The following is a 72089-nucleotide window of genomic DNA, read 5'->3' as shown; positions in this document are numbered from 1 at the left end:
CAATTCTGCCAGTCTGATGAGTGAGGGGGAAACCCCAGAGAACCTTCATTTTCGCCTTGTCTGAGTGTACTGATAGAACCATATTCATTTTATTATTCATGTTATTTATATAGTCTATTATGTCAATAGTTTTCTTAATTTTGAACCAAATATGAAGCCTAATATGAATCCAATCTCGTAATGCATGACCTTAATGAAATGGGGCTGTAATCTCTCCCTGCTTTAGGGAACAACATCATCTTTGCTTGTAGAAGTAATTTGGTAGAAGTCTTTCCTCTTACAGTTTACATAATATTAAAATGAACCACGAAAATTCCAAAGGATTAATTATAAAATATGATGACAGAACTGATGAACTTTGAGTGCAGACTGATGCATATTCCTTTTTCACTTTCATTTTTCTTACACTTTTTTTGGGAACAGGGCCAATATGGAAATATTTTGTATTACTTCACATGCAACATGGGTATCCTATTATTTGCCAATGGGTGGGGGAAAGACTGGGGGGAGGGAAAATATTTGGAATTCAAAATAAAAAAAACCACAAAGTAAATGTAAGGCCTTTTTTTCTGTGTGGAGAGGATACATTGGTGTCTATGGTATCATTTAGCTCTAAATACACAATTCCCCGATGCCCACAATTTCTAGGGTTATAGCATAGGGTCCTTGCCCTGAGACAGTATTTCAGGAAAGCAGCACGTGGCACTCACCTTTCTGGGCCTGGATCTCAGCACAGGAGCCACTCCTTCTTCCTCAAGGCTCCCACCTACTGGGGCAGGGCAGAGGCCACAGAAGACAGAGCTGGGGAGGAAAAGAGAAGCGTGAGAATGAGGGGCCATGCTAGGGGTCTGCCCTGCTCAGAGACTAGGAAGCCCCACTCCTCCACTGGGGTGGGGAGGTTAGGAAGGGGATGGGTTGCTGGGGGAAGGGGGAGAAGGAAACAGTCATTTCTGGGGTGGGGGGGAGGCGAACAAGAGGGGCAGAAGGAAAAACTCATTTCTCTCCAGGGAAAGGAAAAAGTCATTTCTCTCCTGGGGGGGCCCACTATCTCTTTAGAGACAAAATTAGAGAACAGACACATGACCTGGGGGCAGTGACACGGACCCCGACTGCATCAGGGAAGGCTTCCCGGAGGAAGGGGTGCCCCGGAGGATGTCGGGAAGAGGAGATAAGGCCACAGGGAAGACCGGACCAAGGAGCAGACAGACACACATGGGGCGCACCTGCCCTAGGACTCTGGGCACAAAGAAAGGACCGAGGCCTGGAGGGGCAGGACCTGATTGGGGTCACACAGCTAGCAAATACCTGAACTTGGATTTGAACTCGGATCTTCCTGATGCCACACCCAGAACTCTAGCCACTGCACATCCCCTGGACTGCCTGTTAGTTAAGACAGATTTCTGTATCCCACAGTTTGTGTATGTGTGTGTGTATATGTGTATATGTATGTGTGTGAGTATGTATATATAGGTATAGGCATATATATACATATACACATACATACACACATGTATACACACATACACACACATACATACACACATATTCTTTCCTCTTTGAACCTGTTCAATAAGAGTTTCAGGTGACGTCTGGTCACCCCCTCCCCATTTCCCCCTACATTTTAAAAACTCTTCCTTGGGAGCCTCTTTTATGAGATAAATTTCCCCATTTCTAGTTTTTATCCACAAGAACAAAAGTCAAGAACTTCAAGGGAAACAATGGGAAACCAATGTGAACGTGGCCCAGCAGCACTGGATTTCAAATTGTTTTAGAAAACAGTGATCATGATGGAGAATGCTATCTTCATCCAGAGAAAGAACTGTGAAGTTTGAATACAGATCGAGGTGCACTACATGCTCGCCTTTTTTGCTTCTCTTTTGTTTTTGTTTTTGGGGTTTTTTTTTGGTTCTGTTTCTTCTTTCTCATGATTCATTCCATTGGTCATAATTCTTCTCCACAACTTGACTAGTGTATAAATTAATTCAATGCGAAGTTATACATGATAGTTATATGAGATTCCATGCCATCTTGGGGAGGGAGGGGAGAAAATCTGGAACTCAAAATTATGTAGAACTGTGTGTGGTAAACTAAAAATAAATAAATTTAAAAAAAAAGAAAGAAAACAGTGATCATCAGAAGAATTAGGTACTGACCAAGAAACAGAGTGGCAGATCAGTGGAGTAGATTAGGTACATAAGACCGTAGTAAATGATCAGAGTAATCCAGTGTTAGGGAAATGCAAACACACAAGCTATTGGGACAAGAACTCACTATCTGACAAAACCTGCTGGGAGAACTGGAAAGCAGGTTGGCAGAAACTAGGTATAGACCAACAACTCACATATCAAATAGGAAAATAAAGTCAAAATGGGTACATGATTTGGACATAAAGGGTCCTGCCATGGGCAAATTAGGGGAATTTTACCTGTCAGATCTATGAATAAGGGAAGAAATTATGACCAAATAAAAAATAGAGAGCTTAATGGAATATAAAATGGATCCTTTTGATTACTTTTAAGTTTTTGCACAAACAAAACTAATGAAGCCAATATTAGAAGGAAAGCAGGAAACTCAGAAAAAAAAATTTTATAGCAAGTTTCTGTGATAAACGCCTCAGTTCTGAAATATATAGAGAATACAAATTTATAACAAGACATTCCCTAATTGACAAATGGTCAAAGGATATGAACAGGCAGTTTTCAAAAGAAAAAATCAAAGTGATCTTTGGTCATATGAAAACATGCTCTAAATTAGTAAGGATTAGAGAAATGCAAATTAAAACAATTCAGAGATACAGTAGAACCACAGTTTATGAATTTAATTTGTTCCAAGATTCTGTTTGTCATGTGATTTGTTTGTATTGCAAAGCGAACTTTCCCATAGGAAATGATGTAAAGTTGCATGATTGGTACCGCATCCCCAAAAATATTTATATAAAAATAATTATTTATAATTTTAAGTAAGTTTTTTGTCCCTAATGCATCTGAAATACAATAGCAATGATTAGTACATAATATAAACCAAAAAGTAAAACAAATTAACCTGCACTTTACCTTTGAGAAGAGTCATGGCTGGTATGAGGTAGACAAGGGGGAGGAGGAGGAGGAAGGGTTATTGCTTGGAAGGAGAATCTCATTCCATGAGAACACCAGGGATTTCAACATCAGGAGTGTTCTCTCTTATGCTACTTTCACTAACACACTAGCACTACTGCCTTCACTTATTTTTCGTTTTTTAGAATCACTTTCATGTTTTGACTCACTGATTTTTTTCCTCTATGTTTGCTTCTGACTAGGAATCTATCTAATAACACATGTTTTTGACATTTTTTCAGAATGTCAAGGAAATGTGACATTGCATTATTGTTAAAAATAATCATGGCTCTCATTGCTACAGCCTTATTTGGTTGATGTTTTTCAACAAAATTTTGCACTTTTTCACACATCTGATAAACCTCCCTAATCTCACTTGATGTGAGGGATTTCTCCGACCTCTTAACCTCCTCCTCAGACGAGACATCCCCTGCAACCTCTCGCTGTTGCTCCTCAGTCAGATCCATCAGTTCATCCATTGTCATCTTCCTGGCTATGTCCACCAGCTCTTGAATGTCTTCAGCATCCACCTCCAGTCCCTTCACGAAGGGCCAACGCCAAATGAGGCTGATTAGGCAATATACCGACCTGAGGTTCCTTTGTTTGACACATGAAAGCAAAAAATCCAAAACAAACATTGCCTTAGTTGAGCGTCATTCCTTCGCAAGCCGTTCAAGTCCAAACATGATGCTCACGCTGCGCATTTTTGGTCGTCCTGCAAGACAAATTTTGCAAAAAAGTTTTCCTCATCCAGCGAAGCATACATAAACCAGGTTACTCTAAACCAAAGTTCTCCTGTACTGCCTCATACCTATCAGTTTGGTTAATATGACAGAAAAGGAAAACAATGAAGGTTGTTAGGAGGGAAATGGGGGAAAACTGGGATACTAATCCATTGTTGGTGGAGTTACACACTGCTCCAATCATTCTAGAGAGTAACTGGGAAGTATTCCCAAGGGCTATCAAACTGTGCATACCTTTTGACCCAGCAATACTTTTAGTAGGTCTGTATTTCAAAGAGATCAAAGGAAAAAGAAAAGAACTTCTATGTACAAAAATATTTATAGCAGTTGTTTTTCTGGTGGCAAAGAATTTGAAATCAAGGGGATGCCCACCAATTGGGGAATGGCTGAGCAAGTTGTGGTATGTGATTATGATGCAGTACTATTGTGCTATAAGAAATGAGGAGCAGAATGGTTTCAGAAAAAGCTGGGAAGACTTCTATGAACTGATGCAAAGTAAAGTGAACAAGAATCAGGAGACCATTGTACACAGTAACAGCAATGTTGTACAATGATCTCCTGTGAATGACTTAGCTGTTCTCAGCAATACAATATTCTAAGCCAACTTTGAGGAATTTATAATGAAAAAATGCTATTCACATCCCAAGAACTGATTGATTCCGAGTGCATATTTAAGCATATTTATTTTATTTGGGTGGGGGGGAATGGGATGGGGTTTGGTCTGTTTTCTTCTGCACCATGGCTAATAGAGAAATGTGTTTGTTTTTTTTTTAAATTCCAGTACCTTTTCAATTGCATGCACAGAACTGAATTATTCAGACAGAAGTTCAGTAAACATTTATGTAGAAGGATTTTAACTCTATTCTCTATTCATATAAAGGGTACTTGGACAATCACCCAAATACTAGATTAAAAATTATAACAGGAATAAAATACAATGCTAGGTTCCTAAATCTGGCATCATTCTCATATCTGCATGGTTAGTGTCTTCAAAATAAATAATTGCAATTACTCCAAATAGATTTCCTAGGTAATTGTTATAAAATCGCAAAATCATATCCAATTTCATCATTTTACAGATAGAAGATACTGAACCCAGAGAAGGTAAATAATTTGCCCAGTCACGTGATGAATCAGTGTTGGAATGGCATTAGAACCTTGTTTTCTAGACTTCTAGTAGAGAGCTCTTTCCATTAAATAACATTCATGTGATACAATTAGTCATACCCCAGAAGCTGTGTTCAGTGGGAAAAGTGCTGATTCTGAAGCTAGATGGGTTTGATTCCCAGCTTTGCCATTAATTGTGTGATAGGGTAAATGACAACTTCTGAACTGTGACTTTCATCTATCAAATGTGTTTGGATAATATGACTTCTAAGGTCCCATCATGAACTCCAGTTATTTGTTCTTACTATGGTTTCCAGTATTTCTATTTGTTTTCTTATAGCCTCACTTAAATTCCCTTGATAACTTTGTTTCATAATTTTGGCCATTTTCACTATACACTGTCCTTTAATCTTGTGGTTTCTAAAGTGGGGGTGGGTGGATAGGTGGCCTAACAGATGGTGATCAGTTAATCAGAGTGGAAAGTGAGCTACATTCCACCCTTTTGCCCCAGGTAGCAAGTGGTTTATCTCCAACACAACCACACCTATCCTCATTCTGTCACACTCCCCTGTTCTGTACATTGTTGTTCAATAACATCTACTCCCAATTTCTAAGCCCACCAGAACAGTTATAACCTAATCACTGTGTAGGCATACAAAGCAGCACTAGTGCAGGTGCCATTGGCTAAATCCACCCTTCCCCAGAACTCTCACCCTACTTCAGGAATCAGCTCATAACTGTGGCAGAAGGGCAGCAAGTAAGAAACCTACCTCACTTTTTAAATTTTGTGTTGGACAGGATGAGCATGTATGACTTTTGATGTGCGTTATTTACACATCTAATTACATTTTTCATTCCAAACTCACACCTCTTTCAAATTTCCCAATGTAGAGAGCACCCATGAATGGTGAGACTCCAAGTGTTGTTAGGGCTTTCCCCTCACCTGTAGCATGAGTTGTTGCTGTGTGGTTTGAATGGAGGCAGAATAGACATCTCTAGCCCTTGCTTCCCCTTCCCTTCTCAGAAGGTGTTAAGGCTCATCTGGAGGGGAAGCAGGAGGCCAAGGAAACTCTCCTCTCCTCTCCTCAGAAAGGGATACTGGGCTAGAATCTTATTGTTTCCTTAGATATCGTTAGTCTAACAGATATGATCAGGTTCAATAATTCATGATCACTGTCATGGCAGTGAGGGAAGCCAGGATCCCAAGTTCTACATAAATGTGGATGAAAGTAAAAGTATCAAGATTGGACAGCTGATTCGTTACTTGTAATGAGTGTAGAAAGCAGGAAATGACAATGCGATTGTAAACTTAACACTTATTCCAAGGCAAATGGGGTTGATTCCACAGCCTTGAGGATACATGTGGCCTTTTAGGTTCTCAAATGCAGTCCTTGGACTGAATAAATCCCCTCAAGACTTGTTCATTAAAACTGAGTAGTCAAAAGGCTGCGCTGCAGTCAAGGACCTAGAAGGCCACACATGGACTGAGACTGGACCAAAGGCTACTAAAATTTGGAAGTAGGAAAAAAGGAAAGGACAGTTGAATTTTGTGTACTACTTGGGTGATAAAAATCAGTCCAATAAAAATGTCAAATACCTACTAGCTTGGGTGGGGCAGAGCCAAGACAGGGTTATGAAATGAGGGACTTGCTTGAGCGCTCCCCCAAATCCCTCCAAACACCTGTAAAAATTGCTTTAGGGTGCAGCTAGGTGGCTCAGTGAGTAGAGCACCAGCCCTGGAGTCAGGAGGACCTGAGCTCAAATCTGGCCTTAGACACCTGACACTCACTAGCTGTGTGACCTTGGCAAGTCACCCAATTGCCCTGTCTTCCCCCCTCAAAACTCCTCCCAACAAATTCTAGAGCTGCAGAACCCACAAAATGACAGAGTGAAACAAGTCTCCAGCCTAAGACTGGTCTGGATGGTTGCTACAGAGACCAGGCCTGGAAGGAGCAGGCCTCAGGGTACTGAATCGCTGGCAGCTGTGGCAGTTTCCAGACTTCTCAACCCACAAACTTAAGATAATTTAGCAGGTCAGTGGGAACTGTTAGACTGGGCTGATCAGAGCGGGCATGCAGAGATCTCTTTGCTGGTGCTGAGGCAAGTCTCCCTTGCCCTGCCCTGCCCGGATGTGGGTCATGGTCCTGGTTGGTGGAACTTGGGGGAGGAGAAGTGGCAGAGCTTTGTGGTGGCAGCGGAGAGGGAGTCCTCTTCGAGGATCAAGATTTTTCTTCCATGCACCATGACTGGTAGTATGCAATTATGCTGAGTAATTATTGCTCCTCAAGACATCAGTGCTTCATTGATAGCAAATGTAGATTCTCAAGCAATGGAATGCCAAGAAGCCCCCTGGATCTTTTGAACAAAGTCATAGGCTGCATTCTCTTTTCCCAGCAATTCTGAGCTCTTCCCAGAGTACATCACAATTCTTCCAGAGATGTGCTTCTGTTTTCATGTGAAATAATGGTCATCCTAGGATCTCTGTACATGTGTCAAGATATCTGCTCAGGGGGAAAAGCACTGAAGGCACCGTGGGGACCTGGACTTGGGGAGGGAGATAAAAGTCCCACTTCTTGTGAGGGAAGGGTTGGAGAGTGCAAGGCCAGGAGATCTGACCCCATTGCGTTTTACAATCCTTTCTGAGGATGGGGTTCCAAGAGAGCTTGACAAAAGCCATCATGTAGGGAACTTCTACCCATTTTCCTTCACAGTGACAGTATAATTGTAACTTAAGTTTTCCCAATTCCCCAGCACCGAGAATTGAAAGAATCAGGCATACACTTTCAGATGGGCCATCTGTCCTTGTCCTCCATGCTTTAGAAGCTGTGCCTAGGTGCATGGCCTCCAACATTACCACTTCCAGTCTTGGCTGGAGAAGAATTTGAAATCAGCAGTTTTTCCCGGTCAGGGAACCTGTAGTTTAGGGGACCCCAAAATACTGATGCGCTGGGATCTTGCTTGAATGAATTCGACTTAAGCCTTCTCAGCTAAAGAAAAACAAAGTTTGCTAAAGATTTGCCATATTGGGCAGACTAGTCTGAGAATTTGTGACGCTTGTAATACAAGCGGGCCAAATTGAATCTGAGCCTGGAAATGTTTCACATGACTACACACACACACACACACACACGCATTGTTCTAAAGCTATATTTTTATTTCTTTAATTACAAAGTCCTTTACTTCCTCCTACCTCCTCCACACACACTGTAAGAGATGATTAATTAGACTCCTATTTTTTATGATTCCATAAGGGTGGTGACTATAAGTTCTGATATTGGGCCTCAGAGGTATGAACTGCAGATCGTAAGTTCACTTGCTTAATCATAGGAAGCTAACTAGAGGACCTCCACCCTTGTTTTCCCTTGTTATGGTGAACAAGTTCAGCATGGTGGATGTAACTCAATTACATGGAAAGTTCCTCAGCTATTTTTGTTGCCTCTCAGGCCCTTGTCATCCCTGTATTGCCCAATACGGAGAGATGACAATGAGCACTGGACCAACAAGTAGCCCTGGTTGACAGCTCTGGCCTGCCTTTCTACCAGTTTATGAGTGTGCTCAGGACCTCCTGAAAGGTCAAGTTGGGTCTGTGAAGGTCCGCTCATTAGCCCATTTCTCAAACAATGGGATTCTGTATTTTGTGTAGACCCTCCGAGAGGGTCAAGGGCAAAGTTGATCAACCAGAGACATTGTTTTTTTAGTTTTGCCTCATCTGTATTGTCTGGGTATCAAGCACCATAAAACTCAGGGCTTGGAGGAAGGAGGCATCTCAGATTGTGAGGAAAAGCTGTGGTCCACTTCATTAGAGGGAAACAAAAACCCTTATAATAAAGTGCCACTGGCTCAGAGCTCTGCCTCAGTTTCTTTTATTGTAGGTTGGATGATTTTATGCTTCGTAACATACACTGGAAATAAAAAGCAAAGACACACAAACCCTTATAATAAGCAGAGCCAGTCAATACAGCTTCCCAAGCTGATCATACCCCAGAATGCAGGTCTCCTCCTTCTCACTGATCCACTACCTCTTGGGTGAGGTCAGCAGCATCCTTGCTTGTTGATATTCTAGAGTCATGGGTGATCACTGTGTTAAGTGAGATTAAGTTCTTTCAGGATGGCTCGTTGGTTACAACACTGATGTTACAGCATAAAGTCTCCTCGTTCCTCTCTGCATCACCCCCGTGTAAGCTCTCCCAGGATTTCTTTAGGACTGTCTCTTCATGTTTTGTTTGTTGTTGTTGTTTTCAAGGGGGGAAGGCAGGGCAGTTGGGTTAAGTGACTTGCCCAAGGTCACACAGCCAGTAATTGTGTCAAGTGTTTGAGGCCGGATTTGAACTCAGGTCCTCCTGACTCCAGGGCCGGTGCTCTACTCACTGCACCACCTACCTGCCCCCCCCCTCATGTTTTAAAGGGAAAAATAATATTCTATTACATTTATATTCCATAATTTTTCTGTCTTTTCCAAACTTAAGCACACCCTTTTTATTTTCCAGTTCTTTGCCACTACAAAAAGAGCTGACAGGATACACATATTGTGTATGTGTGTGGTCAAAGGTTATATACAGGTTAGCACTTTCTTGGGCATAGCTACAAATTATTTTCCATAGTAACTGGAGCAATTTAGAATTCTCCCAATATGATGGGTATGTCCTGTTTATCGGAGCATTTTACTTCTTACAGTTATTAATCCATTTAAGTTTTGGGGTTTTTGTCATAAAATTGAATAAAATACTCTAAAAATATTCTTTATTTCTTCATTGGTTCTCTTTTTTATACTTTGATACTAATAATTTGGTGTTCTATTTTCTTCTCATTCAAATTAGCTAATGATTTGTGTGTTGTTTTGTTCTGAAAAACCTATAACTCTGAGTTTTAACATCTCAGTATATTTTTTACTTTTAGTTTTGCTCATCTCTTATTTTATATTTCAATTTCCTATTTTTGTCATTTTATTTTAAAATAATTTCTTATTCCCCTGCCCCAAATACATGATAACAATTTTAACTTTTTTTTTGATTTGTAAGTTCCAAATTCTATCCTTCCCTCCCTTCCCTCCTCCCTGAAGTGGTCAGTAATCTGCTACAGGTTATATGTGTGCAATCACATAAAACATATTTCTATATTATTCATTTTATGGAAGAAAGCAGAAGGAAGGAAGGAAAGAGGAAGGAAGGAAGGAAGGAAGGAAGGAAGGAAGAAAGAAAGAAAGAAAGAAAGAAAGAAAGAAAGAAAGAAAGAAAGAAAGAAAGAAAGAAGAAAGGAGGGAGGGGGAAGGAAGGAAGGAAGGAGGGAAAGAAGGAAGGAAGGAAGGAAAGAAGGAAAGAAAGAAAAAGAAAGAAAGAAAGAAAGAAAGAAAGAAAGAAAGAAAGAAAGGAAGGAAGAAAGAAAGAAAAAGAAAAGGAAGGAAGAAAGGAAGGAAGGAAAAGAAAGAAAAAGAAAGAAAGAAGGAAAGAGAAAGAAAGAAAGGAAGGAAGAAAGGAAGAAAGAAAGAAGGAAAGAGAAAGAAGTTAGTACACTTCATCAATTCTTTCTCTGGTGGCAGATAGTACTCTTCATTATAAATCCTTTGAGATTATCTTGGATCTGTGTATTATGGACAAAAGCTAAGTCATTCACGGTTGTTAGACAACTTTCCACAGCCCTCCCTTACTCAAATCAAAGCCAATTGGAAGTCATGTCATCATTTTCTTGATGTCATGGACCTCTTCAAAAAAGGACAAACACAACTTGTGAGAATACCAAGCTGCCTCAATGAGGATTCAGCCAGTTGGGTAACTTAGCTCATCCTTTCCCTCTCCTCTCCAAAGGAAGGTAAATTTGGATGGCCAGAAGCTCCCCAGTTAACTTGGGGTTTATAGGCTAGATTCCTGCCTTCCTGTCTTTCTTTTCTCTCTTCCTTTCCTTCTTTCTTTCTTTCCACCATTTCACTCTGAAGCTCATAGATTGGACCACAACAGGTCCCTGCCCAAGCTCCACTTAATGACTATATTTTGGGCCCCCCTGGCTCAGAGTGAATGTCAATGTTTCTCTTTGGAACAGCAACCCTGAGAGTCTTCCCCTCCCAGTTTAATTTTTTTTATTTTTCTAATTAAAGAGGCCATCCTTTGACTCATTTCTTAAAAAGGCCTATTCACTGAATGGGCCTTACCTCACTGAAAGTGAGAACCTGAAAAGGCCTTAGCCTAAAAGGGCCATGGTCTCCCATTGCATCCTGGACCATCTCCAGTCATCCTGAAGAATATCAAGCCACTGGACCGAGATGGCCTTGGAGGAGAAAGTGAGGCTGGTGACCTTGCACAGCCCTTCCTCACTCAAATCAAAGTCAATGGCAAGTCATATCATCATTTTCCTGATGTCATGGTCCTCTTTGAGAACGAAGGACAAATACATAATATTTGCTCTTACTGTATACAATGTTCTCCTGGTTCTGCTCACTTCACTCTTCATGAGTTCATGTACATCTTTCCAGATTTTTCTCAAATCATCCTGCTTATTTCTTATAGCACAAAAATAATGCATTACAATCATACCAAAACTTCTTCAGCCATTCTCAAAGTGATATGCGTTCTCTCATTTTCCAATTATCTTCCATCACAAAAAGAGCTGCTATAAATATTTTTGCAAAGAGAGGTCTTCCCCCACCCCCTCCACCTGTTTCTTCTCTTTGGGCTACAGACCTAGTAGTGGTATTGCTGACGCAGAGTATGAACAGTTTTATAGCCCTTTAGGCATAGTTCCAAATTGCTCTTCAGAAATGTTGGATTGTATGATTTACACGAAATTGGTTTTCTGGAGGGCAAAGACGGGATTTGGAACTCAAGATTATTTAAAATGGAAGGATGGAGCTAAGATGACAGTCTAAAGGCAGGGACTTGCCTGGTCTCTTCCCCAAACACTCCCTACCAAATAACTTTAAATAGTGACTCTAACCAAATTCAAGAGCAGCAGAACCTATAAAAAGATGCAGTCAACAATTTTCCATCCAAGAAAAATTAGGTTTGCAGGAAAGGCCCATTGCAACAGGGTAACAGTGGAACAAAGTCAAGTGTAGGCCAATCAGTATTGGGTCTCAGTTCCAGGGTGAAGAGGAGCACTAGCACACTAGCTTGGGACCACAGGGGACATGGGATCTGGCCACAGTTCTAAGGCAGAAAAGAGTGCTTGTGGTTGCTCATAGGCCAGTGCATAGCCCAGGAGAATAGTAAACATACCTCTCCCTAGATCATACCAACTTGGAAGAACTGAAAATTGACAGGTCCCTAAAATTACCTCTAGAAACATCTGCACAAAAATCTTAAACTTTAAATATTCTCCATTCCCCAAAGTCTTGAAGTGGGTTCCAAATCAATTCACCTGGGAGTAAACAACCCAAATTGCTCCAAGTCTGCTCTGTAATACATCCTTTGCTCACAACAGCCTTTGTTGCTATTGTGGGAGGGGGAGAGTTTAACTCAACTCTCACGTCTCCACTAGTGTCCTTGCTTCCAATAAAAGATCTTTAGGGATCACTAAGAAAGGTCTGTTGTTTTACAGATGAAGAGCTCAGATAGGTAAAGTAACTTCTCCAAGGTTCCACGGAGCAGCGGGTTAGAATGCCATTCTCAATTAGCTCTTATCATTCAAGGTGATACAAAGCAGGCAGTCAAGCAGGCTCAAGAATCACTTACATCAGGGATCAGGGATTTCAGGTGTGGAAGTGGAAATCAAAAGGAGAAAGCTCTGGGCCAAAGGGCAATGTCCTCTGGATTTCTCAGGACAGAAATCTCTGCAAAGTTGAAGAACAGGAAGGTAGAATTCTCCAGATGCTACAACAGCCTTCCCCACCCCCTAATAGTATTTTATTTTTTCCAATTACATGTAAAGATATTTTTCAACATTAACTTTTTTTTAAGATTTTGAGTTCCATTTTTTTCTTCCCCCATCCATGAGTTGGTAAGCAATCTGTTATAGGCTATACATATCATATTAAGCATATTTCCACATTAGTTGTGTTGTGAAAGAAGAATCAGAACAGAAGGGGAGAACTACAAAAAAGAAAAGACAAAAAAAGGAAAATAGTTGACTTTGATCTGCATTCAGACTCCATAGTTCTTTCTCTGGATGTGGATAGCATTTTCAATCATGAGTCTTTTGGAATTTTCTTAGATCATTGTATTGCTGAGAAGAGCTAAATCTATCAAAATTGATCATCACACAATATTGCTGTTACTGTGTACAATGTTCTCCTGGTTCTACTCACTTCATTCAGCATCAGTTCATGTAAGTATTTCTAGATTTTTCTGAAATCCACCTGCTCAACATTTCTTATAGCACAATAGTATTCCATTACATGCATATACCACAGCTTATTCAGCCATTCCCCAGTGGATGGACAGCCCCAAATTTCCAATTCTCTGCCACCACAAAAAGAGCTGCTATAAATATTTTTGTACATATGGGTCCCTTTCTTTTTTCTTTGCTCTCTTTGGGATGCCGACCTACTAGTGGTGTTGCTGTATCAAAGGGTATGCACAGTTTTATAGCCCTTTGGGCACAGTTCCAAATTGTTCTCCAGGATGGTCAGACTAGTTCTAAATTGTGCATTAGAGTCCCTATTTTTCCACAACCCCTCCAGAATGACATTTTCTTTTTCTGTCATGTTGGGCCATCTGAGGTAGTGTGGCATGTTACTTCAAAGTTGTTTTCATTTGCATTTCTCTAATCAATAGTGATTTAGAGAACTTTATTATTGATTACTTTGATTTCTTCATTGAAAACTCTATTTATATTCCTTAATCATAATGAGAATCTTATTCATTTTTTCATCTGTGTCACTAATTGGATCACAAGGCATTTGGCTAACATAAAAAGGTCATAGTTAATCCTTCTGCACTTCAATGAATTTCTTCCCTTTGGCATTCAGAGCACTGGGCAGAAATCACATTGCATCAACATCTTCCAGAGGACCTTGTGATGTTTTGTTTTAATTAAGGTGATTCCAAATCTTTAAGGTCCACACTGGCTACCCAAATGAATAGGAGCAGAAGCAGCACCAGCAACATCAGGAACACAGCTCAGATTATGATATATTACTCCTCAAGCACCATCAACAATTATTCATCACACATAAGGCTCAGGCTCACATGCCATATGCCCAGGGATCAAAGTAAATACTAAGGCCTTCCCAATATCACCATCCACTCAGTAACCTCTGCCTCAGCCAGCATAACCTCTCCCTCCCTGAAACTCCATGGGAGGATAACACTAAATCTTTGCCTCTTTACAAGCTTCTACAGAGTGGAGGGATATCTCCTTCTCCCATGGTGTCTAAATGAGGAATCTATGAACTGCATCTAGGGATTCAGGATCACAGTTTAGTCAGGTGGGGGAATCTTCCCATACTCCTTACAATCATGAAGAATCACTCTAGTAGGAATTCTGTGATGGACATTAAAAGTAGTGTCCTTAGTCTAAAGGCCTTCCAAAATTCAAAAGTTTCTCTCCAGAATTAATTCTTTGATGTTGAGCAAGGTGGGTCTTCAGGCTGAAAGTTTTCCCACACTTGCTACATTCACAAGGTCTCTCTGCAATATGAATGCTCTGATGTTGAGTAAAAGATACATTTAGGTGGAAGGCCTTCCTGTGTATATTACATTCAGGAGCTACGAATTATCTGAAGTTGAGAAAGATCTGTCTTGCAAACATTCATACAGAACTTCTCCAGTATGGATCCTCTGATACAGTTAAGATGTGGCTTCTTCCTGAAGGCTTTCCAATCATTCACTACATACAAAATTTTTCTCCAACGTGAATATTTGATGTCTAATAAGATCTGAATTGCAATGGAAGGCCTTCCCACACTGCTTACACTCATGAGGAAACTTACCAGGATGAATTCTCTGATGGACATTAAGTAGTGTCCTACATCTAAAGGCCATCCTACATGCATTACACTCTTAAGGTTTCTTTCCTGAACGAATTCTTTGGTGTTGAGTAAGTTGTAACTTCACTCTGTAACTTCATAAGGTTTCTCTTTAGCATGATTTTTTTGATGTTGAATAAAATCTTAGTTGTAGGGGAAAGCCTTATGACACTCCTTAAATTTATTAAGGATGTCTCCAGTATGAATTCTCTGATGAATAGTAAGATGTGACTTCCTCCTGAAGGCCTTTCCACATTTACTACATTCATAAGGTTTCTCTCCAGTGTGAATTCTGTGATACAACATAAGTTCATTCTTATATCTGAAGGCCTTTTCACATTCACTACAGTCATAAGGTTTCTCTTGAGCATGAAAACTCTGGTGCACAATAAGATATTGCTTCCTCATGAAGGCCTTTCCACATTCATTATATTCATAAGGTTTCTCTCCAGTATGAATTCTCTGATGCATTGTAAGTTGTGTCTTATTACTGCAAGCCTTGCTACATCCACTACATTAATAAGGTTTCTCTCCAGTATGAATTTTTTGATATTGAGTAAGATCTGAGTTGTAGAAGAAACCCTTCCCACACTCTTTATATTCATAACACATAGCTTGAGTATGAATTCTCTGATGAACAGTAAGATGTGACTTCCTCCTGAAGGCCTTTCCATATTTACTACATTCATAAGGTTTCTCTCCAGTATGAATTCTATGATACATTGCAAGGTATATCTTACAACTGAAGGCATTTCCACATTCACTGCATTCGATGCTCCTTGCTCCGGAAGGCCTTCCCACATTCATTACATTCAGGAGGTTTATCTCCAGTAAATTCTCTGCTCTCTGAAAGGAAGAATAAGGAGCTGGTTAACCCTGCCTTTTTTACCCTTTCCTAAGGGTCTTAGTTGCTCAAAGGCTTTAGAGCTAGTCTCTTGCTTTCTCATTTATGAAGACTAGCCTCACTGTCTTTCACCAAGAATCAATTTATCTTATTTAAAATTATGATCACTCAAAAGTAACACATGTAAGTGATTTGGCTGAGGATGAATTTACCTGGAGGGATGAACGAACCCTTACTCTCCTTTAATTGGATAACGTTTGAATGGAATAAGACTATTCAGAAAAAAAACAGATAACTCTGAGACTTCTAAATGTACCCTTATCATCTGAGGTGAAAATAGGAAGGAAAAAGACGGAACAGGAAGAAAAGAGAGTCGAGTGTAGAGCGAGGAAGAGAACCGGACGCCTGCAGTAAACGGAATAAAGAGGAGATGTGAGGGGGAAATGGGACAACTGTTGCCGTGAATTTCCTGTTAAAATCTAGTACCTACTTTGTAAAGAAATTTTGATTGAAATCACTAAGAGTGAGACATGCAGGTGTTTTTGACAAGAGAAACACTGCTCAAACTCTGGTAATTAAAGAAGTAAGAAGGAAAACAATATGGAGGTAGCAATAAAGTCATCAGATTAGCAAAGTTACCTTAAAATGATAAATTTTGGCAGTTATGTTGAAATAGCTACTTCCTCAGCTGCTGCTGCCATTTCTCTGAAAAGGAGCAGCGATCTGAGCCGGAGCTACAAAACTGTCCATATACTTTGACCCAGCGGTCCCAGGACTAGGTTTGGTTCCTGAATGTTACTGAAAGCAAACAAAGCACTCTCCCTAAAATGTTTTACAACACCTTTTGGTGAAATAGGAAAATACTGAAAACCTATAGATCCCATGATGGGGTTATGGCTACGTAAATTATGTCATATGAACGTATTAATGTGCTTTTATAAACATAATTTCAAAGCATGAAGAAAAACCGGATGATACATAACATGACAAAATGAAGAAAGGGGAATGAGGATGGATCAGATACTTTTAAAAGTAATAGCAGCAAAGCAACATAATCATAAAAAGAAAACAAAGAAAAACATCAGAAGATAACTAAGAAGCAAAAAGAGTACATTACTTAATGTGTGTGTGTGTCTGTGTATGTGTATAAAATCTGTAGATATATATATATTATATATGTATATGTATGTATATAGTATATATGTAAGCTCAATTCCCTCTACTGGTAGAGAGTTTACATTTGAACTTCATTACAGTTAGAGCCATAGCTGGGTAAGCACAAATGTTTTTGGCATTTCAGGGATCGGTCACATTCAAGAATGTGCTGTGGAATTCACCCAAGAGGAGTGGGTACAATTGCACCCATCTCAGAAAAAGTTGTACAGGGATGTGATGCTGGAGAACTCTAGGAACTTGGTGTCTTTGGGTAAGAACAGCTACCCCTTTGGAGTTTTGACATATAATGTGACAACTTTCAAGATTTTAAAAGTTATTCTTTGGTATATAAGAGGAACATATTCTTGAGTTCAAATCTGGCCTCAGAGACTTATAAGCTGTGTGACCCTAGGCAAGTCATTTTATCCTGCTTGCCTCAGTTTCCTCATCTGTAAAATGAGCTGGAGAAGGAAATGGCAAACCACTCCAGCATCTTTGCCAAGAAAACCCCAAATGCAGTCAAGAAGAGTCACACATGACTGAAAACAACTGAACAATAAATGTGTACATATATATTCTTTCAAAAATGTATATACACATATATTCTATATAGGTATATATATTCTATATAGGTACATATACATAGATGTATATATAGGTATACACATACATACATACATAAATATGCCTAGGTATATATATTTCATGTTTGTTTCCAGGGCTTCTTCTAGCAATTGGAGAAACCTAACAATAGTTTGGAGTACAAGTTCATTTTCAAAACAAGAGAAGATTGTAACAAAATAGCAAAAAAAAAAAAATTACTGGGGTTGTGAGGTAGGAAAAAGCCGGTTACAGAACTTAGGATATGTCCTATGAAGCCAGCTGGAGAGGCACAAATACATACATGAAATGGATGAGATCTGATCCAAGATGATGATGACAGAATCCACGTTTAAACCCTATTATCATTATGTAAGGGCAGGGTGTGTTTAAGGAAGACTAGTACCTCTGGTGTGAGGGCTGATGAACCCTTTTTAGGGCTGCGTTCCACCTTTGGTGTCTACCTGATCCACTCACCTGTGGCTCCAAGAAGGTCTACCATGTGCAGTGACTACATCCCAGTAAAATGTGTAGGAAGACAGGGTAAACCAGGTTGTGAATAACCAAGGGGTCTCAAACCCATTGGTGATTTGGGGGGGTGCCTTCCCTCAGCATGTGTAGACTTCCACTGGTGGAATGGGTTAATGAGAAGAATTTGTTCCAAGGGCCATGAAGGCAGCTGAAGCAGGCTCTGTGGAGTGCTTAGACCTTGGTCAAACATCCAAGACATCAAGGTGATCCACTGCATCTTGAGCCATCATCCGTCATCTTGACTGTCCTGCCACTGGAGTATGATGACTCTAGAAGACAGAATGAGGCTGATGACTTTGCGCAACTCTGCCTCACTTAAATCCAATTTACACACAAATCTAAAAACATCACCCATGCTGTTTTACCATTTTTACCTATCTCAAATTCCTGTGATGAAATGCAAGTGATGAAGCGGCAGGTGGGGAGTAGGAGCTGTAGTCACAACCCTGCACGCAGGCAGCCCAGGCCATAAGGGCATCTTTTCACCAGAAGCAGCACTGGAATCCCACTAGAAGCAGTGAGATTCAGCAGCCCATTGGGTGTCCGAGTAGCCTTTTAAGGATCACACTGCTCCCCTCCTGGTGTGAGGAAGGGGCTAGAAAAGGTGCCCCCAAATTGTCTGCTTATCAACCCTGGCCTGATTAACGCAGCAAGTGGAGATCCTGCCCTGCGGTCAAAACACACACACAAAAAAAATACAAAAACTACTAGAAAGACGATTCCACTCACAATCAGTACATGGAATGTGTACACACTTATAGACAACACAAAATCCAGTAGACCTGAAAGATGAACAGCTCTTATTGCAAGACAACTCAGCAGGTATCACAAATGAAGACCAGTTTACTGAAGTCAGGGCAGGGTACCTGTTTTTCTGGAGTAGCCACAGTGAGAGAGAATGCCCTGAAGCTGGTGTAGTTTTGCAATCAAAACTAATCTACTCAGTAAGCTTGTATGCCTACCAAAAGGAGTGAATGACAGGCTCATGACAATGCAATTGCCATTTGCAGGACAATGCCACTCCACCATCATCACTGCCTGTGCTCTCACCATGAGGAACCCTGACAAGGTCCAAGAAAAATTTTATGAAGACCTGGAGACCCTTATCATCAATGTGCCAAAACAAGACAAGCTTCTAATTCTGGGTGATTTTAATGCTAGAATAGGCTCAGACTACCAGATATGGCAGGGAGTTCTTGGGAGGAACAGAGCAGTGCTCACTTACTACTGAAGATTCTTGCATCTCATGAAGCTCCCATCACCAACACTGTCTTCCCTTTACCTAAACCCAGTAAAACCTTGTGGATGCACCCTCACAGCAAAAATTGGCATTCAATAGACCATGTGATTGTAAGAAGAGACAGACAGATGTAATGGTAATTTAAATTTGAAGATCTTTCCCATCCATTAATAGGCCCATGTCACCCGCTTAAGTTTCAGAAAGCCTAAGTCACATGTGATGAAAGGAGCTTCCTGAAGAGTGGAACTGGAAGTGTGCCACAGGAAATGCTCAGAGGGAGTTAGACTGTGGGAGGAGCAGGAACACGGGCAAGCAGACAGCTAGGATTTATGACTGTGCATTTAATGGGAAGGCCCCAAAAGAAGGGAATGGTTATGGGATGGCTTGGCTCCCTGCTGTGATGATGTGTTTCAGATTCTTTGCTATATTATAAAGTGGACTTACTGGTTCTGGAAATTGCTGCTTGGATGGGTCGGACTTACTGGTTTTGAGATCTGGTCCTCTGGTGTCTGAATAAATGGTTTACTTCTTCTACCTCCTGTACAGAGTCTCTTGTTTTTTTGTGATACAGAACTACATAGGCATAATTACAATTATCATCTATATTGTGATTACTGCCTTGCTGATATATTTGGTGACTAGGAGGATGGGATCACAAGGTATAAAATCTCTATTGGGAAGTAGAAGGGCTTTAGAGAAAGATATGATTATCCCAGGATAGGGCAATGCACCTTATTCCTCCCTAGCAAGGGAATGGCCTATTGGAGCAGAGCTCTGTGAAAACTGGGAATGGAAGCTAAAGACGGGGAGAACCTAGAGATTTGGAAAGATGTTTGCAAGAGACTGAAGTTAAGTCAGGGAGAGAACTGCCAACAGCACTCTCTAAGTGAGGCTGGATATTGTTATCAACTTATCATCTGATACATGAAAAAGTGGACAGATTGTTACAAGAGAAATGGGAATTTTTCTATGCTACAGCAAAACGGGGAATCTCAGCTGACAGAACAGATTATTGTTCAGGAATCTATTGATATGAATGAGGATTTTGCTATTAATGTGGCTAGAAGAAGAAGCCAAGGAGGTCAAAAGTGTATTTGAGTTTAGCCCAGTTCAAGTCTAGTTGCCAGTCTGGTTGTCAGTGGTGACAAGGGAAGAGTAAGGAGAGAATGATACAATATTAGGAGCTGAAGCACAAAATGATACTTTGTGGCATGATTCTTCTGAGACACAGAATGATACAATATTAGACCAGGCTCCTCAGATAGAAGTGTGCCCCATACAGTGAAGGAGGCAAGAAACCCAAGGAAATAATACAGTATTTTGAGAAGTGTTGGAAGATTTTACATAGCAGGAAATCACAGACATCTTGAGTAGGTTTATCCTGGGAATGGGAGCATCATTAATATCTTGGATGGTGAGAATCAGTGATGAAGGAGCCATAGGAGAATCTGTTGATAATGTGGATTGCATGAAATTTATAAGCATTAGTCAGAATCCTTTTTACAGAAAATTTTTAGGGATTATCATCTGCAAGGAGGTGGTAACAATAGGACCAATTTCTTAGCTTTAGCATCAGGAAGATGTAATACTGATTCTATGTAGCCTACTGTGGATAGACCCTGGTATTCACTTAGAGACTATATGAGAATGTTAAAGGAGGAGATAATGAAGACTGCTATCATGATGGGGAACAACGAAGCTTATCATGATATTCCCTTGGGAGTCCCTCATAGAAATATCATAGTGAAGATGGCTCCTCCTGCTTATAAACACCTAATTCTGACTCTGCTAACTGGGTAGATAGGAACCCTCTTTCAGAGGTGCTGGATAAGATTTCAGGTAAGTGACTTAGGAGACTGGGGAAAATATAAATTTCCTCAAAAGAGATGAGTGAATAACCAGCAGATACGAAGTCAGAATACAGTGACAAGAAAAGAAATGTTTACCACTCTATCGAGAGCAGGGGTAGATTTTGGAAAAATAGATGGTTTTCCAATTAATGAACTATATAAAATGTACTGAGATAAGGGGCTTAATAGCAGATGGAACAGAGAAATAAGAACTGCCCCTACAAATGCTACAATTCTTGAACCCTTGTATCTAAGTGAGTCACACCTTCAAGGAGACTAGGGAATAGGCCAAGCCCTAGCTCAGATTAAAGAAACATACAGACGGGTTAACAGACCCCATATTAATCTAGCTATATGTTGGAAAAATGGATCAAATACTATAACTAGAGCATTAATAGACATTGGGGCAGAGCCCGCATTGATTTATGGAAATCCTGACAAGTTCTGGCATGGAACTCCTATTACCATTACGGCAGTAGGAGGGGCCGAAATATCAGCTAGACAAGTTAAACCCATGATGGAAACTGGACAATTGCCTAAGAAAGAATGCACCATGGTCACTGTACCCACTCCTGAATACATCATTGGAATAGATATATTAAGAGGTATAACTGAATTTACCTGAGGGGAGAAATCAATTTGTAGTAAGGAAGATAGGAATCAATACAGTTTTAGTGGGAAAAGTAAAAATGTACCCAATCACTTTACTTGAATCTTCTAAAGTAATTACTTTGAAGCTAGGTGGGCAACATGAAATTGCCAGCACTATAAAGGAATATGTTGAAGCAGGAATATGAGTCCCTACAACCATTTGATGGAATAACCTTGTTTGCCCAGTCCGAAAGGCTGGTGGAACATGGAGAATGATTATAGACAATTAAATAAGTTGACTCCTCCCTTGTATGCTGCTGTTCCAGATACTGTTACCTTAATAGAAAGGATCCAGAAATATGATGGGTCTTGGTACGCAGTTATTGATTTAGCCAATAGTTTCTTTACAATCCCAATAGATACTAAACAATGGGATTAATTTGCTTTCACTTGACAAGGCCGAAAGTATATATTTACACACTTGCCACAAGGATATCTGCATAGCCCAAGTATTTGTCATAGGATTGTGGCAGAACATTTGGGTGAATTAAAGTTACCTGGTGTACAGCTTACTCACTACACAGATGACACGATAATACATGGAGAAAATGTAAAATAAATGGAGAAGAATTTGACACTCTAAATTGAGCATATGAAAAGCAAAGGATGAGAAATTAACCCTGCAAAGATTCAAGGGTCAGCTCAAACTGTAAAATTTTAGGGGGTACAGTGGAATAAAGTACTGTGAGAAATTCTCCTACAAGCCTGACAGTAGATTTCCTATCCCTACCAATAAGAAAGATGCCCCAAAGTTTATAGGACTATTTGGATATTGGAGACATCACATTCCACATTTGGGACAGATTTTGAAACCTTTGCATAAAGTTACCAGGAAAAAAAATATGTGTTTGATTGGGGACTTGAACAGGGTAAAGCTTTTGAAGAAGGAAAGGCTGCTTTATAATTGGCTCTACATTTATGGCCTATGTGAAGTGGCCCAGTGGAATTACAAGTGACTGTACAAGATAACTATGCAAACTGGAGTTTATGGTAGAAACAACAAAGCTGAAATGTACCCTTAGGATTTTGGTCAAGGAAACTTCCTTCATCTGGAGTTCAATACAGTCCTTTTGAAAAGCAGCTATTAGCTGCATATTGCACTTTGGTAGAGACTGAAGAACTGACTCTGGGCCATGAAGTGATATTAAGGCCTGGAATCCCGATTATGACTTGGGTAATGAGTACCCCAGATTCCCACAGAATTGGACATGCATAAGAAGCCAGCCTAATCAATGAAGGTATATCAGAATAGATAAAAACAGGCAAAAGTAGTTTCTGCTCTGCATGAATCTACAGCAAAAATTGACTGAACCAAGGCAACAGTTGGTACAGTCCTTGGTAAAATGGAATGACTGATATGATGGACTGACTGAAGAACAGAAGAAACATGCATGGTTTACTGATAGGACAGCAAAATATTAGGGCCATAAAAGACATACTTTGGAAAGTATGGGGATAGGTGGAATAGTCAACATGCTGAACTTATGGCAGTACATCAAGCTATCAAAGCAGAACAAGGAGGACAGTGTCATATATTCTCGGACTTGTGGGCGGTGGCTAATGGGTTAGCTACATGGATGCCAATGCGGAAAAATCAAAATTGGGAAATTCATGGCAAACAAGTTTGGGGCAAAGGATTATGGGAAGATATATGGGATATGTCTTTGGTTACTAATTTGTCAGTTTTTTATGTAGATGCTCATGTGGTCCTCACTATGCCAGAACTTAAGTACAAAGCACATGCTGATTGATTAGCAAAGATTGCTATTGAACATTTTGTTCCTAATCTGACACCAACTGATGATCCAGTACTATCAAAATGGGCCCACCAAATGGCTGGCTATTTAGGGGTCCAAGCCACATACCAGTGGGCACAAGATCAAGGTACTAGTATCCCTCATTCATTGTTAAAGCAAGTAGCAGACCAGTGTTCATATATATATATATATATACATACATATATATATATATATATATATATATATATATATATATATATATATATATATATATATATATATATATATATATCAATTGGTAAAGGAACCAAATGTTCCTTGGGTAGCAATATGAAAAGTTCCAACACAGTATGCCAAGATAAAGGATGCAAATTTATATGTACTTGGATTGACACCCATTCAGATGTATTAGTGGCTTGTTGTTATAAGAATGCAACTCAGAAAAACACCTTTAAAACTCTAGATATCATACGTCTATATTGTGGAACCCCAATGCAGATTCAAAGTGACAATGAGTCACATTTCGAAGGTAATGAGATGAAAATCTATTGTGTATTGAACAATATAGAGTGAATATATTATATTCCATATTATCCAGAAGCATCTGGGTTAACTGAAAGAATGGATTATTGAAAGAATAGTTAAGAAAGTTCTAGTAATTCATATCAACATTGGAAGGATAATTTGTTCACTGCTTTATGTAATTTGAATAGACCATTAAGAGGAAGTACACCTCTAGCCAGAATGATGACCCCAAATCTGCAAATTAGAAAACAGCAAACACATAAGATCCCAAATGTTGAGAATTGGACTGTAAGGGAAGATGTCCCAGCTCCATATCCAGCAATACCTGGTTCGGCAGGATGATTTACATTGTTTAGAGGACTTTTGGTTGGATAGAAAAGAAGTAAAAAATATCTCTACTGGTATATGTGTGAGAATTGCTAAGAATCCTTTTGGAAGAATATTACCTAAATCAGGATTAGCAGCTTAGGGAATACATGTATTAGCTGGAGTGATAGGTTCTAACTATCAGGAAGATATTATTGTGACTCCCAAATTTTTGGTGAAGAACCTATACAGTTTTGTAAAAATGATTGTTCAAGTGATTATTATTCCCTGTGAAACAATACCCTTTGTGAAAACTGTAATTGCAATTTAGATTTGAAGATCCTTCTCACCATTAATAGGCCATGTAACCTATTCACGTCACAGGACACCTAAGTCGTATCTGGTGGGAAGAGCTTCTTAAGAGGCAAAGGAAGTTGTATCACAGGAAATGCTGAGAGAGGGCTGTTATGGCTGTTAATGGCCATCTTGGTAGTTAGAGTTGAGGTAAAGACAGTCAACCTGTGATAGCTAAGCAGACTCTGATAGCTGACTGTGAGTTTGGGAAGGCCCCAGCAGGGGGTCAGAGAGGTTTTGGGATAGTGAGGCTCCATGTTGTGATTATATATATCAAATGCTTTGCTGCTGTGATGGATTGGGCAGATGGCTTATGGGATACGGTTCTCTAGCATCTGAATAAATGGTTTACTTCTTCTGCCTTCTATGTGGAGTCTCATATTTTGTGATACAGAACCACATAGGCATTTTGACAATTATCATTCATAGTTATTATTGTCTTACTGATACAAAGACTAACCCTCCTGCCAAAATAACTAGTAGAGGAATGGAAGGGTTTAGTTCTACTGATAGAATAAAATTGGGAGCTAAAGTATGGGTGAAACGGAAGTCGGACAATGTTCCAAAGGCTGCAGAGATTATGGCACATGGAAAATACTGTAATTGTTGTTTGCCCAGGAGAAAAAGATTGTCAAAGTGCACCCTTGACTCATGTATTCTACTGTGAATGAGGCTATGATAGTCTCCTTGTTTCTTTTTGTCTATTAAATTTGTTTGCTAGATTTCATCCACCTGCAGATGCATGTTTGTGATGTCATCCCTGGACCTGGCATTGACCACACTCCAGATGCCAGCTAAAGAACTGACCTCTCAAATGGGACTCTTGACCTCTTGGGGCAGGAACAGCTCTTCAGCCAATTTCGGCAGGAAGAAGCTATGGAGGACGACACCTTTGCCCCTTACCCCTGAGATTTTGAGCCCCATTGATTCAAGGGGGGAATTGATACTGTTTTATATGCTTATTTTACGTTACCCCTGTTATATTGTTGTGAAGTTCTGTTGACACCAGTTATCCCAAAACTCCTACTGACCTATGTAATGGATAAGAAAGATCTTGGGGTCCACTGTAAAGGCAGTTTAAATTTGAAGATCTTTCCCACCCATTAATACATCCATGTGACCTGCTTACATCACAGGAAGCCTAAGTCATGTAGTGGGAGGAGCTTGCCGATGAGTGGAACTGGAAGTGTGCCACAGGAAATGCTCAGATCGAGTTAGACTTAGATTTCATGCTGGCATGTTTGCCCAAGTTCTGGATAATGGACAATACTCACTTTCCCAATCACCAACTGAAACCAGGCTGTGAGCTTGCTCCCATGCTTGTTAGCATGTTTTCAGCCATGTTGTCAAATGCCTACAATCAGGAAGAATATGGCATCAGGGTCAGCTATCAAAATAATGGTAAATTCTTCAACTTCAAAATGGTTACAAGCCAAGCCAAAGGGGAGGGAGTGCTGGTGTATGACTTTCTGTTTGTAGATGATTGTGCACTCAATGCAGCCTCTGAAGCCAAGATGCAATTAAGTACGGACCAATTCTCTGCTACTTGTACTAACTGGGGCCTAACAATTAACACCAAGTAAACACAGGTGTTCCATCAGCCACCACCACACCACCCATATGTGGAACCATCAGTTACAGCAAATGGAGAAGTTCTGAATGCTGTGGCTAAGTTCACTTACCTTGGCAGTATACTTTTTAGGGATGTACACACTGATAATGAGATTGATGCACATGCTGCCAGAACTGGCAATTTTATGGAAATTGACTATTAACTATTTTACAGAAAACTAACACAGGGCAAGCCCTAACATGGTGGTCAGAAGTGGTACAAGGACATTGTCAAGGTCTCTCTAAAGAACTTTGGAATTGTGTGTCATGGGAGACACTGGCACAGGATGTCAACATGGCGTGCTCTCATCAAGGACAGTGCTGTGCTCTATGAGCAAAGCAGAATGGAAGTAGCTCAAAAGGAATTGGAGATGTGCAAATTTAGAGACTCCACTCCAAATGGACTATTTGTACCAGACCCATGGTAGAGCATTCTCAGCTCATACTGGTTTGATCAGCCATAGCTGGACACACTGTAACTTGACACTAACACAGCTGTATCATTCTGGACCCCTTTGAGATGAAGGACAACCAACTACTACTACATTCTAAGAATGTGCCAGAATTCAAAGTCACTAGCTTACTAGTTTACAGAATCTACCCTTTTTCAAAACGTGGTAAATGTCCCCTTCCCCAGTCCTGAGGCACCTCACTCCATTCTCCAAGATTTTCAGGGACACATGATAGTGGCTAAGAAATGAAACACTTTATACATTCCTACCACAATAGCTGGATCCTGTCTGTCTCCTTTTACTTTTGGTATCTAGTTCCTTTTATTTTTTGGGCTCTCATTCCTAGGTCCAAGTTCATCATTCTTCAATGAGTAAATAAAACCCAAGACAGATTTAACTTGTATAGATTTCTCACAGGTATCCCTTGTTACCACCATCATCCAATCTATCCTGAAACATGGTCTTCCCTATTTTGATCTTGCCTCTAAGCTACATTTTAAAAATCTTTTTGTGATATTTATCACCAGAATAATTTCTTTCAGGCTTTGCTGTCTCTCCACTACTTTTTTTTTTTTAAATACTGTTGACATCAAAGGTGGAGGAGGCTCCTGGAAAGGAGGGAGAGGAAAGGTGGATCTGAATTAGAAGGTAAATGACATAAATAAACACTGGCTGTTTTACTGTTTAAAAAAAATCCTGTTCTATTTCTTTTTTTTTAATTCATCATCAATTAATGGTAATTAAAAACTTTTATTCTTATCATTAGTTATACTTCAAGTCAATTGGTATTAAAAATTACAGCTAAATCTCAAATGCAAGCTGATAGATAACCTAGTCTTCATTTCTTTGTATTTTGCAGCCTTTTAACTCTCTAGTTAACACGGCATTTATCCAAAAAGCAGATAGCAATCAAGAACTTAAGTCTTAAATCCTTATTATATGTTGTCAAAGATGTATGACATATAAGGGTACCAGGAGGGAGGAATGCCCATACCAATAGGGATTCTTCTCATTCTTCTTCCTCCAGTCAATGCAAGGAGGGCCACCCTTAACAAAAGTCTCCTTTCTAGCACTCCCACTTCCCCCTCCACATTGAGCAGGAAACAGATAGGCAAAATCCTTGTAATGACAATTTGTAGACAAGCAAAACAAATTCCTACATTAGCCACATCTAAAATATGAGGAAAGCTGAGTGATACAAGATAGATGTTTCTGAATTGTGGTGCTGGAGAATACTTTTGAGAGCACCTGTGAAAGCAAAGGAGAACAAATCTGTCAACACTTACACAAATTAATTCAAATTATTCACTGGAACATCAAGTATAAAAGTCAATCAAATAAATGTCAGAAGTTAGGTAGAGTATTTCATCATGAATCCTATTGAAAAAAATGGTTACTGTGCTGTTCAGAGTTTTTAAATCTTTCAAAGTTGATTGTCTTTACAATATTGTCATTGGATAAATTTTTCTCTTGCTCTATTTACTTCATTCTGCAGCGATTCATACAAGTCTCCCTCGGCTTATATGAAAAAGTTCCTTTTGTGATTCTTTATATTACAATATTTTTCTATCACCTTTGTATCCCATAACATGTTCAGCCATTCCACAAATGATGGGAATCTCCTCAGTTTCCAACTCTTTGCCACCACAAAAAGAGCTGCTAGCAATATTTTTATACATATGGGTTATTTCTCTTTCTTTGATCTCTTTGCACCTAGTAGTAATTTTCTCAGCATTATTTCAAATTGCTTTCAAGAAGGGCTGGTCCAAGTTGTAGCTCCATCAACAGCAGGGGCCATCTCCAGTCTTCCTGATCTCTATCTTGTCACTAGACTCAAATGGCTCCTGAGGAGAAAGTGGGGTTGGTGATCTTGTATAGCCCTCCCTCACTTAAATCACATTCAATTGCAAGTCATGGCATCATCTTCCTCATGACATGTTCCTCTTCCAGAATAAAGGATAAATAATGAACAATTTCCCTTTTCTGTCATGTTAGCCAATCTTAGGTAGTTCAACATGTTACTTCCAAGTTGTTTTCATTTCTCTAAACAATAGTGATTTAGTTTTTTCATTATTACTGATCACTTTGATTTCTTCATTGAAAACTCCTGTTTATATTCCATTAACAATAATGGGAATCTTATTCATCTTTTTATGTGTGTCACTAATTAGAAGACAAGGCATTTGGCTACCATGAGAATGCTACAGTTAATCCTGCTGTTTACCAGCACTTTAATTCAGAGTACTGGGCAGAAATCACATTGCATCAACATCTGCCACAGATACTTGTGATACTTTGTTTTAATTAAGGTGATTCCAAATCTTTACAATCCAAAGTGGCTCCCGAAATAAAAAGGAGCAGAAGCAGCACCAGCAACATCAGGAAGACAGCTCAGATTATGAAATATTCCTCAAGTACCTTCAACAATTGTTCATCACACATTAGGCTCAGGCTCATCTCATTGCCAAGTTTGCCACATGCCCAGGAATCAAAGTTAATACTAAGGCTCTCCCACTATTACTATCCACTCAGTAATGCCTGGCTCAGCCAGTATAACCTCTGCCTCCCTGAAGGTGCATGGGAGGGTAACAATAAATTTTTGCCCTTTTACAGGCCTTTACAGAGTGGAGGGATATCTCCTTTTCCCATAGTGCCTAAATAAGAAATCTCTGAACTGCATCTAGGGACTCAGAATCACAGTCTAGTCAGCTGGGTGAATCTTCCTACACTTCTTATAATCATCTGCCAGGAGCAAAATAAAGGTCTGTATACAACATCTGTAGATCTGACCAAGGCCTCTGATACTGTTAGTTGTGAGGGCTTATGGAAAATAATGTCAAATTTGCCTGGCTGGAGAAGTTTATCAGCAACGTACATCAATTTCATGATGGCATGCTTGCACAGGTTCTAGACAATGGACAATGTTCTCGTGCCTTCCCAGTCATCAATGGAGTAGAACAAGGCTGTGTACTTGCTCTCATGCTTTTTAGCAGGATGTTTTCAGCCATGTTGTCAAATGCCTACAATCAGGAAGAATACAGCATCAGGGTCAGCTTTCAAACTGATGGCAAATTCTACTTGAAAAGGCTACAAGCCAAAGGGGAGGGAGTGTTGGCATATGACTTTTTGTTTGTAGATGATTGTGCACTCAATGCAGCCTCTGAAGCTGAGATGCAACAAAGTATGGACCAATTCTCTGCTACTTGTACAAACTGGGGCCTAACAATTAACACCAAGAGAACACAGGTGCTCCATCAGCCACCACCACACCATCCATATGTGGAACCATCAGTTACAGCAAATGGAGAAGTTTTGAATGCTGTGGCTAAGTTCACTTACCTCAGCAGTATACTTTTCAGGGATGTACACATTGATAATGAGGTTGATGCATGCATTGCCAGAGTTAGCTCAGTGTTTGGGAGGCTCCAAAGGAAAGTATGAAAGAAAAGAAGTATTAGATTGATTACCAAACTGAAAGTCTACAGAGCCATTGTGCTGACTTCATTGTTGTATGCTTGTGAAACCTGGACAGTCTACCAGCACCATGCCAAGAAAGGATCACTTTCATCTGAATTGATTAGGAAGACTCTGAAGATCACCTGGCAGGATAAAGTACCAGACACTGAGGTCCTTTCTTGAACTAAACTGTCAAGCATTCAAACTTCAAAGAGCGCAACTCTGATGGGCCAGCCACATTATTTGAATGCAAAATGTACACTTGCCAAAAGGACTATTTTATGGAGAACTCACATAGGGCAAGTGTTCACATGGTGGTCAGAAGAAGTGATACAAGGACACTCTCAAGAACCTTGGAATTGATTGTGTGACATGGGAGACATTGGTACAGGACTCTCAGCGCAGCATGCCCACTTCAGAGAAGGTGCTGTGCTCTATGAACAAAGCAGAACTGAAACAGCTCAAAGGAAATGTGGATGCGCAAGTTTGGAGTATCCGCCCCAAATGCATTTCTGGCCAAACTGTGGTGGAGCATTTCAAGCTTGTAATGGCCTGATCAGCCACAGTTGGACACACTGAATCTTGACTCAAGCAGTGATGTCATTTTGGTCCTCTTCGAGAATGAAGGACAACAACCCATCTTATAAACATCAAGGTTTACTCTAGTACGAATTCTCTGATGGACAAAGTAGTGTCCTTAGTCTAAAGGCCTTCCCAAATTCAAAGGTTTCCCTCCAGAATTAATTCTTTGATGTTGAGCAAGTTGCATCTTCAGGCTGAAGGTCTTCCCACATTCATTGTTTCTCTCCATTATGAATGCTCTGTTGTTGAATAAGATACCTTTAGGTAGGAGGCCTTCCCTTGTACATTACATTTAGAAGCTATGAATTATTTGAAGTTGAGGAACATCTGACTTGGGATGAAAGGCCATCCAACACTATTCACATTCATAAAGAATTTCTCCAGTACGAATCCTCTGATACACAGTAAGATATGGTTGCTTCCTGAAGGCCTTCCCACATTCACTACATACATAAGGTTTTTCTCCAACATGAATTTTTGGTGTCTAATAAAGGATCTGAATTGCAATGGAAGGCATTCTCATACTTCTTACATTCATGAGGAATATCACCAGCTTGAATTCACTGATGAACATAAACCAGTATCCTCTATCTAAAGGCCTTCCTATATGCATTACACTCTTTTAAGGTTTCTTTCCTGAATGAATTCTTTCGTGTTGAGTAAGCTGTACTCTCACTCTGAAGGTCTTCCCACAATCATTACATTCATAAGGTTTCTCTTCAGTATGAACTCTCTGATGACTAGTAAGAAGGTCCTTCCTCCTGAAGGCCTTTCCACATTCACATTCATAAGGTTTCTCTCCAGTATGAATTCTCTGATGCTCTGTAAGTCGTGTTTTATCCCTACAGGCCTTTCCACATTGACTACATTCATAAGGTTGCTCTCCAGTATGAATTCTCTGGTGCAGAGTAAGGAGCTTCTTGCTCCTGAAGGCCTCCATACATTCACTACATTTGTAAGGTTTCTCCCCAGTATGAATTCTCTGATGATTTGTAAGTTGTGCCTTACTAGTGAAGGCCTTTCCACATTCATGACATTCATAAGGTTTCTCTCCAGTATGGACTCTGTGATGAACGACAAGTTGTTTTTTACTATTGAAGGCCTTCCCACACTCACTACATTTGTAAGGTTTCTCTCCAGTATGAATTCTATAATGCTCTGTAAGTTGTGTCTTATCCCTCCAGGCCTTCCCACATTCACTACATTCATAAGGTTTCTTTGGAATATGAATTCTCTGATGCAGAGCAAGGTGCTGCTTGCTCCTGAAGGCCTTCATACATTGACTACATTCATAAGGTTTCTCTCCAGTATGAATTCTGTGATGAACTGTAAGTTCTGTCTCATCCCTACAGGCCTTTCCACATTCACTACATTTATAAGGTTTCTCCTTAGTATGAATTCTGTGATGCACTCTAAGTTCTCTCTTACCCCTGAAGGCTTTCTGACATTCACTACATTCATAAGGTTTCTCTCCAATATGAATTTTCTGATGTACAGCAAGATGCTCCTTGCTCCACAGGGCCTTCCCACATTCACTAGGAGGTTTATCTCCAGTAAATTCTCTGCTCTCTGAAAGGAAGAATAAGGAAGGAGCTGGTTAACCCTGCCTTTTTCACCCTTTTCCAAGATTCTTAGTTGCTCAAAGGTTTTAGAGCTATTCTCTTGCTTTCTCACTTATAAAGGCTAGTCTTACTAGTCTTTCACCAAGAACCAATTTTATCTTATTTGAAAGTATGAGGACTCAAAGGTAACATATGCAAATGATTTGACTGAGGATGAATTTACCTAGAGGGATGAATGAACCCTTACTCTTCTTTAACTAGATGACATTTGAATGGAATAAGACTATTCAAAAAAACAACAGATGACTGAGACTTGCAAATGTATCCTTATCATCTGAGGTGAAAGTAAGAAGACAAAAGACTGAACAGGAAGAATATAGAGAATAGAGTTCAGAGTGAGAAATAGATAACATGAAGTAAACAGAATAAAGAAGAAATATGAGGGAAAAATTGTCATGAATTTGCTCTAAAAATCTTGCATATCTACTTTGTAAGGAAATTTTGATTGCAATCAGTAAGAGTAAGACATACAGGTGTTTTTGACAAGAGAAATGATTAATAATTACCTGAAACACTACTCAAACTCTAGTAATCAAAGAAGTAAAAAGGAAAACAATTTGGAGGTAGCAATAAATTGTCAGATTAGCAAAGTGACCTAAAAATGATAAATTTTGGCAATTATGTTGAAATAGCTACTTATTAAGCTGCTGCTGCCATTTTTCTGAAAAGGAATAGCAATTTCAGCTAGAGCTATAAACCTGTTCATATCCTTTGATCTAATGGTCCTAGTACCAGGTCTGCTTCCTCAATGTTACTGAAAGCAAACAAAGCACTCTTCCTAAAATTTTTGACAACACCTTTTTGTGAAATAGCAAAATACTGAAAACCTATAGGTCCAATAATAGGGTTATGAAGTCCTGTCATATGAACATATTAATGTGCCTTTGTAAACATAATTTCAAAACATAAAGAAAAACAGGATGACACATAGCATGATAAAGCATGAAGAAAGGGGATTGAGGTTAGGATCATATATTTTTAAAAGTAAGAGCAGCAAAACAACATAATCATAAAAACAAAACAAAGGAAAATATCAGAAAAGAACTAAGAAGCAAAAAGTGCACATTATTTAATATCTTAAGTAATGTACTTATTTCAAAAGGGAGAATGAACCCATGGAAGTGAGGCAGGAGAAGGCCTGCTTAAGAGAGGGTAATCTTAGGAAAAGAAAAGAAATAACTGCCCTGTAGTAACAACTTTCTCTGAGAGAAGAACTACATTTCAGTAAAGAGACACATTAAAAAAAAGGAATTTCTTGAGGTAAAAAAATGAAGTTTGAAAATCTCAGCTCCTCTCAACAGGCCTGAGAAGCTTTGATAGGCCATTTGGTTCAACATTTAACAAGGGCTCTGACCTAAAATGACCAACAGATCACTAGCTAGCAATGACCCCTCTGCTTGGTTTATATATAGTCACCTGGACAGTTGCTTCTGGGAACATCCGCCTCTGGCATCCAAGATGCTGCCTTTTTTTCCAACTGATAGATCACATCTGGTTTGGAATCTGCAAATCCTGTTCAATCAAAATGTGCTAGAGTGTCATCTCAGAGTTCCACCATAGAATAGATAATTTGATATTATAAAATTCTGTATTATACATAACAGAACTATTCCTTCTAACCCTTAGTAGAAAGATGGGGAAATAAGGGTGCTGAATGTATCTTATATGACCAAGGGCACTTGGTTAGCTGATTTTGTCTGAAATTTTTGTTTTTCAAATATGGCGCTCAATTGGCTGAGTGGAGGGAAACGTGTTTTTTTTTTTTTAAGGTGTCAGAGAGAGGAGAAATTACACTTTTTTAAAGAAAACATCTATAAAACTTAATTAGTTTACACACTCTTTCAGGAAAAAGTAGGCCTGCCAGGCAGACCATAAGTATAGTGCAAAAGACCACCTAAGGACATTCTATATTATATTAGAATGGATTACTAAGTAGGACTTTGGAAAAAATTGTTCAATTAACTCACTCCCTGCTTAGACAGTGGAAATATTGTGCATGATGAAACCTACATTGGGCTTAAAAAGAAAATCTTGTATTTGAAGCAACAGAGACGGGAAGGTATATTCTTAAGAATTACAACAAATCAAGAAATCAATATAAAGCCATACTAAGCAAAGACCTTTTTTTTCCTGGAAACAAGGAGCACAAGTAATCTGTCTCTTGGCTACAAAAGCATTAGGAATATTTTCCTCTTGTATGCCAAAGAATACCTGTTAAGATCTTGAAAGTTGTCAATATTACGACTCCAAAGGGGTGGTTTTTCTTACCCAAAGACACCAAGTTCCTATAGTTCTCCAGCATCACATCCCTGTACAACTTTTTCTGAGATGGGTTCAATTGTACCCACTCTTCTCGGGTGAATTCCACAGCCACATCCTTGAATGTGACTGATTCCTGAAATACCAAAAAACATTTGTGCTTACCCAGCTATAGCTCTAAGTCTTATGAAGTTCAAATGTAAACTGCTTGCCAGTAGGCTGAGGAAATTGAGGTGATTTAGTCAACGACACTGACTCCATTTTGTGACTAAATTCTGGAGGTAGCTCAGTTTTTTTTTTGTTTAATTATAGGTCTAGTCCAACTTCTGTCTTGTGAGAAAAATTTATTCAGTGTGGGAACCGGGAGAAAACCTTATTGTATCGTTTGAAACTAGCCTTGCTAGTTTCATCTCTACTTGCTGTTTAGAGACCCTTAACTAAGGATCTAGGTTATTGTGATCAGAAACCCAGACAGATCTAAAAAGACTGATATAAGGAGTTCTCACAATTCTACATCTCAAGTAACCCATGTCTTTTCTGAAAACTGGCCCCATAGTGAAAAATTAGTAATTGTTTCCATGTTCCTTTGATTGTATACAGACACTTGGGAGGAGTGGGACACCTCTTTTTCTGAATTTAGGGAATTTGTACCTGTTGTCCCCTGAGAGAAGGAGGAAGAAAAGAAATTTTTATAACTTCATTATATATTTAAAAGGAACAAAAAGTTGTACATAATAGACTTGCAGTTGCATATGGATTCATCTTTTTTATCATACTGTTTTGAAATGCTTGTTTCACTCCACAAATTAAAAATTAAATGAATAAAAATTTTTAGAAAAGAATTCATCTCAGTTTGTCAGCTCCTTAATAACAGGAACCATTCGTACCATCCTTTGTATCCTCCACATTTAGCACAGTGCCTGGCAAGTGATAGGTGCTTAATAAATGCTTACTGTTGTAACCTGTTCCAATGACAGCAATTTTAAATGTGTGTTTTTTTATACAATGTACACCCATGGCTCCTACTTCTGCCCTCTGAGCTGAAGCAGCAGTATGGCTAATTCCTTTTCTACTTGCTGAAATAAACAATGAAAATGAAGTAGTTGAAGATAGCTATCCTATGTCCTAAATCTTCTCTTTTAACCAAGTCCAGTCCCTTTGACCAATCAGCCTGATCTCTTCATAACTAAGGCAGCTACCTTCCTTTTTTCACCCAATCACTGTGCTTCTTAAAATGTGCTGCTCTGAAATGAATATGCTTGTGTTTAATGTTCCTGGAACCATTACAGCAAAGGCAAGCATGGTGGACTACAATCTCCTGTCTGTAACAGCATGTGTACAATTTTTTTCTGCTGAAAAGGGTGTTAAAGGACCATGACTTTCTAACTCATATATTTATAGCCTGAAGGGACTTCAGAGTCCAATTCTCTCAGTTTACACATTAGGGAAGTGAGGCCCATAGAGAGAAAGTGACTTTCTTAAGGTCGAAAGGGGAATAAATGGTAGATGTGCAGTTTGAGACCACCTGGCTTCAAATTCAGGGCTATTCTCACTGTACCATGTTGCCATTCCCTTTCTGTACAACCAGACCAATGCCATAACTGAGTTTCTGTACAAAAACATTCATAAGAGCACTCTTTGGGGTAGCAGAGAACTGGAAACAAATTGAATTCTCACCGTTAAAGAACAGTTAGAACAAAATGGCATATGAATCACACTGTCATTTATATAGGTAAAAAAGACAAATATGAGGAATTCTGAGAAGATATGTATTAACTGACACTATAAAATAAGGAGACCCAATAGAATATAACATGCAAAATTACAAAAATATATTTTTAAAAAAAATGAAAAAGACACTGAACTACGAGTAACTGAAAACAAAGTTGAACATATTACTTACCACACTTATGGACAGGTGAACAATTTATGGGTAAACAAGAGATAGACAGCAAAGTCAGGTATAAAATGGGTAATTTCAATTATATTAAATTAATAAGATTTTGTGAAAATAAAACAAATATAGCCAAGATTAGAAGGAAAACAGACAACCAGGGAAAAATTTTTATAGACAGTTTATTAGATAAAGGTCTCACATCTAAAATATCAAGAACTTTGTCAAATCTATAAGAATACGAATCATTCCCCCAATTGATGTATGGTCAAAGGATATGAACAGTTTTCCAAAGAAGAAATCAAAACAATTCATAGTCACATATAAAATGCTCTAAATCAGTACTGATTACAGAAATGTCAATTAAAACAACATTGAGATATCATTTTACACTTCCCAGATTGGCTAAAACAATGGTGACAAACGTTGGAAGGGATGTGGAAAAACCGGGACACTATTCCATTGCTGATGCCATTGTAAAATCATCCATCCATTGTGGTGAGCAATCTGGACTTATGCCCGAAGAGTACTTAAACTACCTATACCCTTTGACCCAGCAATACCACTACTTGGTCTATCTCCAAAGATGATTAGGGATAAAGGAAAAGAACCTACATGTTCTAAAATGTTTATAGCAGCTCTTTTTCTGGTAGTAAAGAACTGGAAACTGCAGGCATGCCCATCAATTAGGGAAGGGCTGAACAAGTTACGTGCTATGAGAAATGATGAGTGATACGATTTTAGAAAAACACAAAAGAATTTCATGAAATAATGAGGACCAAAAATTAAGCAGAACAAAGAGAACATTGTATACAGTAACAGCAATATTGTTTTAAGGACTACTTTGAGTGAATGTTACTTTATCTATTACAAATACCCAGATTAACTATAAAGGACATATGAAGAAAGATACTATCTGCATCCGGAGGAAGAACTGATAAACCGAAGTATGTACAGAATAATTTTACATATATACATATATAATACACACACACCACCACACAGCTATTTGTGTCTAATGGTAGCCATCTCAGGTAGAAGTGGGATGGGAAGAAAAAAAAGAAGTATACATAATTTTACTGTATATTTGAAAGGAATAACAAGTTGTACATAACAGATATGCAGTTTTACGTACAATCATCTTTTTTATTATAATGTGTGATGGAAAGGCTTGTTTTCTTCCATAAATTAAAATTAAAAAATATTATCACTTCTGATACCAGAGAAGATGCAGAACACTAGAGGAGAATGTTTTATGAACTGTCAGGTAAAGTCATTATCATTGGTATTTTTGTATAAGTACTTCTTTGGTATAAAGGAGGATTAAATATGGAGGGTGAAGGAAAGCAGTCTTTTTCCAGAAATGAGTGAGATGAACTAGCACAAAACTTCATAGAAAAAAATAAAAGAAACTTTTCTAATTGCTCTCTAACCACTCATTCCTTACACTGATGATCCAGTTTCTGTTCCAATGCCCTATGTGCCCTTTAAATGCTTTCAGTGAAGTCCATTCCCCAGCCGCAAGACATCCCCAAACACAGCTGTTTGCCAGCTTAGTAGTAGGCTGGTATCATGTCTCTTCTGGGTTACCCAGACGCTAAGAGAGCCAGGTAGCTCAGGGGCTGTGGCCTTGATTGGAGAGGTAACCATAATTGCTTCAATTACTGTGTACATTCAGTCATCCTTCATTTGCTTTCTTACACAGAGGGGCTTTAAAAAAGGCCATTCTGCGCTCAGTAATTGTTTTAAGCAACAAACATTTGGGAAATTCTTCACAAAGATAAAGAAGAACACTGATTCTTCACACTCTCGGCTGGTGACTTTAGTTCCTGGTGGCCTAGTGATCTGACCCCTTTCCTTCAGGTTGGATGAAAGAACAAGGATCCAAAAAGACTTCAAGAGGTTAGAAGAATGGGCTGAATCTAAGAAGGGACCTAGGACGGATCAATGTAAGCTATATTTCTGCCCTAACTGAGGCTCTAATGGAAATCTAACTTCAGGACTTTGGAGGACAAGTTCCTCTCCTCTTCATATGTGAGTGGCATGTTGCTATTAAAAGCAGGTGAATGGCTTTGTTTGGGGATCCAATGGGAATGAAGTCATAGTAACAGTTTTAATAACAAGTCTATATAGGAAGTCTCAAAACAATCAACCAAATGATAAATAAGAAAATGACAAAAAATGTCTCATTATTTGAATTACATGGGTACCCTGATTTACCAAACCAAATACACAAAATGCTCATTTAAAACAAAAAATCAATAAAGGAATCATTATTTGTATTAAGAAGAGGATTCCTCTATTAAATGAATGTATAAAAGAAGCCTTTGCTTCATGAAAGTATATACTACAAAGGTCCTATAAACTTCTCTGATGTATTTAAAATATGATTTGATTAACACATTTCACGGACATGCCAACTGCATTAAACAAGGTAAAACAAAATAACTACCCTTTAGTTTTCTCCCTTTTAGAAAACCTCCTACCAAGGCAGAAGGCCCTGGAGTAGGAAATTACCTTGTGATTTGAAGTAGCCAGAATTTTTTTTTTACATTTAGCTTCAAAAGTTTAAGATAATTATTAATAATTAGAAATGAGCAGAAAACCCACACCAAGTCACTTATTCATTGTAATTTCTGCTTAACAATAATTTCCTTTTTTAAAAAACAAGGCGATCTCATGGGAGTCAAGTTATACACTCTTTTTCTTTTAATTTCAGCAGCTAGAAGAACCAGGTTTTCCCCTAACTATATACAGAAGCCTATGAAATTTAGCTTTATCAAAAGAGGTGATGGTGGTGGTGGTAGCTGTGGAGATTGGGGGAAGGGAGAACATGTATATAACAACAAAAAGAAGTAGGAGAAAAGCAAGATATTTTTGGGTTCAAAAATTCATTTGGCGTAAGCTCAAATAGAATCCACGCCTATAAAAGGTGTGTCTCAGCAGGCTAAGCTCTTTGTTTTGTATATGTTGGGGGGTCAGGTGGACCCTGAATTATGTAAAACTATTTAAGGAACAGCATCTTGCTGTTATAGCCCACATGAGTCCAGAGGCCACTGCATGGGGCATTCGTAATAGCAGTGGATACCAGCAGCTGTCTTAATGAAAAGGCCACAGTATTGAGAGGGACAGGGAAGAAGGAGACCATAGAATTATCCTAGCATACAAAATCTTTCCTTGTTTGAGAAGATTAGTTCCAAAAGGGCAATAAAATAGTCTAAGAACCTGGCTTACTAAGAGAATACCAGCTCCTTTAGGATACTTTAAGATAGAGCAATTCCGGGAAAACTTTCTAGATGATTTGCATAGCTTCTGCAGAACTGTCTTAACGATTCCTGTCAAAAGAGGATTCTAAAACACCGGAATCTCTCATAATGAAGTTAAAGCCCACTGATCTTATATTGTAGGATTGATGAGGGTACAGTCTCTGGGAACCCCCTTGAACTCTCCTTGAATCTTCCCACTTCATCTGGCTTTAGCCTGAGGCTATAACCTTACATTATCATTAGGCACAGATCTCTACCTGGCCTCCCACCCTTCATACTATCAATATCCATGCCATCAGCTACTTCCCATCCTTAATCCCATTCTCTTGGTTCCTGGAGTCTGACCTCATCCAAGTCCCATCAAGCTCCTCCTTAGACTCCTCCTCAAGATCCTCCCTAAACCCCTCCTCCCATCACCCCGGACCACCCTAGATCCCTCCTACAATCTTTGTGTATATAGGCTTTCATCTAGCCTCCACGAAGGAGCTCAGATTCAATCTAGCTCAGCAGATTGAATCTGGCCCTTTGTGAAAACAAACATTACAAAGGGTAAGATTTCTTAAGACAACCCATTATGGTGAATCCTTAATAAACTTTGTCTTTTTCCTTGGCTGAGAAGGCTTGAGTCGAATTCATGCGGCAGGACCCGGTGTGTCGGTATTTTGGGGTCTCAAGCACCCCTAAAAACCTATGGTTCCCTAACATCATGATTTTTGTTTAACCTCATCAGGATCATAGATTTCTAACTATCTGGGATCTTAGAAGTCATCTATTACAACCTCAGAACTGAGGTCAGAGAGGGTGAACAATTTCCCCAATTTTACATTAGGAGTAAGTATCAGAACCCATACTCAAACTCAGATACTTTGAATACAAAACAGGCAGTTTCTACCATTCCACACTGCTTCTTTTATGGAGACAATTAGATTGAATAGGATTTCCTTTGTATGTATGCACAAATGTATGTGTGACTATATATTTATCTATACACATGCAGCTAGGCAGTTCAGGGCATAGAATTCTGTGCCCAGAGTCAGGAAGATTTTCCTGAGTTCAAATTTGGCCTCAGACACTTACAAGCTGCGTGAGGTTTGCAAGTTACTTTACCCTGTTTGCCTCAGTTTCCTCATCTGTAAAATGAGCTGGAGAAGGAAATGGCAAACCACTCCAGCATCTTTGCCAAGAAAACCCCAAATGGGATCAAGAGTCAGACATGACTGAAAACAACTAACTTATGTGTACACATGTAGCTTTCTAAATATGTATACACAATTGTATTGTTCATGTTTGAAGGGGAAGAATAAACCGGTCTCTAAGGCATCCTATTGAGTGAGATAGTGAAAGAATCAAGTGTGAAGACTTCACAGGGAAGAATATATATACACATATCTATATCTAAAATCTTCGAGAGTCAATACTCAGAGAAAAAGGGAAAGGGGATAAGTTTGAGTCTATAAGAATCTGATTACTCAGCTCTTAGCAATGTTTTTTTCCCCTTTAGTTCCTGTTTTCTTCTGGTTCTAGTCTAAAGATTTGCCAAATGTGGATAGAGTTACTGTGACCTGTTTTTATTTTCCTTTACTGCAGGAAGAAGAGGGTCTGCCCCTCCCCTTATTTTTTTTCTTAAGAATTATAAAGGTCACCTCAGCAACAATCATTAACCAGGGAAGTGGGGGTTGGATTGTCTGTGCTTGATTTCTCGACTCTTTGTCTAGCTTTTCACCTCAGATTGTGAGCCCATCTCCCAGCCAATGGTGAGAAGGGTCGCGGTGGGCCTCACGGTATATTTTTTGGTGCTTTGTACTTTGTGCCCTGCCTCCTCCTGCTAGTCCGGTTCTGGCAGAGGTCACCCTTTTCTCCCAGAACTGAATAAAATTTTATTTCTGCTCCTACCTTGAGATGGCTCTTTATTAAAATTAATTTCTTTTCATAATTGGTAAGGGTCTTTCACCCCACACAGTATCATTCATTTAGTTCTAAATTTATGATTCCCTGATTTCTAGGGTTGTAGCAAAGGAGAGAGAAACGTGGCCCAGCGTCTTTGCCCTGAGATGGTATTTCCGGAAAGCAGCACGTGGCACTCACCTTTCTGGGCCTGGGTCTCAGCACAGGAGCCATTCCCTCTTCCTCAAGGCTCCCACCTACTGCGGCAGGGCAGAGGCCACAGAAGGCAGAGCTAGGGAGGAAAGGAGAACTATGAGAATGAGGGGCTGCACTGTGGGTCTGCCCTGCTCAGAGACGAGGAAGCCCCTCTTCTGTCCTGGGGTAGGAGTTGGGAGCGGGGGGTTAGGGAGGGGGCAGAGGCCAGAAGAAAACAATATTTTCTCTCCAGGATGGGCAGAAGGAAACAGTCATTTCTCTCTGGGGGGATGGCGGGGGGCAATATCTCTTTGGAAACAAAACTGGAGAAGAGACGCGTGACCCTGTGGGGGGGCAGGCGGCACCGAACCTCTGCAGCACCAGGGAAGGCTTCCCGGAGGAGGCGGTACCCCGGGGGATGCCGGGAGGAAGAGAAGAGGTCACAGGTAAGGCCGGATCAAGGAGCGGACGGACACAAACCTGGAGCTCCTGCCCTTGGACTCTGAGCACAGAAGAACTAAAACCTGGAGCGGTAAGACCTGACAGGGGACACCGGGTGTGGCTAAGACTGAAGGAGGACTAGAACCTGCCTCCAGACCCCACCTCCGCCTGCTCCTCCTCCAGCCCCCCACCTCCCACGGGCCGCCCCCAAACCCCTGGAAGCCCTCGGGGGCTTTCTTCCTCCTCAGGCGGAGGCCCCGCCCCTTCTCCGTGAGCTCCCCAACCAGCCCCGTGGCCCCTGCAGCCGGCCTCCGCCTGGTCCTGGCCTCGCTCTCGGCCGCCCCTCACCCTGTCACACCTGAGCTCAGGACCCAGGAAGGGGAGCCACCACCAGCAAGCATGGAAGGTAAGAGGAGGAAACGAGGCGGAAGTGACGTAGTATGACGGAAGCTCCATCTTCCAGCCCTGGGCCTTGGAAAATGTCCCCGAGGCGCGCACGGCCTTCTGGGAGTCGTAGTCTGGAGGCTGAGGCGCCTTCTGCATATGCCTTGGGCCCCGGCCATTCCTCTGCCCGGGAATGCGGTGTCGCCATCCTGCCTGTCTGTTCCTTCTCGCCCTTCTTGCCAGGAGACCCGCCCCCTTCCGCTCCTCTTCTTACCTCGGGAATGCCAGCCGTTTGGTAGATGGACTAAATATTTACCTGGAGCTTCCCGTGTTCAAGGTGTGTGGTACGCCCCCTACTCAAAATAAAGATTTCTCAGAGACTATTAGTCCAGCAAGGAGATGATTTATTAACTTCCTCGAGGAGGGGCTATCCCTCGATGCAGCAAGGCAGGCAAGCAAAGTGGGAGAGCCTGGCTTTTCCCCTTCATATAGTTCTTAAAGCAAAAAAACCACAATTTCACAAACCCCACGTATCCCAGACCACAGGGCTTACAATCTTATCATTCTTAGCAATCTCTTTTAACGGGGGCTCAGACACTTACTAGATGTGTGTCCCTGGACAAGTCACTTAACCCTATTTGTATCAGTTTCCTTATCTACAAAGAAAGAGCTGGAGAAGGAAATGGCACACCACTTCACCGCCTCTGCCAAGTAACTCCAAATGGGGTCATGAAGAGTCAGACACGACTGAAAATGGCTGAAAAACAAAAGAATTAAAGAAATGTAGAATCATGGAATTTAAGAATTATAGGCATCCTTAGCAACCACCTAGTCAAATCTGACAAGTTGGAGAAATTGTCCAATCTGACAAGTAATCCTTCATTCCCTTTTAAATTTCATCTCATTAGATTCAGTTTAAATCTAGTCTAGCACTATTTTTTAAAAATAATTTTTACATACAGCCAAACCATATCACCCATGAGACCCCTGCTATACTAGATCAATGAACTTATGATCCCATCACTTCTCATTTTGTGCCATCTTCACATCTGGTAACTATGCGTTCTATGTATGGGGGAATAAGGGTGATGAATGTGTCTTATACCACCCAGGGCACAAGGTTAGCCCATTTTGTCTTACACTTTTGTTATTCAAACATGTGGGGCTCAATGGGCTGGGTGGAGGGAAGAGTATGGTTTCTTCTTTTTTTTTTTTCCAGGTGTCAGGGGAAAGAGAAATTACATTTTCAAAAAAGCAACCACATAACTTAATAAAAGAATTCAAAAGTAGTTTAAGCCCCTTTGAGAAAAAAGTAGGCCTGCTAAGAAGACCTTAAGCATAGTACAAAGGACCAACAAAGGATATTCTATATATGGTAGAATGGATTACTGAGTAGGACTTATGGAAAAATAGTTCAATTCTCCCTGCTTAGACAGTGGGAACACTGTGTATGATGAAGCCTACACAAGGATTAAAAAGAATATCTCGGATTTGAAGCTACAGAGAGGGGAAGACACATTCTCAAGGATAACAACAAATCAAGAAATGAATTTCCAGGCTTACTAAGCAAAGATCTTTCTTCCTGGAAACACAAGTAATCTGTTTCTTGGCTACAAAAGCATTAGGACTAATTTACTCTTGTATGCCAAAGAATAACTGTTAAGATCTTGAAAGTTGTCATAGTATATGTCTAGACTCCAAAGCAGTAGCTGTTTTTACCCGAAGACACCAAGTTCCTATAGTTCTCCAAGCATCACGTGCTTGTACAACTTTTTCCAAAATGAGTTCAATTGTATCCACTCTTCTTGTGTGAATTCCACAACCATATCCCTGAATGTGACTGATTCCTGGAATATCAAAAACATTTATGCTTACCCAGCTATAGCTCTGAGTGTTATGAAGTTCAAATGTAAACTGCTTGCCGGCAGACTGAGGGAATTGAGTGTTTTAGGACAACAAGTGCTACAAGGAATTGAGGCAATTGTGTCAACTACAATGACTAATTTTGTGACTCAGTTCTGGAGATAGTTCAATTCTTTTTCTGTTCAATTTTAGGTCTAGTCCAACTTCTATCTTGTGAGAAAGTATTTTTCAATTGTGGGTATTGGGAGAAAAGCCTATCACATTGTTTGAACCTAGCCCTGCATGGTTGGGACAGCAGAACACCTCTACCTGCTGTTACCTGCTTAACTAAGGACCTAGTTTATGCTGACCTGAAATCTGGTCATATCTAAAAAAAACTGAGGAAAGGCATTCTCACAATTCTACAGATCAAGCAACCTGTATGTATTCTCTGAAAACTGGTCCCATAGTGAATAGTTATTGTTTCCATGTTCCTTTGATTGTGTAGACACTTTGACGGGGGCACCTCTTTTTCTGAATTCAGGGAATTGAACCCATTGCCCCCACCCCTTAACATGGAAAATCCCTAATCTTTCCTCCAATTAGAAATCAGATTACCTAATATTGCATTATTTACTTTTAATTAATTGATCTTGTTTCATTATTTTTAATGTATAAAAGTACATCTCCTGTATTCTGTGTCCAGCCCTATGTTGTGGAAGGCGCCTGGTCCCACTTTGTTCTGCAACTGTCATGCCTTGCTTAATATAAAATTGATATGTCCAAAAACTTGAACTTTTGAAAAATTGAAACCTCAGTCATTTCAGCTTTCACTTGCCACAAGGGATTGTTTCATTTATTTACTTGTATCCCAGTACAGTGTTTGGTATATGCTAGCATTAAAGAATTCCTCAACCAGAAAGAACTGATACAGAGAAGTATGTATAGAATGATTTTACAGTCACATAGACACACACACAGAAACACACGTTTCTATCTAATGGTAGCCATCCCTAGAGTTGTGGGGGGAGAGAGAGGGAAAAATGAATTTTACATGATAACTTATATATTTAAAAGGAACAGCAAGTTGTACGTGATAGATTTGCAGCTTCATCTTTTTTTATCCTACTGTTTTTGAAATGCTTGTTTTATTCCATTAATTAAAAATTAAATGAATAAAAATTTTTAGAAAAGTATTCCTCCCTGATTAGCTTGTGAGCTCCTTAAGAGCAGCAGCCATTATTGCCATCCTTTGTGTCCTCCACACTTAGCACAGTGCCTGGCACTTGATAGGTGCTTAATAAATGCTTATTGTTGTAAATGGTTCCAATGGCAGCAATTTTAAATGTGTGTTTTTTTTACAATGTACACCCATGGCCCCACTTCTGCCCTGGCCAGAGGCAGGGGGTGGGGTCGGGGGGGAGTGGGGGAGGAGGACAGGTGCTTGGCAGCATCAGGGAAGGCTTCCCAAAGGAGAGGGTGCCCTGGAGGATTCCAGGAGGAGGGGATGAGGCTAAAATGAAGGCCAGACCAAGGACCAGACAGACACACACTGGGAGCACCTGCCCTTAGACCCTGGGCACAAGGGAAGGACTGAGACCTGGAGGGGCAGGGCCTGACTTGGGTCACGGGATGCAACTGCGACTGAAGGAGTATTGGAACTCACCCCCAGACCCTACCTTGGCATGTCAACCCACCCCCCCACCCCCACCCCCGCAAAGGGTGGGTCTCAGACCCCTGAAAGCCCTCAGGGGCTTCCTTCCTCCTCAGGCAGATGCCTTTCCCCCTCTCCTTGAGCTCCCCAATCAGCCCCTGGGGCCCTGACCCCACAGCCAACCTCTGCCTGGGCCTGGCCCCACTCCAGCCCCTCACTCCATCACACTTGGGCCCAGGAGCCAGGAAGGAAAGGTGAAAGGGAATGAGTGAACCTTACCCTCATTGGATTTGGCTTAAGCAGAGAATAACATACACATTCAATGGGGATAAAGGTGTGAGATGATAGAAGAGAGCTCATATTGGGGAAGGGGGTAGTCAAAAGTAAACACTTTTGAAAAGGGACAGGGTCAAAGGAGAAAATAGAATAAATGGGGGTGTGATAGGGTGGAGGGAAATATAGTTAGTCTTACACAACATGACTATTCTCGAAGTGTCTTATATAATGATACATACATAACTTATATTGAATTGCTTGCTTTCTCAACGAGAGTGGGTGGGGAGGGAAGAAGGGGAAGAATTTGGGACTCAATGTTTTAAAAACAAATCTTAAAATTTTTCACATGCAACTGGGAAATAAGATATACAGGAAATGGGTTATAGAAATCTATTTTGCCCTACAAGAATGTAAGGGGGCAAAGGATAAGAGGGGTGGCATGGGGTGATAGAAGTGAGGGTAGACTGGGGGAATAGATAATCAGAATGCATGCTGTCTTGGGGTGGTTGGGAGGGGAGATATGGGGAAAAAATTTGGAACTCAAAATCTTGTGGAAATGAATGTTGAAAACTAAAAATGAATTAATTAATTTTTTAAAAATGGGAAAAAATGGCAACCACAAAACTTAATAAAAGAATTCAAAAGTAGTTTAAGCTCTCTTTGGGAAAAAAGTAGGCCTACTAGGAAGACCTCAAGCATAGTACAAAAGACCACCAAAGGCCATTCTATAGTATGGTAGAATGGATTAGTGAGTAAGACTTATGTGTGTGTGTGTGTGTGTGTGTGTGTGTGTGTGTGTGTATGTAGAGAGAGAGAGAGAGACAGAGAGAGAGAGAGACAGAGAGAGAGCGGGCACAGGGTGAGTTGAAGATGAAGGGAAGATATCTAAAAGAAATAAAATCAAATTAAGGGATGAGAGAGAAATATATTGAGAGAGGGAGATAGGGAGAGATAGAATGGGGTAAATTATCTCACATAAAAGTGGCAAGAAAAAGCAGTTCTGTAGGAAGAGAAGAGAAGGCAGGTGAGGGGGGAATGAGTGAATCTTGCTCTCATCAGATCTGACCTGAGGAGGGAATACCATACATAGTCAGTTGGGTATCTTACCCCACAGGAAAGAAGAAGGAAGAAGATAAAAAGAAAAGGGGGCGGGGAGAATGATAGAAGGGAGGGCAGATCGGGGTGGAGGTAATCAAAAACAAACACTTTCGAAAGGGGACAGAGTCAAGGGAGAAATTCAATAAAGGGGGATAGGTTAGGAAGGAGCAAAATATAGTTAGTCATTCACAACATGAGTATTGTGGAAGGGTTATACATAATGATACACATGTGGCCTATGTTGAATTGCTTGACTTCTTAGAGAGGGTGGGTGGGAAGGGAAGAGGGGAGAGAATTTGGAACTCAAAGTTTTAAAAACAGATGTTCAAAAACAAAAAAAAAATGTTTTTGCCTGCAACTAGAAAATAAGATACACAGCCAATGGGGTGTAGAAATTTATCTTGCCCTACAAGAAAGGAAGGGAAAAGGGGATGGGAGGGGAATGGGGTGACAGAAGGGAGGGCTGACTGGGGAACAGGGTAACCAGAATATATGCCATCTTGGAGTGGGGGGGAGGGTAGAAATGGGGAGAAAATTTGTAATTCAAACTCTTGTGAAAATCAATGCTGAAAACTAAATATATTAAATAAATAAAAAAATATCAAAAAAAAAACTTAGAAGGGGTGAACCAAATAAATCAAATATTTTGCTTATCAAAAAAAAAATGGGTGATGGTTAAGGGGAAGAATTCACATGTATCTGTAATGGTGAAGTGTCTACAAAAGAGAAAGGGGGGGATTGATTGGAATGCTGAAGTAGTGAAACGCCCCTTTTCCTGGTATTGATCCAGAGGGGTTAGTGTGAGAAGTGGTTTTGGGGATCACTGGACTTCCTAGGCAGGGCCAAAGTCCTGAGGAAGAACCCTGTGATAATCCCTAGGGAAGGCTGTACAGACCACAGGACTCCCAGAGGAAGACCAAGTGGTAGCCATCCCTTACTCTGTAGGGATCACAGGGCCTCCTAGGGGTCAGACCCTAAGGAAGACCCCAGTGATGACCCCTTAGGGCAGCAGTAAGATCACAAGGCTCCCAAGACAGGGCCAGAAGTCCCACGTGATGCCTCTTTAAGAAGGCCGTGCAGACCACAGGGTTCCCCAAGGGAATCCAAAGTGGTAGCCCTCTTAACACCACAGTGGGGGTCACAGGACACCCCAAAACAAGATCCAGGAATAAACCCAGCAAGCTTCCGCTGCCTGTTGCTTCCCTTCACTTGACCTTAGGAAAATCCATGTGATTTGCCCATTCTCACCCAAAGAACCCAAGACTAGAGTGGGCAGAGGAAGGCATTTTATTACACTCCCCAAGGGAGCAGGTGTAGTGCTCACAGGACCACTCACACTGATACAGCTGCAGGAGCAGGGGTAACCATTCCCTCCATTCCTGCTAGAGTTATGGTTAGTTTACAGTTTTTGTTTTTTTACATAGTTTTCCTAGGTTATACAGTTTATATAAATAGGATAATAAGAATACAGAAGCAAAAGTGAAGTTAATTAGATTTTCCTTGTCTTAGTTTAGGATTAAACTATATTCTTTTACTTCCCCTACTTTCCCTCTTTAACATATGCAAATTACTCAAATCAGTAGGCCTGGATTTTTGACCAAGACCAGACCCTAGATAAGCTTGAACTGGTTCAAGTGGGTTTGGCCTCTCTAATTCCCTAGACTGCCTTCTCAAAAAGTATGCACATGTGTACAAGCCTCTGACCTCTCACCTGACTGGACCTTGAGGCCTGGTCTCTGCTAAAGCTGGGGTGGGGGAGGGCAGGGAAATACACTTTTAGTTCTGTGGAAACAAAACTCCTCCTCCCATTTCTTACAGTAGCAAAAACAATTATCGATATTTTCAAAAAATTTAACTCATTTAATAATGTATTTTTGACTATTTTCCACACATTATCTTATATTCTTTGTTTGGTCATACTGATTTTTTTATCTACCTTGTGTCCTTAGGATAATGAATGCTGTGTTTAAGCCACTTAAAATTACAGAATAAAAAGTGGGGAGATGTGGGGAGCCAGCTATATCCTGTTTAAGCCTCTTAGACCTCTGCAAGGCAGGGTTAATTGAAAATGGGCCTATGCATGGGAAGGCCAGTTTTAGGATAAGAAGACTTGGCAAAGAAAACCTGCCTTTGTAGCTGATTGCCCACATGGGTGATGACAGAAATGTTTCAGTCTGGTTATCTATATGCGAGAGAACATAAATGTTTCAATTTGGTTAGCCTTGAGGAAAAATAGTGTGTCATTCCTAGGAACAAGGAGATAAAAAACTTAATCAGTGCTTTATTATACTCTTCTTTGAAGTCTGGATGACTCAGTAATTAACCTGTATAAAATACTGTCAATAACTCCATTAAAATCAGTGTATAGCTTGACTATATAAAAAAAAAAGACTTATGGAAAAATAGTTCAAGTCTCCCTGCTTAGACAGTGGGAACACTGTGTATGATGAAAACTACACATGGATTAAAAAGAACATCTTGGATTTTAAGCTACAGAGAGGGGAAGATACATTCTCAAGAATAACAACAAATAAAAAAATCAATTTCCAGGCATTCTAAGCAAAGATCTTTTTTCCTAGAAACAGGTAGCACAAGAATCTGTCTCTTGGCTACAAAAGCATTAGGAAGGGTTTACTCTTGTATGCCAAAGAATAACCATTAAGATCTTGAAAGTTGTCATAGAATATATCAAGACTCCAAAGAGGAAGCTGTTCTTACCCCAAAACACTAAGTTCCTATAGTTCTCCAGCATCACATCCCTGTACAAGATTTTCTGAGTTGGGTTCAATTGTACCCACTCCTCTTGAGTGAATTCCACCCCACATCTTTGAATGTCAGTGATTCCTGAAACATTAAAAACATTTGTGCTTACCCAGTTATAGCTCTAACTGTTATGAATGTGAAATGCAAACTGCTTGCCAGTAGGCTGAGGAAACTGAGGGTTTTAGGACAGCAAGTGGTACAGGGTGTTGAGGCAATTGAGTCAACAACACTGACTCCATCTTGGGACTCATTTCAGGAGGTAGCTCAGTTCTTTTTCTGTTCAGTTGTAGGTCTATTCCAACTTCTGTCTTGTGAGAAAAATTCATTCAATTGTGGGAATTGGGAGAAAAGCTTATTGCATTGTTTGAACCTAGCCCTGCATGGTTCTACCTGCTGTTTCTAGACACTTAACAAAGGACCTAGTTTATGCTGACCTGAAATCCAGTCAGATCCGAAAAAAACTGATGTAATGAGTTCTCACAATTATATATCTCAAGCAACTTGTATGTCTTCTCTGAAAACTTTCCCCATAGTGTACAATTCGTTATTGTTTACATGTTCCTTGGAATGTATACAGACACTTGGGGGATGGGGGTGGGACACCTCTTTCTCTGAATTTAGGGAACTGAACCTGTTTCACCCAGGCATCCCAACATGGAAAGTGTCTAATCTTTTTTCCAATTAGAAATCAGATTACCTAATATTATATTATTTGCTTTTAATTAATTGGTCTTGTTTGATGGTTTTTAATCTATAAAAGTACATCTCTTCCTGTGTTTTGGGTCCAGCCCTAAGTTGAAGAAGAGGCATAGTCCCAATATGTTCTGAAACTGTCATGCCTTGCCTATTAAATTGACATGCCCAAAAGATTGAACCTTTGTCAGGCCCAGAAAAGTGACACTTGGACCCTTATTACAAAGTTGGTAAAGTTATTATATCTGGTAAGCTAACTGACATAATTAAACAAATCTTAAATTTTATTTTCTTTGGTAAAATAATATTTTTCTGTTGCTATACATCTTGGTGAATGTTTCTTTTCTGTTTTTCCTGGAATTAACTTTTTAAATTGGGCCTTGGTCATACAGAACCTCCTTTACGGACCTGCCTTTCATTGTTCTAGATATTTAAGATAAAACAAAGGAAAATAAGATGAAATACACTTTATTGTTTAAAATGTAGAAAATTAACATTAATTTCCTAACCTTGAAAGTGTTGTTATTGAAAATAAATAAAATTATTTTAAATTAAAAAAAGATTGAACATTTATTTCCTCAGTCATTTCATCTTTCACTTGCCACAAGGGATTGTTTCATTTATTTATTTGTATCCCAGTACAGTGTCTGGTATACACCAGGCATTTAAGAATTCCTTGACCAGAATCTCACTGTCCCACATTGCTATTCCCTTTCTATATAACCAGACCAAGGCCACAATTGAGTTTTTGCACAAAAACATTCATAAGAGCAGGCTTTGGAGCAGCAAAGAAGTGGAAACAATCTAAATTCTTACAAGTAAAGAACAGGTAGAAAAAAATATAGCATAGGAGTAATACTGTCACTTATATAGGTTAAAAGGAAATATATAAGGAATTCTGAGAAGAATCAGAAGATATGCATCAACTGACAGTGTAAAATAAGCAGACCCAACAGAGCATACAAAATCCTACAATATGTTGTTAACAAGAAACACATTTGAAACAGGGGGATACACAAAGGGTAAAGGTAAAAGGCTGGAGTAGAATGTATTATGCTTCAGCTGAAGTAAAAAAAGCAGGGGTAGCAATCCTAATCTCAGACAAAGCAAAAGTAAAGATAGATCTAATTAAAAGAGATAAGGAAGCAAACTATATCCTCCTAAAAGGCACCATAGACTATGAAATAATATCATTACTTAACATATATGCACCAAGTGGTATAGCATACAAATTCTTGGGGGAACTTGAGGGAGTTACAGGAAGAAATAGATAGCAAAACTATACTAGCGAGGGACCTTAACCTCCTCCTTTCTGAACTTGATAAATCTAACCCCAAAATAAAAAAGAAAGAAATTAAGGAGGTGAATAGGATTTTAGAAAAGGTAGATAGACCTCTGGAGAAAACTGAAAGGGGATAGAAAGGAATATACCTTTTTCTCAGTGGTACTTGGCACATACACAAAAATCGATCATGTACTAGGGCACAAAAACCTCATGATCCAGTGCAGAAAGGTGGAAATAGTCAATGCATCCTTTTCAGATCGTGATGCAATAAAAATTATTTGTAATAAAGAACCATGGAAAGATAGACTAAAAATTAATTGGAAACTAAGTAATCTAATCCTAAAGAATGAAGGGGTCAAACAATAAATCATAGAAACAATTAATAACTTCATTCAAGAGAAGGACAATAATGAGACAACATACCAAAACTTATGGATGCAGCAAAAGCAGTTCTTAGGGGAAGTTTTATATCTCTAAATGCTTACATGAATAAAATAGAGAAAAAGGAGATCAATGAATTGGGCATGCAACTGAAAAATCTAGAAAAAGAAAAAATTGAAAATCCCCAATTAAATACCAAAGTATGAATATAGATGCAAAAATATTAATAAAATATTAGTAAAAAGATTGCAGCAAGTTATCACAAGAATAATATACACTGTGACCAGATAGGATTTATTCCAAGAATGCAAGGCTGGTTCAATATTAAGAAAACTATCAGCATAATTGATCGTATCAACAACAAAACTAGCAGAAACCACGTGATTATCTCAATAGATGCAGAAAAAGCTTTTGACAAAATACAACATCCATTCCTATTAAAAACACTAGAAAGCATAGGAATAAAAGGAGTCATCCTTAAAATGAAAAGTAGCATCTACCTAAAACCATCAGCAAGCATTATATGTAATATGGGTAAGGTAGTTGCATTTCCAATAAGATTGGGGGTGAAACAAGGATGTCCATTATCATTCCTATTATTCAATTTTGTACTAGAAATGTTAGCTTTAGCAATAAGAGAAGATAAAGAAATTGAAGGAATTAGAACAGGCAAAGAAGAAACTAAGTTATCCCTCTTTGCAGATGATATGATGATTTACTTAGAGAATCCTAGAGAATCAAGTAAAAAACTACTTGAAATAATAAATAACTTTAGCAAAGTTGCTGGATATAAAATAAACCTACATAAATCCTCAGCATTCCTATATATCACTAACAAAGCCCAACAGCAAGAGATAGAAAGAGAAATTCCACTTAAAGTTGCTTTAGACTCTATAAGATATTTGGGAGTCTACCTGCCAAGACAAACCCAGGGCCTATATGAACACAATTATAAAACACTCTTCACACAAATGAAGTCAGATCTAAATAAATGGAAAAACATAAGTTGCTTGTGGTTAGGCTGAGCCAACATAATAAAAATGACAATTTTACCAAAATTAATGTACCTATTTAGTGCCATACTAATCAAATTACCAAAAAGTTATTTTACAGAGCTGGATAAAATAATAGCAAAATTCATTTGGAAGAACAAAAGGTTCAAAATATCAAGAGATTAATGGAAAGAAATGCTAGAGAAGGTGACCTGTCCATACCAGATATTAAACTGTATTATAAAGCAGTAGTCATCAAAATTACTTGGTCCTGGCTAAGAAATAGTGGTGAATCAGTGGAGGCACAGTAGTCAATGATTATAGCAGTGCACTCTTTGATAATCCCAGAGTCCAGCTTCTTGGTTAAGAATTCACTATTTCACCAAAACTGCTGGGAAAACTGAAAAATAGTATGGTGGAAACTGGCCATAGACCAATACCTTACACCTTATACCAAAATAAAGTCAAAGTGGGTTCATGATTTAGGAATAAAGTCTGATACTATAAGCAATTGGGAGAGAGTTTACCTGTCAGATCTATGGAGAAAGGAAGAATTCATGACCCAACAAGAGATACAGAGCATTACAAAATGCAAAATGGATAATTTTGATTGTGTTAAATTGAAAAGTTTTTGTACAAATGAAGTCAATGCAACAAAGATTGGGAGGGAAGCGGAAAATTGGGAAAGAATATTTACAACCAGTGTCTCTGATAAAGGCCTCATATCTAATATATGCAGGGAACTGAGTCAAATTTATAGGAATACAAGTCATTCCCCAATTGAGAAATGGTCAAAGGACATGAATAGGCAGTTTTCAGAGGAAGAAATTAAAGATGTCTATAGGCATATGAAAAAATGCTCTAAATCACTAGTGTTTAGAGAAATGCAAATCAAAACAGCTCTTAGGTACCACATCTCTCCTGTCAGATTGTCTTAACATGAAAAAATAGGCAAATCATAAATGCTGGAGAGGATGTGGGAAAACTGGAACATTGTTTCATTGTTGGTAGAGTTGTGAACTGATCTAGCCATTCTGGAAAGCAATTTGGAACTATACCCAAAGGGCTATAAAAACGTGCATACCCTCTGACCCAGCACTACCACTTCTAGGGCTCTATCCCAAAGAGATCACACAAGTAGGAAATGGACCAGTATGTACAAAAATATTTATAGCAGCTCTTTTTGTGGTGGCAAAGGATTGGAAATCAAGGGGATGCCCATCAATTGGGGAATGGCTAAAGAAATTGTGGTATATGAATGTAATGGAATACTATTTGGGTATTAGAAATGAGGAGCAGATGGACTTCATTATAACTTGGAAAGCCTCATATGAACTGATGCTGAGGGAGGGGAGCAGAACCAGGAGAACATTATACACAATCACAGATGCACGATCTGTAAAGGCTGACTTTGATAGACTAGGCTCTTCTCACCAATGCAAGGTTCAAAGACAGCCCCAAAAAAGCCAGGTAGGTCAGGGGCTGTGACCTTGATTGGAGAAGTAACCATAATTGCTTCAATTACTGTGTGCATTCAGTCACCCTTGATATGCTTTCTTGCACAGAGGGGCTTTTAAAAAAAAGCCATTCTGTGGTCAGTAATCATTTTAGGCAACAAACATTTGAAAAATTCTTCACAAAGGTAAAGAAGAACACTGATTCTTCATACTCTAGGCTGGTGAATTTAGTCCCTGGTGGGCTAGTGATTTAACCCCTTTCCTCCAGGTTGGACAAAAGAACAAGAATCAAAAAGACTTCAAGAGGTTAGAAGAATGGACTGAATCTAACAAGAAGGGACCTAGAAAGGATCAATGTAAGCTGCACTTCTGGCCTAACTGAGCCACTAATGGAAGTCTAACTTCAGGACTTTGGAGGACAAGTTCCTCTCCTCTTCATATGTGAGTGGCATATTGCTATTAAAAACAGCTGAATGGCTTTATCTGAGGATCCAATGTGCATGAAGTCATTGTGACAGTTTTAATTATGAATCTGTATAGGAAGTCTCAATCTACCATTTGAAATGATAATATGAAAATGACAAAAATATCTCACTATTCTAACTACACAGGTGCCCTGATTTACCAAACCAAATATACAGAATGCTAATTTAAAACAAAAAAGACCCAATTAACCAATAAAGAAATGATTATTTGCATTAACCAAAGGATTCATCTATTAAATGAATTTATAAAAGGAGGCTTTGCTTTATGAAAGGATATACTACAAAGGTCCTATAAGCCATGTTCATCCTCATTGAAAGCATTTGACAGCATGGCTGAAAACATCACAGCCTTGTTTCACTCCGTTGGTGACTGGGAAGGCATGAGAGCATTGACCATTCTCTAGAACTGGGGCATGCATGCCCATCATGAAATTGACATACAATGCTGATGAACTTCTCCACAAGCCCTCACAACCAAAAGGCCTTGGTCAGATCTATAAGGCAGCATTTAATTCCATTAAAAGTAAAGGACAAGCAAAGCTTAGAGATGCAGGATTCTTGCTTCAGTAAGAAGAGAGTTGAAATTCAGTTTTATGCTGATAGTAATAATCCAAAGTACTTATATGTTGCCCTGAAGGCTATTTATGGGCCAAAGACCTATGATGCATCTCAATTACTCAGTGCTGTTGGAGCCACAGTGATTAGTGATAAGGATATGATCCTAGAGAGATGGATTGTACACTTCCATAGGGTTCTCAACAGACCATCATCAATCAATGCTGAGGCCACTGACTGTTTATCTCAGGTTGAAGTCAATCCCTCCCTAGCTGAAGCTCCAACTGAAGAAGAGGTTTCGAATGCCATTAGGCTCCTTTCCTGTGGCAAAACACTGGTGCTGATTTTATTCCAGCTGAGATTTACAAGGTAGGGGGTCCACCACTCAAACAAAAGCTGAATGAAATTTTTCAGGTCATATGTCAAGAGGAGGTTATCCCCCAGGAGTTCAAGGATGCCTCCATTGTCCATCTCTATAAAGGTAAAGGAAATAGATTGTCCTGTGACAACCACAGGGGGGTCTCTTTCTTAGTCATTGCTGGCAAGATTCTTGCCAGAGTCCTCCTTAATAGGTTGATCTTTCACCTGGAAGATGGTCATCTTCCTGAAAGCCAAGTGTGGCTTCAGAAAGGGCCGAGGAACAGTTGATATGGTGTTTACTGCCCGACAACTCCAGGAGAAATGCCAGGAACAGAACAGAGGCATATTAATGTACTTGTTTTCCCACAGGCCATCTAGAATTCCTCATTTTACTTTTTTGTCAATTCTGCCAATATGATGAGTGTGAGGGGGAACCTCAGAGAATCTTAATTTTCCCTTCTTGTCATATCTTGTCAAAAACCTTGTCTGAGTCTACTGATAGAACCATAGTCTATTTTTTGTTGGTGTTATTAAACTATTATGTTAATAGTTTTCTTAATTTGAACCAACTATGAATGCCTAATATAAGTTCAATCTCATAATGCATAGCCTTGATGAAATGGGATTGTAATATCTCCCTTCAAGTAACATCATCTTTGTTCGTAGAAGGAATTGGGTGGGAACCTTTCTTTATCTATATGTTGAAACAGCTTATGTAATATTAAAATGAACCATGAAAATTCCAAAGGATTAATTATAAACTACAATTCAAGAACTGATAAACTTTGGGTGCATATTCCTTTTCACTTTCATTTTTCTTGCACTTTTTTTGGGAACAGGGCCAATATAAAAATGTTTTGCACTACATCACATGCAACATGGTTATCCTATTGTGTGTCTTCTCAGTGGGTGTGGAAAGGACTGGAAAGTGGAAAAGTATTTGGAACTCAAAATTAAAAAAAAACCACAATGTAAATGTAAGGTCTTTGTGTGGGAGGGGTGAGGACAAATTGGTGTCTACGGTGTCATTTAGCTCTAAATATTTGGTTCCCTGATGCCCACAAATTCTAGGGTTATAGCATAGGAGAAAAAAACGTATCCAATTATCTCTGGCCTGAGACAGTATTTCAAAAAAGCAGCAAGGGGCATTCACCTGTCCAGGCCTGGCTGTCAGCACAGGAGCCATTCCCTCTTCCTCAAGGCTCCCACCTACGGGGGAAGGGCAGAGGCCACAGAAGGCAGAGCTAAGGAGGAAAAGAGAACCATGAGAATGAGGGGCCCCACTGTGGGTCTTCCCTGCTCAGGGATGAGGGAAGCCCCATGTGAGAGATTAGTAAAAGTTAGGTTTCCATAGAAGAGTTAATTAAGTTCTACAGACTAATCAATTATCAGCTTGAACTGTGAAACCTGAGTAGCCAGCTATTGCTAGAAAAACCCTGCCCCCAGCCACTAACTGCAAACCCCAGTCCTGCCATTTTGGGAGTGTCTTGGGCCCCTAAGACATTTCCAAGGAATGTAAGCTAATTACCAGGAAAGCCTAACGATCTTCCTTTAACTAACTGAGTGGGCTGAGAGACAACTCTGTGGCCTGTCTCACTCGCTTCTGGTATAACAGAACAAAAGAGTAAAAATTAACCAGGATAAGGGGTCCCAGCCAATCCGAATAAAACTTGTGGTTTTGCAAAAACTGTAGACTCAGGATGTTAGGACACTGGTCTAAACAGGTGTGGAAAATATTATACTATTTTATATCATTTTTGTAATTTCAATAAGCCTCAGGGCCTGAACTACTTAACCAGAAGAAAAGCCTGATCCGAACAGTCTCTTTGTTCTCTGAGTAAGCTCAGAGATATCTCTATCTTGTATCAACAAATCCAGATGGAGCATTTCTTGCTCTGTCCATGGCCATTAAGGGTGAAAACCTTGACCCCAGACACTATCTTGAATTATGTGACTTTTCCTTATCTTAATATTTTATGGGCATATACTATGTTGTGGAATGTTAATGGCCAATTAAACACAGAGATCCTGGGGTTGCAAATCCAATTGACACTTTGACAACTATCGAATTTGTTGTATTTACAATCTATTCCATTAAGGAAAATCCTCTTCTTGTATCATGGTTAAACATACATGGGGGGTCATAAAAATGAGGTCATACAGGCTTGCTAGCTCTGCTAAAATAACGTATATAAGTTTTCTCATTGCTTTGTTCAGGCAGTCAGAGTTTATACTCTGACTCCTTGTACGTACAAGTAAGCTAGCTCCGCTATGCTTTAAGGGAAAATAATAAACAACATGGATTTTTCTATCACCTAGCTCTGTTGTTTTCTTCAACCAAATTTTCAGGTTTAACAGTTATGGTGCCGTGACTTTCGGATGGAAATGATGGAAACGGGACAACCCAACCCAACCTTGCCAACGCTTTTGGGCGCCATAGGATTAATTTTTCCTGGCATTTTGGCCTTGACAAGGTGGGGTAAGTTGTCTCTCTTCCCAGCTTCCAAAAAGAACTCCCACAAAATTGGTTGAAGTCTGGAAATTCCCTTTAAGCTAGCTGTGGGGGCAGGGATCAAATCTGTGGTAAAACACAAATCTGCGGTCAAACGCACATAGATCCCCTGGAAACACTGATTGATCTAGAAAATTAACTATGGATCAGTCAAAAACTAGAATTAGAAGTCCAACCGTTCCTCCACTCCCTCTCTTCCTTCGCTTGGAGGCTCTGGTCCTGGGGAGAAAAACTGCACTTTGCTTTTTCCCTCCCCTTCTGCCTCCCAGGAAGGGCTCTGACCCTGAGAGAGGTAACTCTGTTCTGCTACCGTTGCCTCCTCTCTCTCTTCCCTCCCCGCCCCTTCCCCCTTTCCCTTAAGGGCTCTGTTTTTGCCTTCTGCCCTATTCCTGCTTCCTTCCCTTGAAGGCTCTGATTATGGGGAGGATAAATGCATTTTATCCTTACTCCTCGCCTTCCTTTACCTGTCCTAGTCCTCCTCCATCTCCCCTTTCCCCATTCCTAAGGGATAGGATATGGAGAGTCAGAAAAATCAGGAACGCCAAGGCTTCCCCAAAGACCATAGGGGTGCTAATAGCTAACTCATGAAAGCTTCTAATTCTCTGTTGTTTGAACTCTGAGCTCAGTCTGTATTTGTTCTGTATTTGTTTTGTTAATTGTCTGTTAACTGTCTGTGTGAGAGCGTGTGCTGTGAAATGTCTATACCGTGTAAAATCTGAAACGCAGGTAGCCAGAGAATTCTAAGGCTGCAGTTAGGGAAACAGAGACTCTATTTCCTTTTTCAATGTTTGGCCTGGCCAGCCGAACTTGAAGAAAAAAATAGAGCTGAAACATTTTAGCAGATTCTGGGATTGATTATTCATTAAAAGTTTGGAAATTGATTAGTTGGAATTTTGGGAGAGAACTCCTGAGACTGTAAAATCCCTCTAGGAGCTCACTCTTGCTAAAACACCCTCCCAATGCTGATCACTTAGGTGAAGTTTACTTGAGTTACAATCATCGAGATCTTTCACCATTGTCCTGTCTCTGACCGAGCCAGAGCTGCAGTAAAAGTTAGAGCAGCTAAACAAACTCCTTTCCTCCCAAATCAGATTAGGAGAAGAGAATGCAGGAGAACTGTAGGGAAAACTTAAATCCTCCTTCCCCACCTGGCAAAAGGAGGAGAAGGACAGAATTTCACAGACTGACAGTATTCTGACAGTCCTGTGCCCATGGGTACCTTTGTAGCCCATTCATTTCGGCAAAGTTTGGAATTGTCACCCAGGTCCTATGCATTCTGCCCACTCTGTCCTCAGCAGCTGCAAACTGCCCTAGGCTCAGTAACTTCTGCAGTTGTGGGGGAAGGGTGAGGTAGATGGATTTGGACTTTCTGCCTCCCAGAATTGTCACCACTGGGATACTAGCTTCTGCTCTAGGTAACTTCACACTTCTTCTTCCAACTGCAAAACTGTATTTTAATCTCTGTTTGACCTGTTTCCTGAGTTTTAAAGGGAAAGTAATAATGATGGTTGTTACGGGATCAAAATGATAATGATTGTAAAATGCTTAACATAAAGTCTGGTATATGTTAGATACAACGTTATTATTATCTCTCTCTGATATAATGTAATTGTTAACTTTTGAAGTGGTTTTTAAAATACCAGAAATAATAAGCTGAATAATTTCTATATGCGGTAATCTGGAAATGCAATAGATGTCATCTGAAAATTATTGTTTCTGTATTTCTAAACTTGCATTGTGTTCCCAAAAATTCTCTTAGATTGTGGAATTTGAGAAGACCATTGTGTGGTAAGAAATGATATTATATCAATTTTAATCTGATTTTGATATATGTGAATTGGGTTTCCAAAGGGATGTGATAAAATCTGGAACTGTTATATGTGGTTATAACAAGTAAATAATTAATAATACTGATATTTAACCATGAGAACAGACTTTCTGTGTGAAAAAGTTTTCTATTATGAGAATATATCTGGTGATTTAAAGTTATAGTTTCAAATGATGAGATGAAAGATTCTCTGGGCAAGGAGATTTAGGAATATGTTCACCTAACTGATAAATGGGTTGTTTCAAGTTTTAAAATGCATAATTATGTTTAGGGCGCTGTTACATTTCTAAATTGTGTAATTTGACAAACAGATGTATCAGCAATGTTGAAATGTTGTACCAGAAGCGAGCGAGACACACCACAGCGTATAAGTTTTAAGTGGAGAATTTATTAGCCGGCGGCCATCGGGGTACGGCACCACAAATCAATGGCAAATGTGTTGGGGTGATGGCTTGGCTTATATAGGATATGGGGGTACAGAGTAGGGGGGAAGAGGAACAAAGGTCCTGGCTGATCAAAAGATTCAGTCAGGTTATCGTACTAGTGGGATAATCTCATTTACATTCCTTGGGGGAGTCACAGAGTCCCAGGGATATCTCCCAGGAAGGGTCTATCAAGTTATCTCTCAGTGGGATGGTCCTATCTATTGACATTCCAGGAAGGAACCAAGGAGTCTCAGGGATATCTGCTAGACAGGATCTGCCAGGTTATCTCTCAGTGGGATGGTCCTATCTATTGACATTTCAGGAAGGAGCCATGGAGTCCCAGGGGGTTTGCTAAATACCAAAGATATCTGAATCCATTCTTTCTGGGGGGGGCTTGTCAGTAGCTAGGGGTTACTCAGGGGTTCCTAATTTTCCTTGTATTACATTCCCCACTTTTTTTTTCTTCATGTGAATTTCAAATCCTTGAAAAAAGGAACGACCTGATGGGGCATAGCAATAAAATTAGGAGGCCAACCAAAAACGCTAAGCAGGGGTGACAATAAAAGGAACGCTAGGTCGTTGGCCCCAGGGGAAGGCCAGACCTAGTTGGAAGACTCAAGGAGAGTCCAAGGAGCCTCCCCAGGTACTGCACTCCAGAAATTTAAAAAAATGGTATAAAACATCCCACATTTCCCAAAACATCCCACATTTCCCCTTTTTTTGGTCAAAGGCAAACTGAAAGTTTCGCCTAAAGACCAATTAAAGGTATGGAAAAAAAACTCTATTTTCCACAAGGTGAAGTTTTAAAATCCCTATCTAGGTGGAGTCAGGTTTTCCCTTTTCTGTATTTGGACATCCCCAGGGACGGGCAGGAATTGTAAACTAATTGTAAGTGAGCAGAGGGAACATAATAAAAGTTCAGGAAAAACAGTCTTGGGAACACAAGGACGCAGAAGGGAAAAAAAAAGCAGGTCTTTGCTCAGGTTCTGGTTCCGGATCCCGTGAGAAAGCCGTCCGCATCTGGTGCTGTCCCTCTCAGGCTCTTGGAACCGCAGGGCGAGACTCCTATAGCCCCAGATGTCCACTCCTCACACGGGGTTCCCAGAACACATGTAATTTGATGATTAAGGTCCCAGCCACGCAGGGCTAAGTTCTGCCTCTCTGGTTCAGATCTAGAAATTCTCAGACAATTTTAACTTACTATAACTTACAGATACTTTACAAAGGGGATATATTTCACTTGTACCATTATCTTATACAATTTTCTTGTATTAGCATCCAAATTTAAGATCTTATTACCAAAACACACTTATCAGCTCGAATTTCTAGAATTGATAAATTTTAGAGCCAATCATACACATCTGTACATAATTGCCTTTTTAAAATTCGCTATTCCTTCCTTTTGTTAGACATTGATCACATTACATCTTTGCCTTATTTGCTCTGCCTAATCATTTTCCCCTTTCAGAGGATGTTATCCCTATATTATTTCAATGTTTTATTTGGTCATGAACCTAAGTTAAAATTGTAAGCTATTCATACCTGTATCCTATTATAATAACTCAGAGATATTTCAGTATTCATCTATCTATTACCTATCAGATTTAGCATAGTGCTTACAAAACTTCTTGATAATTTAAATTTGCTATGAAAGAAATGAGGGACTATGTCATATATCTTAACAGAAGGAAAGAACTTACTTCCTTAGCTCTGTTTGATTCCAGGCACGAATCATATCTGATAGCCAATCTTATAGTCACCAGGTGCTGAAAGCAGGGCTTAGGTGTAACCAGGTGGGGACTTTCCTTTTCAGAAAGGAAATAGCAGAGTTGGGAAATAAAGTCAGGAAGATCCTACCTAGGCTGTGTCCAAGGTCGTCTTCACGACTGCTCCCAGGCAGACCCACCTAAAAAATTCTCAGCTTGTAACACCTGGTGTGCTATTACCGGCTTCATGTGACCTAGTCCTGTAATCAGAGCTTAAGACAATATTAAATTGTAGTCCCAAATAATCTTAAATAGCAAATAAATATCCTTCAGATAAGACTGGCCAAATTTTATTGAGCTAATAATTATCAAATCAAGCTACATAACTTTTCCATCTTCTAAATACTTCCTCACACTCATCTCCAACTTACTTTGACCATCTGAAACTATCATTCTCGGGACAGGAGAGGCTTAGCTAACTCCCATTTGTCCCCAAACTTTCTTATCTGCCTTTCCTATTTTCCCTCAACCTTAATTCACCTTTCCAAATCTTTCAAACCTAGTACTAAGTCTTCTTTACATTTCAACCATAAGACAAAACAACTCATAAGTTAGTACTTTCATTGTCATAACTGTGTATACTGGAATCCCATTCCAGCTTCATAAACACACAAAGACACAAAAAAAGGGGATTTGTTTTTCGTGATAACTCATTCTAAAAAAGGGAACACTTATTAAAAAGATCTGCCATCTCGTCTCCCCCTGAGGGTGGGTTCTTCTCCATCAGTTGGCAGACTTCACTAATTAACTACCAGGCCAAACCCATCTCAAGTCTTAGTCTAACCTTAACAGTTTTTTTTTTTTAAAAAGCCAGGTTGGAGGCTTCTTGGCCCCTACCATCCTCTTATTGCTGCCCCTCTCCTTTCCTTCCCTTCTGACAGGTGGGCTAAGGTGATATTCTTTTCTTCTTATCTAAACTAAGGGCGGGGAGGAGTAAGGAATTCAGACTGTCGTTTGGAACCTCCTTACTCAAAAAAAACTTGAATAAGACATTGAATGGGCCCTTCTATAGATAAGCATCAATTCTAATAATTCTAATAAGGATTTTTTTTTTATCCAGATGTTAAAAGGCATGCTCGCTAAACTTTCCTGAACACAATTATTTAGAAGGTTTAAAATGATAGACATCTCCTTTTTCCTTAAAGCAAATTAACCCTTAAATGCTGGAATTCATTAACTAAGTTGGTGCCAAATGTCCTCACTCTCAAATATTGCACAGAATTCCTAGACATTACAAAGTTCCTTAATCAAAAAGTGTTATAATGGGAGGACACTTAATTTCTATAAATTATATACTCAATTAATTAGCCTTATCACAATAATAAGGTTTACCAGGACTTAAAAAAGCTTTTTCCATAAGAATTCCTCTACACAGAAAACTCACACAAGATTGATAAGAATTCATGACTAGATGGTTTCAAAAGTTCTTGTTTCAGTTAATAACCTCAATTTCTCAATTAACTACGATTCTTAATCTAACAACATCCAGATTATAAGAGAAATTATTCTTTAACAGCACAGGTAATGTGATGTTAACCAATTTGTATATAATAACAAATTTAGAAATAAGTACACCACAAGCAATTATCATGTACTTAAAACTTGAAACAGATTCCAATTAATTACCAATCTAGTGATCATAACTGAGTTTGATAAGCAAATCAAATGATTCATAACCACTAGTGGTAACATTTTAACTTCTAAGGCCCAATACTCTCTGCATTATAAAAGATTACCACATTTTTTCAATATTGCTGATACATCTGTTTGTCAAATTACACAATTTAGAAATGTACCAGTGCCCTAAACATAATTATGCATTTTAAAACTTGAAACAACCCTTTTATCAATTTAGGTGAACATATTTCTAAATCTCCTTGCACAGAGGATCTTTCATATCATTATTTGAAACTATAACTTTGAATCACCAGATATATTCTCATAATAGAAAACTTTTTCACACAGAAAGTCTGTTCTCATGGTTAAATATCAGTATTATTAATTATTTACTTGTTATAACCGCATATAACAGTTCCAAATTTTATCACATCCCTTTAAAAACCCAATTCACATATATCAAAATCAGCTTAAAATTGCTATAATATCATTTCTTACCACACAATGGTCTTCTCAAATTTCACAATCTAAGATAATTTTGGGAACACAATGCAAGTTTAGAAATACACAAACAATAATTTTCAGATGACATCTATTGCATTTCCAGATACAATATAGGAACTGTTGGTCTTATTACTTTTGGTATTATATATTAACGTATTAATATATAAATACATGTATCACATATATTAATACATTAACATCCCAAATACACTTTATTTAGCTGTATATTCTTCAGCACCACTACCTCTGGCCCAGGTATAGGAACTTTTGCCTGGCCATGAATGAAGTTATGAAAGAAAGAGAAACTTAATTTTGCACCCACTTTTTCCAAGCTTCATCTTATACAAAAATACCTAAAAGGATTTTTTTCAGACTCCCAAGGAAGATAAGAGCAGGAAAAAATCCCTTTTAGTTTTCTAAAGGGCTCCTCCCTAGGTGGGGCCTGGCAGCCCCTTGAGGGCAAGGAGCCTACCCTCCCAAGCACTAACTAACCAGCCCTGTTTCTTTACAAGTTTTCTTTAGTTTCAGCTCTGATAACCTTTCAATGTGGAGGGTGGGGGAAGGGTGAGACCAGGAGCAGCACATGGCAGCCAAGAGGAGCACATGGACTCCTGACTAGACAGGTAATCTCAAGCTGCTACTCTACCACCCCCTAAATTCCTTACACAGGTTTTCTATCTCTCTCTTTCACAAATTCACCTTTTAAACTTTACCACAAGGATGGGCTACAAAGGTACCCACGGGCACAGGACTGACTGTCAGTCTGTGAATTTCTATCCCTCTCCTCATTGCCCGGTGGGGAGGGCGATTTAAGTTTTTCCCTACAGTTCTCCTGCATTCTCTTCTAATCTGATCTGGGAGGAGAGGAGTTTGATTTAACTGCTCTAACTTTTATGGCAGCCCTAGTGAAAAGATCTCAATGATTGTAATTCAAGTAAAACTTCCCCCCTTGCTCACTCCCAAAAACCTCTTTTGTACTTGAATCTAAGGGAATCGGGGACTGGGACAAATGCGAGAGTCCCACTGAAGACTTTAACTGAGGTTTTAGCCACAAGGCATTCATTGGGAGTAGATGTTTTCAGCAAGAGTGAGCTTCTGGAATGGATTTACAATTTCAGGAGTTCTTTCTTCCCAAATTCAACTAACCAATTTCCAAACTTTTAACAATTTAAAACCCAGAATTTGCCAAATTTTAACCCATTCCCTGTAGTTCCACGCTGGCCAAATGGGAGCCACAAGGAAGGGAGTCTGTTTCCCTATTGACAGCCTGATATCTCTGGCTGCCTATGTTTCAGATTTTTTTTCTTTTTTTTTTTTCAACAAAACATAGACATTTCACAATTAACACAGACACGCGAACAGAGACGAACTCAAAACACAACAAAATTCACGGTGTGGATTGAATTGAAGGCTAAACAGGTTCCCTCAGAGGAAAGATTTCCTCCTCAAAGATACGACCCCCAATCTTTCTCACACCTCAACACAAAACAGAGAACCACACAGTGTGGGTGAAATCGAAGGCTAAACAAGTCCTCTCAGAGGAAAGATTTCCTCCTCAAGGATACGACCCCCAATCTCTCTCACACTCCAACACAAAACAGAGAACCACACAGTGTGGGTGAAATCGAAGGCTAAACAAGTCCTCTCAGGGGAAAGATTTCCTCCTCAAGGATACGACCCCCAATCTTCCCACACCCCAGTAGGAAGGGTGGCGTCCCAGCTTCCTAGCTCTGTACCACAGCCTCGTCAGGGTTTAGCATGGTATCAGAGATCCAAATGGCTAGCCCCAAACCAGAAAAACCTTACCTCTAGAGGTCTGAAAACCTGAATTCTCCGTAGGCCAAAAAGGGACAGGTCAGCAAAGAGCCCATTCTCCGAGACCATCACTCCACATCAGAGTCCTAGGAAAAGAAATCCCCAGGAGCCGGCCCTCTGAAGTGAGAGAAGGTGGATCGGGGGCAGAGACTCCCTGTTGAGGTCCGGAATTCTGCGTGTGTCTCCAGGGCGGTAACACAAAATACTGCCTCATCTCTCTGGGGCCTCCAAAATGTTGTACCAGAAGCGAGCGAGACACACCACAGAGTATAAGTTTTAAGTGGAGAATTTATTAGCCGGTGGCCATCGGGGTACGGCACCACAAATCAATGGCAAATGTGTTGGGGTGATGGCTTGGCTTATATAGGATATGGGGGTACAGAGTAGGGGGGAAGAGGAACAAAGGTCCTGGCTGATCAAAAGATTCAGTCAGGTTATTGTACTAGTGGGATAATCTCATTTACATTCCTTGGGGGAGTCACAGAGTCCCAGGGATATCTCCCAGGAAGGGTCTATCAAGTTATCTCTCAGTGGGATGGTCCTATCTATTGACATTCCAGGAAGGAACCAAGGAGTCTCAGGGATATCTGCTAGACAGGATCTGCCAGGTTATCTCTCAGTGGGATGGTCCTATCTATTGACATTTCAGGAAGGAGCCATGGAGTCCCAGGGGGTTTGCTAAATACCAAAGATATCTGAATCCATTCTTTCTGGGGGGGCTTGTCAGTAGCTAGGGGTTACTCAGGGGTTCCTAATTTTCCTTGTATTACAAAAAATGTGGAAATCTTTTACAATGCTAAGAGTATTGGGCCTTAGAAATTAAAATGTTACCACTAGTAATTAAAATAATTCCTCTTGATAATCTGGATGTTGTTAGATTAAGAATTGTAGTTAATTAAGAAATTGAGGTTTTTAACTGAAACAAGAACTTTTGAAACCATCTAGTCATGAATTCTTATCAATCTTGTGTGGTTTTCAGTGTAGAGGAATTACTCTGGAAAAAGCTTTTTAAAGTCCTGGTAAACTTTGTTATTGTGATAGGGTTAATTTAATTGAGTATGTAATTTATAGAAATTAAGTGTCCTCCCATTATAACACTTTTTGACTAAGGAATTTGTAATATCTAGGAATTCTGGGCAATATTTGAGAATGAGGACATTTGGTACCAACTTAGATAATGAATTCCAGCATTTAAGGATTAATTTGCTTTAAGGAAAGTACTTTTGGAAAATGTTCTGTAAAATCTTTTTGTATAATTTTAGAAGGCCCACTGAATTTCCACCTGTAAGCCAATTGGTTGCAGTTCAAACCTATTGTGAGTTCTTGGAGTTTCTGGGTGAGAACCTAATTAGAATTATTAGAATTAATGCTTATCTATAGAAGCGCCCATTCAATGTCTTATTCAAGGTTCTTTTTTTGAGTAAGGAGGTTGGAAACGACAGTCTGAATTCCTTACTCCTTCCCGCCCTTAGTTTAGATAAGAAGATTCACCTTAGCCCACCTGTCAGAAGGGAAGGAAAGGGGAGGGGCAACAATTACTGGGATTTGAGTTTTTACTGAAAGAAAGAACAGTAGGGGTCAGAAGCCTAAAAAAAAAAACAACCCGGCTTTTTAAAGTCAGCAAAAGTGATGCGTTTTTAGGATAAGACTGGGTTTCGAGGAGGATGTGGGTCTTAAGGATACAGTTCTTATTAGTGAAGCTTGCCATCTGATGGGAAAGAACCCATCCTCAGGGGGAGATGATGTGGCAGATCTCTTTAATCAGAAATAAGCAGGTAGTGACAAAAGGGAAGTTATCTGCCAGAATCTGTTACCATTGTGAAAGAAGTTGTTTTTGAAAAATGGGAAATTGGATAAATGCAAATATGTAAAATCTTGTTGTTTTAATCAAATGACTGGTTATATTGGTACTCTTGTATAGTCAAATGAAAGATAATATGGTTTCTAAAGTGTTAATGAGAATAATTAGAAAGGGAAGAGAAGTTTTATGATGTAGGGTTGGATCATTATCCCATAGACTAAGGCTGGGATTTTAAAGTTGTATTGTATTCATGTGAGATAGAGTTCTTGAATGTTGTGAAGTGATATAAGAGCAATTGGGTATTGACACAAATAGTGTAATTAATTACTGCGACTAAATCGGAGACATCTTCAGTTTAGGTAAACAATTCTAGAAGTGTTTTGGAAAATGTTTTTGTGATTTTAAGCGAGAGTTAGAGCTTAACAATGTGTATAAGACTCAATTCCTGAAGTGTTCCTTTTTCCTCCAGAAGGAATTAACAGGGACAAATCCATTGACTTGTGAGGTCAGTCATTAACCTCTTTTGTTTGTTTAAGCAAACTGGAATGGGATTCCAGTATACACAGTTATGTCAGTAAAAAGTACTAACTTCTGAGTTGTTTTGTGTTATGGTTGAAATGTAAAGGGACACTGAGTAATAGATTGGAAAGGTAAACAAAAGCTTGAGGGGATACGAAAGGCAGATGAGAAAGTTAGGGGACAAATGGGAGTTAGCTAAGCCTCCCCTGTCCTGAGAATGATAGTTTCAGATGGTTTTAGCAAGTTGGAAAAGAGTGTGAGGAAGTATTTAGAAGCTGGAAATGTTATGTAGCTTGACTTGTTAATTATTAGCTCAATGAAATTTGGGCAGTCTCATGTGAAGGATATTTATTTGCTATTTAAGATATTATGGGACTACAATTTAATATTGTTTTAAGCTCTGATTACAGGTATAGGTCACATGAAGCCAGTAGTGGAATGGCAGGCATTACAGACTGAGAATTCTTAAAGGTGGATGTCTATGCCTGGAAAAAAGTCTTGAAGACGACCTTGGACACAACCTAGGTAGGATCTTCCTGACTCTATTTCCCAGTTCTGCTATTTCCTTTCTGAAAAGGAAAATCCCCACCTGATTACTCCTAAGCCCTGCTTTCAGCATCTAATGGCTATATGATTGGCTAACAGATATGACTCATGCCTGGAATCAAACAGAGCTAAGGAAGTTCTTTCCTTCTGTTAAGATATATGACATAGTTCCTCGTTTCTTTCATAGAAGACTTATATTATCAGGAAGTTTTGTAAGCACAATGCTAAATCTATTAGGTAATAGATGAATATTGGAATATCTCTGAGTTATTATAATAGGATACAGGAATGAATAGCTTACAATTTTAACCTATGTTCATGACCAAATAAAGATTAGAAGGAGTATAGAGATAACATCCTCCAAAAGGAGGAAATGATTAGACACAGTAATAAGACAAAGATGTAATGTGATAAATGTCTAATTAAATAGGATAGCAAATTTTGAGAGGAAAAGGCAATAGGACCAAATTGATTCCTCTAAGAATTATATACAGATGTGTATGATTGGCTCCAAAATTCATCAGTCATGGAAATTCAAGCTAGTAAGTGTGTTTAAGTAGTAAGATCTTAAATGTGGATTTTTGTACAAGAAAATTGTATGAGATAGTACAAGTGAAATTATATCTCCTTTATTAAGGTATCTGTCTGATGATTTTAAAAGGAAGATGAGTTCAATTTATGGTTGGACCTTTATATTTTAAAGGACTCTTATACCAGGTACAAAATTTAGGTAAGGTTAGAAACAGTAGATGATAATATGAACTGAAATACTCTGAAGTTAAAAGAAGGAGAGCCAAATTTAAGTGATTTAAGTTATATTAAGTTAGAACTGTCTGAGGATTTCTAGATCTGAACCAGAGAAGCAGAACTCTCTTTTACTGTCTAGGAACCAGATAACTACAATCAGGCATCTGAAAAAAAAAATTTGTTGCTTTAAATGGACATTGGAAATACGTAACTTGGATTTAAAGTTACTTTGTATACAAATTGTGCAATTAATTGCTAGAATTAAATCAGAAACATTTTTAGTTTTGTTAAGAATGGTTTGTGGATTATTTTGTAAATGCCATCAAAGAGACATGGCATGACTAAAAGTTTATGATGCTATATGTACTGTGTTACTGGGATACAAGGAAGTTTATGATGTTCAACATTGTTAATAATGATTGCATTACTTTGTATGGTTCATGTTTAAGTTTTCTTGGTTATCTAATGTGTTCTGGGAGCTCCTGTCAGATCTGATTACTTCTACAGCTGCCAACTTGTGGATATGGACTCCTTGATCCTTCTATCACATCTGATGATTGCCTGTGCTCCTGAGTGGACATCTGAGCCCGTAGGACACCTTGCCCTCCAGTTTCAAAGAGCCTGAAGGGGACAGCATCAGACGCAGGCAACCTTCCCAAGAGCCCGGACCAGAACCTGAACGAAGAACTGCTCTTTCCCTTTCTGAGTCCCTTGCGTTCCCAAGACTGTTTACTTGTACCTTTGGTATCTTTAGCTTATTTTACTTAGGTGTTCTAGTTTCCCCATTATGCTCCCTACTGATACCCCTTGCAACTTGCTCCCCCTGCTTGTTTACAAGTAGTTTATAATTACTGTGCATCTCTGGGGATGTCCAAACACAGAAAGAGAAAAAAAAACCTGAATCCAACTACATAAGGATTTTTACAACTTTTTACAACTTTACCCCTGGTCTTCAGGTGAAGCTTTCAGCTTACCTTTGACCAAAAGGAGGAAATGTGGAAAATATTATACTATTTTATATCATTTTTGTAATTTCAATAAGACTCAGGGCCTGAACTACTTAACCAGAAGAAAAGCCTGATCCTAACAGTCTCTTTGTTCTCTGAGTAAGCTCAGAGATATCTCTATCTTGTATCAACAAATCCAGATGGAGCATTTCTTGCTCTGTCCATGGCCATTAAGGGTGAAAACCTTGACCCCAGACACTATCTTGAATTATGTGACTTTTCCTTATCTTAAACTATGTTTAACATTCACTTATATATATATATATATACATAAACATATATATGCATATTCCCTTCAGCTACCCTAATACTGAGGTCTCATGAATCATACATGTCATCTTTCCATGTAGGAATGTAAACAAAACAGTTCAACTTTAGTAAGTCCCTTGCAATTTCTGTTTCTTGATTACCTTTTTATGCTTCTCTTGATTCTTGTGTTTGAAAGTCAAATTTTCTATTCAGTTCTTGTCGTTTCACTGAGAA

At 39.4% G+C, this 72089-nt stretch overlaps 1 protein-coding gene across 1 annotated transcript; it reads right to left on the bottom strand.

Annotated features, from left to right (window-relative positions):
- Positions 1 to 29693: 29693 nt before the first annotated feature.
- Positions 29694 to 42699, bottom strand: LOC118841639 (zinc finger protein 454-like). The gene is made up of 6 exons (XM_036749214.1): positions 42643 to 42699; positions 41860 to 41950; positions 34624 to 34750; positions 33772 to 33867; positions 32162 to 32302; positions 29694 to 29715 (listed from the first exon to the last, which is right to left on the bottom strand). The coding sequence occupies exons 1-6, from the start codon at positions 42693 to 42695 to the stop codon at positions 29708 to 29710; spliced, it is 516 nt and encodes a 171-aa protein (XP_036605109.1). The 5' UTR covers positions 42696 to 42699; the 3' UTR covers positions 29694 to 29707.
- Between the last annotated feature and the right edge of the window lie 29390 nt (positions 42700 to 72089).

Source organism: Trichosurus vulpecula, chromosome 3, assembly GCF_011100635.1.
Source record: "Trichosurus vulpecula isolate mTriVul1 chromosome 3, mTriVul1.pri, whole genome shotgun sequence".
NCBI lineage: Eukaryota > Metazoa > Chordata > Mammalia > Diprotodontia > Phalangeridae > Trichosurus > Trichosurus vulpecula.
Note: the sequence above shows the minus strand (reverse complement) of the source record. Positions and strands in the feature narration are given on the sequence as shown.

Bases quoted from the DNA above. Each gene is read 5' to 3' on its own strand.
- LOC118841639 (XM_036749214.1), bottom strand. From the start codon at position 42,695: ATGCTTGCTGGTGGTGGCTCCCCTTCCTGGGTCCTGAGCTCAGGTGTG. The intron at 34,751-41,859 runs GTGAGTGCCACG...TTGGTATTTCAG, and splicing joins TGAGACCCAGGCCCAGAAAG to GAATCAGTCACATTCAAGGA. The intron at 32,303-33,771 runs GTGACTATATAT...TCTTCCTTTCAG, and splicing joins TCCCAGAAGCAACTGTCCAG to AGAGCAGAGAATTTACTGGA.